Below are 57,417 nucleotides of genomic sequence, written 5' to 3'. Positions count from 1 at the left end.
CCTGACAGAGCAGGGTCGTTCTGAAGGTCCAGCACCCCAGGCTCCTATCAGTCTAGTTTGATCCAGCCACTGAAAAAAGCTGGTTGACTGTTTGTGTATTCCTCCACAATGCCTTTTTTCCTTGATTGTTTGAGGAGTCCTGTGATGAAAGAGACTACAAACTCATCTGACGTAAAAAAATAGATTTATTTTCCCAGATGAATTTCACCTGTACAGATTCCTGATCTGGTTTATGGCACTGATTGCATGAAATTTCATGCTGGCATGCAAGCTGGCTGGGGGACAATGAATTCATCAGTGGCACTTGTGTTTATGCTGTCACATATGTGGAAATACAGCTTTAGACAGACTAAATCTTTCTCCCATTTTAATATCACTTACCTTACAAAGGCTTTAGAAGAAGATTGTATTTAACATTCTCATACCTGTATTTTGCATTAGCCATTCTCTGGAAGTTAAATCAGCTTTTCATTTCTTCAAATGTTCATCCTTGGTTTTATTTTTAATTCAATTTTTTATACAATCAATGAAAAAAAGAATAATTTATTGATGTTTTTCTCTAACTGAATGTGATTGCTGTGTCTCCCCCCAGCCTTTCAATCTTTCTCAGTCACAGAATAGTTCTGGGAGGTGGTATTACCACTTGTACAAATTGTGGGTTTAGACTTCAATAATCCTGAGGAAGTAGAAAATCTCTACCTCAGGGAAAGTTAAGTTTATCCTCCTCTAAATCCTTCCAAAATCAAACACACATGTTAGTAAACGGATAGTGAAGTTTCATCCAGTGGTGAGACTGAATCCAACCACTCATGAAGCAAAGCCTGAGTAAATGGGCTCCTGGATGCTGGAAATGTAGGCTAGAACCAAGGGCAAGCTCCCTAAAGTTGCTGGAGTAGCACTTTAATGGCATCTCACCTGGCAGTGATACCTGCTACAGATGAAACCTGGCTGAACTCTGGCATGCCAGCTACCAGGTCAGCACGCTCTGTGGTGACAGCCCACGGCACAGAATGTGACCTTCCCAGCTCCGAGTGTGTCTCCTGCATGGACCTTGCAGGTCACTTGCTGCTACCCATCTTGTTCTCACAGCAGTGATTTAGGCAGTCACAAAGGAGTCAGTGAAACTCAGGGTCTGCCTCCAAAGGTAGAAGTAACTTCCAGAAAGATTCCCTGCAATGGACTTGTGTTGTAACCGCTAGATTTTGCTTAGCAGGCTGTAGCTCCCTGAGGGCTCAGCGAGGGTTTCCTCGCGCAATGCGACCCAGTCACATCCCGCAGTCCATTTTGGACAGCCCTGCAATCTTGCTCTGGTCAGCTATCAGCGTTACAACCAGTGATGATGAAGGAAGGAAGAAGGGTCTCTCATGAGGGTTGAGATGGCTTGAATCATATCTCGTCCCTGCCTTAAGGGAACAAGGGGGGAACAATCTGGGATAGGAAAAAGCATAGGTAAACAGGTCACCACAGACTTCTGACCTCTGATTGTGCAGAAACAATAGCTACAAAGAACTCAGTAAGCTGAGCCACTAAGAGGTTTGGCTCCTTTGCTTTTTACCTTGAAATAGTCTCTCTGCTCACATACTCTCTGCTATCAGCTCAGATGGCAACAGAGAAGGGCAGCCCACAGTCACACACTCATCTTACATAAGGAAGTACCAAGAGCTATCAGGAGACCAGAAACTGATGAAATGTGTCTGTACTGTTTGCCCTCAATTCTATTTCCACATTGTGTGCTTCCTTCATCCTTGGTTCTTAACAAGTGTAATCTGACCCACCAAAAGAGATCAGTGGGATCTGTAAAATTGTCAGAGACTATCTTCTGACATTTTGGCCACTTTATCAGAGGAAATTGCCCCGACTTATAAAATGTACAGTAAAATTTTCGTGTATATTTTCTGTAATTTCCTGTCACAAATTTGCAGAAGAAAGTTCCATAAGGAACTGTAGGCATTTACAGAGTGGTAGCAACATCAAAAGGTTCATCACTGTTGTTATTTATTTGTGGAATTTAAATAGGGGAGCACAGAACAGGTAACTTTCCATCATAGTTGCCTGCTCTGCACAGAGATTTAAATCCCTTGAGTCACGGAGTGGAGTATTACTTTTAACACAAAGGCATTGGATGAAGCATAGTGGTAATAAGGGGATGAAAAAAGGTCAGGGGAAGAAGGGGGAAGCACAGTGTGAGGCAATAGGGAAGAGAAGTTCTGTGCCTCACCTCACTGACAGCAAAGGTGACAGCAACCACGTGCTAAGGGAGTCTACATGATTTGAAACGATTCAAAAAACACACCTGTAACACACAGATAAACCAAGGAGTTAAGCTGATAAACAATAGTGATATGAAGTGACATCACCAACCACAGACCACTCCAGTTTTGTGGTTTTAAACACACTGGATGTCCTCTTTTGTTTCAAAAACTCTTGAGAGCAGGAGTGGGCATTGCATAGGTCACATGTTCATTAAGCACAGCTCTTCATGAAAGCTTTCCAACTGAAATGCTTAGCACAGCAGAGCAACATCCTCTTGTTACTTCTTCAGTGACTTGTCTTAATGTGCTTTAACATCAGTCTTGGAAAGAGAACAAAAAAAGGAGCCTCAGACTGTGCAATTCTTCTTGTGGCAGCAAAAAACAATTAACAAACTCTAGTCCTACATCCAAAGCAAAAGGGCAGCTTGAAGCAGTGCTCATTGAGGATCAGGGGATCTTTTCAAAATAAACATTTATTTCTTTCTTGAAACGCTTTCAAGATTTACTGTTATTACTACTGTTTATAACTACTATTATACACATAGCCTGGAGTAAGCTACTTGTAGGATGTAAGTTTCTCTCCCTTCATCTTGGGGTGAAAGTTTCAGTTTAAGTAGCCACTTCTGAGTGACTGACTTGACCGATACATTTTTTCTGGAAGTTGGACCAGGACTGCACACCCTTGAATGAAGGCACACAACATAATTCACAACTTTGGAAAAGCCATTCCTTTGCCTCTTTCATAGTAAAGTTTGTTCCTTATGTTCCCAGTGATTAATTCCAACAATCCCTCATTTTGTCCAGAGTGCCTCCTCTGCACATCGACTCGTACATTAGTCAGACCAGGTTATACTCCTTTCAAAGGACTGCATCATGACACAGTATGTTACATTTGTCCAAAGTGCTCTTAAGATGCAATCAAAGTCCTTGGGAAACTTGGTCAAACCACCAGCCACTATGACCTAAAAAAAATGTCATGCAGATTCCCAGCAGCTTGAAGAAATTCTTCAGCAAAGCCCATGTCTGGATTTGCTGCTTAGGGTAGTAGCAATGCAGTCCTCCCTAAGAACAAATCCAGCTCCCACTAAATCAGTGGTTCAAGACCACACAGAAGACCATGTGCTCCGATCATTGGTGTAAGCCAAGCATTTTGACAAGATTTACTAAAACCAGGTCACTTTTGGAAGATACAAACATCTTCTCAGTTTCAGCTACACAGTTTTTCTCAAGTCTATTCTGTTCAGTTTTATTCCATTTCCCAGCATGGAAGTAAACAGAAAAAAATTAAATAGAACACTGGAAAAAGAAAAAACCAACCAAAAAGAGACATTCCAAATAAAGTCTGGCTTTATTGAAACCATGTTTCCCTTCGACAGCCCGGCTGCCCCTCGACATTGCAAGTATTTATGCTTTTCAATTTATTTCAATTGGAACTTTATTGCTTCACTACTTCTTGTGTGTAAGGACAACCTTACAAAACAAGACATCAGTGCTGACAGGTTTCTTTCTAAATTCAAATATGAATTCAGCTGCACATCGAGGGTTCAAAGGAAGGCAATAAGACAATACATGTCACAAGCTCCTAATTCAACAGCTTTTTTACAGTATCTTTTTATTTCAGGCAAAACCTAATGGATGAAACAAACCTGCAGTTCTTCAAGTAAATAGCCAAGACCTCATTAATTTAAAAATTAGTTACAGATTCTGTAAGCACCACTTGCTAAGTAACATTTCATTGGTTTTAAGCATTGAAGGTAGTAAACTCTAAAATTAAAGGTCTGAATAAATAAGTTGTGGAATAGTGCTTTTGATCATCTTGTTACCATTTATTCCTTCTCAAAATAATTATTCCTTTTATTTTTCAAGGTCAGGCTGGATGAGGCTTTGAGCACCCTGGACTAGTGGGAGGTATCCCTGCTCATGGCAGGGTTGGAACTAGATGATCTCTAAGGACCCTTCCAACCCAAACCATTCTATGATTAAATTATGTATTAACACAAAAATAGCCAAAGCATATGAAATCAAAGATTCTGTATGCAGCAGCCAGTAGCATGATAACTGCAGCTAAACCCAGCAAGGATCTAGAACAAAGAAAATTAAGGTCAAGGAAAACATCTACACCTAGTGCTTTTACACAACTCATGTTTTGAGTCGAACGGCCTTTGAAATACTCCAGGAATGGAGTATTCCAATTTCTACTCAATGCATTTACTAATCTTGATTCTAACTTTAGGTTTTTCAAAATTTTTTTAATAAGCAGTGGAAGATAAACTCCAACTATAGATGCATTACATTTTACCATTCCAAATAAAAGAAAAGCAAGACAGCAATTCAAACACCATCATAAAGCTAATTTAGGAAAAAAATAGGAGACATCCTACTCTGGGCTATTTTCAGGCTTTGCTACCTTGCTTTAGCCAAGAAAAAAACTGAAGTAGGACTTTCAGAAATAGTTAACAACTATAAAAGCCAATACTTCAGAAGAGGCTAGGATTTTTTTGCAGAGCTCAGGCAGAGATACCTACAGCAAGACACTAACTGCCAGCAAATAATGTTTGCTAACAGCATCCCGAGACACTCTAGGGACTGGTAGTCAGAGAAGCTGAGCAACTGGTTGCTCAGTAACACGAAGATGATACTGTTCAGGTGCTCAAACACAGGAATTATTAATAATGGAAGTAAGAATTTGGTGCACTGGCTTTGAAAATAAGCTTGGTCAAGCCTAAAGAATGAACCAGTGATTTGCTTCCTTTCAGGAGAACACTTAGAGGAGAGAGGCTTTCCTGTTGCAGGCTCAGTATCACCTTTAAATGCAATCCAGTCAGTGTTTGCATATTCTTCAGGCTAAAAACTGGATGTCATCCTTCCTACCAACCAGGCAAAAAAAAATGCTGCTTGCACTCAAGACTCAATTTAAACATTAATAACCTTGACAGGGTGGAAGACTGGCTACAGGGATCCTCCCCGAATCCTCAGCCAGATATGAAATCAATATTATTCATTCACTCTGTGTTTTCTATCCATATCTCATGATCTATTGGCAATAAGTGTTCTATACATGCTGTAACAGGAAGTAATAAAGTTGTTGAACTACTACATGATGAACCCACTCAAACAACTGATGATTTCAGACATTGTATGAATTACATCCATAATGGAGAATTATAGCATGAGATCAGAAACAAGCCAGTTTGCTGAGAAGGAGATTCTGCCTAACCCTGTAAATCCTGCTATTACTCTGTTCCAACCTAAAAGGTCAGCTTAAAGCTCTGCTACAAACAGTTTATCACAATGCTTGACTTTGATTTTGTACTGCTACAGCTGAGAATTTATTGTAGCACTGAGAGGTTTCACTACCCAAGCAAATTCTGCACAGCTGACCAGCTCTCATATTTAGAACTTCTGCATGCTATGCAAGAAAACAATGCTGACTTCTGAGAGCCCTGTGTTTATACTCTTTACATATCTGCTTTTGCTAAAGGAGTTTTCTTCACTTGGAGCAAGCCCTGTGTTGTGGAACTCCGTGTCTTAATCATAAAAATCCAAGAGATTGATTCAATTTCACTGCTTCAACTGAACTGCAAAAAAGGCAACAAAACATTTTTTTGTAATGGTATATGAATAGAATGAAGTGCAGGCCAGTACTGAGTAGGACTTAGCACCTTCATTTCACAAAGGTGCTTCATTTGGACTCCATACTAAATATTAAGCTTGCACAATTATCCAAATTGTAATTGTGCCCATTGTACTGAAAAAACTTAACGCAAAGCAAGCAATATTTCAGATTCCAACAGACCGATCTGTATGATTGTCATAGTTTAACCCAAGCCAGAAGCCAAACCCTACACAGGCACTTGCTCACTCCTCTACCAGCAGGATCAGGGAGAGAATCAGGATAGCAAAAGCCAGAAAATTCGTGGGCTGAGATACAGACAGTTTAAGAGAGAAAGCAAAAGCTGCACATACAAGCAAAAACCAAGGAATTAATTTAGTTCTTCCCATGGGCAGGCAGGTGTTCAGCCATCTCCAGGACAGCAGGGTCCCATAACACACAGCAGTGACTTCAGAATACAAACACCAGCACTCCAAATATCCCTCCCTTCCTCCTTCTTCTCCCCACTTTGGTATACACTGAGCATGATGCCAGGTGGTCTGGAATGTCCCTTTGGTCAGTTTGGACCACCTGCCCTGGGTGTGTCTCCTCCCCACCTCCCACACACCCCCAACATCCCGGCCAGCGTGGCAGCATGCCATGGCTCTGCCAAAACACAGACCCCAGCCCAAACCAGCACAATGATCCAATACTCCAAAAATGTAATGGAAACTATCTTCAAGTATGGCAGCATTCTAGTCTTGTGCCTAAATTACTTCAAGGCCTCCATGTATTTAAAGCCGAGCTTACTTGTGTTACATTTATTGATTAGGATCTTGCAAAGGGAAAAGAGAGCTAAGAAGCCTCCAACTTGGGTTTTCTGGTTGAGGTTGCAGTGATAAGCATAATGTTAACATGGTGCTCCTATGTGTTAAGTGTTGCGTTATTTAAACAAAAATTCTTTCCTTTGAAACTGAGAGCATATTACTAAGATGACAAGACATTCATAAGACACCTGATTCAAGAATTCACTTACTTCTTCCTCACAATCATATATTGCATTTTTTACTTTGTATTTTTTCATTACTAAATTTTATCACATTAATATCAAACAGATGACAAAAATTATTTGTGTTTCAGAGCAGTTCAAAGAGAAGGACAGCATAACATCCCTGGAGCTGAAAATTTACAGTGTCTGGCCATGTACAGAGTAATAGTCACCTCCTCATCAAATGATGAACATTTTTACTAACGCACATCTTTGAGCCTTAACTTTTGAATGCTTCTTCATTCCACCAGTCTTTTCACATATTCCTGCACTGATATTTTGAATAAAAAGGAAGCCAGAAAGAGGTGTGTGATCTCGGTTTAATCATCTGCAGCCCTTCTGTGCATTTTTTAGTTGAAAGTTCAGCTTCAGTCGTATCTGCTGTGGTAACTGTATTGAATTTCAGTTTAACAGACATAAGAGAACCGTAACATCTACCAGAAACATGAGAACAATTTCTATCTTTCTCTTTTTTATTTAACCACATAAGTACACGTCAACAGTTGGCATAAACTTCATAAAAATACAGTACCTTTTTGTGCCGAAACACTAGTCACAATGTTTATATAAAGATTTTTTCCTGCTTCCTTGAATTCAATTAACATTTTAAAAAGTGACTTCCCAAAAGCCCTTTTTTTGTGAGTTTCCTTATAGAAATGTTTCCAAAATCTATTCTGTAAAAGTTAAAAAGCTAATGCATTTTCAGCCATTCTCCCTCACCCTCTCAATAAAACAGATTTTAAAAAAATAAGACGTTTTAGAATACTGATCAGTTGTTATACTACTACTTTATCACAGGTTCCCATTTAATTGACACTGTTACAGGCGTGATGGATGGTGTTCCTATAACATCCAGGATCACCAGATGTTATTAGGGCTAAAAAGACCCATCATACCAATAGACTGACGTGAACAAAAAAACTGAGCTGAAACAAATCCAAACCATGAATGATACACGGCGAAACATCAGACCTTAGAAGTGTTATGCTGTGGAATCACAATTACTGTGACAGCTCCCAACAGCAATAAACATACAAAAATCCTACCAAGTCAGTTAAACAACTAAAAGGTGTCCTTGCACTGGGTATCTCGCAAAGTGAGTTCTCTAATATCTAATTATAATACTGGTGTGACATCAAGATGACAGAAAAAGAGCAGAACCAGTCCAATAACGCTGGAGCAATTATACCCACACAACTGATTACACCCATATCACAACTGGGATAAATTCCACTTTTCTTTAATGCTGATGATGAACTCCAGGCAGGATCTAATATATGGGGAAAGGAAAAAGGGCATTAAATTTTGAAAGTAATTTCTTATCAAGTTAGGCGCTGAAGGTCTAGTTAAGGCAGTGAAGGATTTATTTTAGTATCTTTCTAAGGCTATGACAGATTTTTCCTGAATAAAGCATTTTCCCTTAAGAATTTCATGTATATTATGCCAGCTTATTCTGAATGCATAAGAATGCTAAAAACCCTTGGACACTGAGAAGCTAAACTATTGCTTACTGCAAATATTACCCTTATTAGTCTTCTTTTTTAATATCAATAGGATTCCAATAACATGCACCAAAAAAATGAAGCTTCAAGTCCGCCTACGAACTTTTCCATAGCTACTTTTAGCTCTTTTTGGATCAGTGTTAAATAAAATGTGCAAACATATAATCATTTGCATAGCAAATCTCAAGGGACTGACCCTGAAATAGAAATCCAAACTGTTAGGTTTAAGATATTTCTATAATCAGAATTCACTTAAAATGGTAAAAAATGAAATATACATTTTTCCATTTTAAGTCTAGTAAAAAAGGTATTTCTGATTTAGAATTCTTACAGTTACTAGTTTAAAGATTTGAAAGACTGATGCTTCATTGCATTGAAATGTTATTCCTTCGGAATTTTCAAGACTCTGTAATTGCTGTTTTCAAATACTGTGATGAAATATGGCCTGGAATCCTTGCTCATAAGGGTACATAAAGGAATTTTTCCTCTATTAGCAGGATCTTCGACATCCCAAATTTCAGGCATACTGCAGCCAGGCCTAAAAAAGAGGAATATGAAAAGAGAAATGAAAAAATGCCATAAAACCCCCATGAAGCTTGCCTCATAGTGCTCCATGAATACTTGATTGTGCCATCTGTATTTTTTTAAGTTTGTCTTTATACTAGAAAAATTATCAGATTACAAAATCAATAAATATAGTAGTAATTTAAAAATAGTATTGAGAATGTGTAAAATGCATCTGGCTTTTGTAGTTATGTAATTAATAATTAATTTGGAGGAGGAAGCACATAAAACAACTCAAATTATACAATACATTATACATTACCAGGGACCCTTAAATCTTCTTATAAAATGGAGGGTGGTATACACATTCCTAACATTTCTAAAGAAAACTCAGGAAATAAAACACCTTAAAGTAGTAACTCCTTGCTTTTTATAAAAGATCATAGCCAACATAAATTCCCTGTACAGCTATCTTTCAAAGGTAGATTTACTGAGAATTTTCCAATTTTAACAAAGATAATAGCAAAGAAATTGAACAGATGCATTTAATTTTATTCTAAATGAAAAGAAAATAGAATCAAAAATCCAAACTAATTGTGTTCTGGAGGCCAGAAAGAGAAATCAAGGGGAAAGGAGGGGGAAGAAAAAGCATAGGTCTTTCTGAGGAACAGCTTAAATGTGACAAAATTTTTAGTGACTATTAGTGGTTGTAATATTTTGGTGCTCCAATTAGCTTTTACTCTGCACCTTTTATTCATACTAGGCTTTCATTACACACACACATCTGTTCTTGTCATCAGAGAATAATGACTTCTTTCCTTTGTAAATCTCCTCAGTGTTTTACAGTGAAGTTTAAAAATACATACAACACAGCTTTCCAGGTGCACACAAAGAACAAAAAGTTGTTTATGAGGGTAAAGTCAATTACACCAATTACTATCGAGAGATGCTGGACAGAAATGTATGTTGACACTTTTAATAAATAAAGCACAAATCAACACTTTCAACCTACCACTTGATATGAATCTTAGACTACATATTTGAGGGGTGTATTATTCTTATGAGAAAGAAGGAGATTACTCACTTTTTTCTGCTTACACACAATGACTCTTCAAGAATGTAGTAATTCACTCCTAGTTTTATCAAATCCCTTTTTACTTGGTTTGCAGGTTTTCGACTGTACATGGAATACACTACTTTAGTTCTGGCCCTTCAAAAAGAAGAAGCTAAGTTAGCTGCCATATAGCATGAAAATGTAAGCTTTAACCTTAGACTGGAGAGGAAGACTTTTTTATTTCACAAGGTAACTATGCTAAAGCAAAGTTTACATTAATAGTGCCATTTGCTAAAGTGTGATTATGTCTTCACAAATATGATTCCAAGAAGAACATATACAGCCCTTTGGTTTTTCTGTAGCAGGAGACAACTAACAAGATCCATGATTACTGTGAACTGAAAGTGTAAAGATATCAAAGCAATGCATTCACCATGTAATACTCAAGGCTAGAAATGACCTTGGCCTGGACTGGAGATGATCAGAAGGAATCAATCCTCTGCCAAGTCTCCACAAAAGATCACCCTCATTGTGTCACTATGGTCGCACTGCCCTTGCTGGGACATTTTGAAATGCGGAGCACAAGACCTGGAGTCTGCCTACCGTGATCAAGCAAAATCAGCCCTTGGACACCATGATCCTGTTTTGGAACCAGATGACCTTTAGGGTCCCTCCAACCCAGGCCAGTCCCTATCACATCCAGTAATGTCCTCCTCTGAATGTGTAAAGCATGACACTGTTAAGTCCCATTCAGTTTCTGATACTTGATACAGGTATTGCCTGCACCTTATTTACCCCACACATGCCCTGTCCTGTGTCTTTTTAACTAGGATAGAATATTTCAGTTCAAAGGAACCTATAGCGATCATCCAAGTCCCTCTGTCTGACCAATTCAGGGCTGACCAAAAGTTAAAGCCAGTTAATGCCAGGCAGAGAAATAAGTACATAAAGCATATAAAATGAATCCCTGCCCTTTCTCTTTTATCCCTACCTTGCTGTTTTCTTGTTGTGTTGGAGTTTTTTTAAGCAGTTTCACCAAATTAACAAAAAAATGATTAATTATTAAATTTAGTAAAAGAAATTCATGACCTTTTCAGATAAATCAATTTCCATTTAGGCAAATGTCCTGATTTTGAAAATAACAAGAGTACAAATCTCAGTAACTCCATTACAAAATTTCAGCTTCAATAATTAACCAATTATCACAAAAAAACGACAGCCAATCACAGAAAGCTAACAAAAATAAATAAACTGGATATCTTGGGAAAAAAAAAATCATATCTCTCTACAATGTCAGAAGTAACTAGAATGAAGAAAGGATATAATTGTACAGATTAAATCCAATTCCTTAATTTAATCCTGATTTTTTTGTACTTAAGTTTGAAACCATATCTGTCCCTGGAGTATATACTTTCTGATGAACACAAGTCCTCAAGAAATAATGCATCAGTTTTCAATCTGACTGAAACAACAAATCCACTTCTATGAGGTTTTAACAAATTTTACAACATAACCTCATGCCATTCCTACTGTGTATTACAAACATTATGAGAATGAATAGCAGATACCAATAAAACATCAACTGCAAAACTTACCTTAATCCTGCATCTTCATAGTGAGGATGATTTACAATAGGACGAAGTGTAGACAATTTAACACTTGCCATTGTAGGCATTGCTCCTGCAAAAACTGCATCTGAAACACACAATCAAAGGCATTTTTGAAATGAGGAATTGAACAGTTAGAGAAGCAATTCAAATACTTGAACAGTAATCCTGTAGAAAAACCATGAAGAGGGTAGGGTACTCCTTTTTAAAAGGCCGTACATGGGCATCAACAGGAAATGCAGAAAAATCAGTTTTTTAGTTTGGGTTTTTTTAACCTTGAACTCAATATAAGCCACTAGATAACGAAGCATCTAAGAATGGAGATTTAATGCATCTTATTTTTCCTGAGTGGGTAGAACAACATATTCATTATAACAACACACTTTATTTTTGTCACTTCTTTCACCAGTGTTAAATGGGCAATAAAATCTCAGTCCACCACGTCTTTTACATATTTTCCTTCTAACATGGCAACTACTTTGTTTCCGACCAGTTTTCTGACATGTTTTAGGAAAAGGAAGGGTGCAACCACAACACACATACATTTTTAATTCTCTTCTAGCAAAATGGTGATCATGGACCCACATACAGGACCAGTGTCATTTAAGTAAAAATTTGTTTTAATGGGACTTGGCAAAGATGCTTTTGTTGCAAATACTACCCCAGTGGTTAGAACCTCCAGATTAGTAGCCTGGAGCAAGCTTTTGGTGCTTCTTTTTCATTGGAGATAGCTGTTATGTGGACAAGTAGACATAACAAAGCCACAGACAGTGGCAACACCTCTGCGGTCATTCATGACAGGTTCCATGGCTCTATCTCACAGTAAATGGGGACATCCTATATTATTAAATAGTTTACCTTGTCTGGTATTGACTTTTATCCACTCTAAAAGTTCTTCCTGTGGCAAATTGCTAAATTCTCCCATGATGTTCCACTGAGTTCGAAGGTTTGCAGATCCCTCTATTGTCATCAATGCTAAAATAGCAAAGACCAATGTTTTGGGCTGGATTTTATAGAAGAGCCATCCAAACAACTGAAATGCAAGAATCAATTAATTCCTAGACAACAGTTCTGTAATGTTGTATGCAGAACAACTCATTTTTATTTCTCTACAAGGAACCTAACATATATTACACTATGAAACACCTCTGCTATTGCTTCTCCACAAAGTTTCAGATTATAATTCATAGTATTATAATTCAGAATATAGTAATATAATATTATATACAATACATATTATATTTCAGAATATAATTCCTAAGAATTATTCACGTTCAACAAATATTGCACATTACATTTGCAATTCTAAATGAATTTAAAAAAAAAATTTTAAAATCACATTAATGTGAACTTTTAAAGTTGTAGCTCAAATGTCAAAATCTTCAAGTAAAGATGATTCAGCAAAGCTAACTGGACTTTTACAGTATTGTATCTCCAATTTACATTTAGAGTTTTTATCAGTAGTATACAGATTAGAGATTGTACTGCAAACTTCTGAAACATATCAGAAAAACAGACTTGGGGATAACAAGTTTAATGCTGCTTTAAATCCTACCCTTTCCTTTCTTGAACTGGGGCTTGCATTGTTTCCTAAAGACAATTTGCTGGAGGCTTTAAGCAAATATTCATAAAAATATGAAATAGGTATTTAAAAGAAGTAGTACTAAATTTGCTGTGTTGAAGCTTAGTTTGAGCAGGAACACTTTATCTCACCCATATTTGACCTAACCTTAAATAAGAAAGTATAAATTACATGTTTTCCCAAGCTATTTTTAATGAGAAGGCTTCACACATCAGAAATATCAAACCTGCACTAATTGGATACACTTCATTCATAGTACCATTACCTGTTGTTTTTTTTTAATTAAAGCATGAGACAATAAAATAAAGTCTCTCAACAGAAGCTCCCACTAGGCTGACTACACCCATTAGGTAGTGTGTGTTATCTTTCTTATAAACTAACCACAAACTACCTCAGATTATTAAAATTCTCCAGCCACCTCTCCAAAAATACAGCATACTCTACTCTCATCCTTAAAGACTCACTAAACACTCTAAGAAGAACAGCAGTACTATCCAGGGCAAGTTAATGTACCAAATAGGCCGGACCACTGTGTGGATCTGGAAGGATGAAGTGAAATGAATTAATTTGTAGGCTGTGCTACATAAGCAAACCTCCTTTTTACCAACAGTTGCAAAAATGTCACTTCATGGACATGTTAGAACTTTGACAGTTCCACAGCTTTTCAAATCAATTACAGTACTGTCACACTTTTATAAAACCTCATTGATGTTCAAAGCCTCTGAATTTAGCACTATTTTGTTTACATAAGGAGCCTAGAACGGTTGAATATATATAATTCAAAAGAAGAATCTTTCATGGGGTGCTGTTCCTTATGCGTTTTTTTTTTAATCAATTCAAGGTTTTTGGTTGTTCTGTTTTTTTTTTCAAAATGAATACTTCAAGTCTTTCTCCAGCTATTTCATTTTGTTTTCAAAATGTTCATTTCGGATAATATAATTTCTCCTATAAAAAAGAGGAAATGTGTGGATGTAAATGGTTAAAAGTCTGAACAGAAACAACAGCAAAATTTGGGCCTAACTTGAAGCACAAGTAGTAAATTAGATGAGAAAACTGAACTGAGCCCTAATTTAATAACTCCTATTTGTTCAACTTAAGAGAAGTAAAGGTTCTAATCACATGTTTCTAAAATGCAGTTGTACAGAAGAAGGGAGTTACTCCCTTTGCAAAGATGCGCTACTTTATATTTTTATTTTATTAAAAATCCTTTCTTGAAAATGTGTTATAAAGTGAATTACTTTCCAATGAAAAATCAACATTAGGTCACTTCTTTTCACCAGAAAGCATTCCAGACAATGAAAATATTCTTTATTAAAAAAAGAACATTATCATTTTTATTGCCCATCAGCTGCCAGAAGCTGCTGGTAATGGGAAAATAGGAAGTGCAGGGATTCACGCAGTGGGCTGAAAGAACACAACATACAAAATTTCTTGTCCATATGCAAATAATAGTTTTTAGCCTCAAAATAAATTAGATATGCTAACATAATACTGCAGACAAACTTTCATGGTCTGCTAGATGAAAGCATAGTGTTGGCCTCAATCACAGTAAGATAACTGCCTATGTTAAATTTGCTTAAATTCTTCTTGCGTCTATAAAACCAAATTGTCACTTATTAACTTATACTTCATTCAAACATCTAAAACTTTCAATGATAAATGTACTGAGTGTTAATCTATCATTTGGTCACAAGTCCCATCTTCCCCTTCTTAACTTCCTCCATCCAAGAAATTCTGGATCAGTACTGCACATACAGTCAGATTTTTCAGCCTCAAAAAATTACTTCTGCTCAGCAGCCAGTAGGATAGAAAAAGCTCATTTAAAACCACTTGATAATTTCCTGGCCCTACAAAAACAAACCAACCAAAACAAGAAGAAAAAAAAGGTTTCTTATTGCTTGCTTAAGTCTTAGAAGTGATCTGCTCAGTGGTGGCTCAATAGCCTTAAGGGCCAGTGTTTCTCTATCATGCTGAAGCCAGTCCTGTACTACTTGGAGGATTACCAGCCTCTCCCTACTAAAGAAAGCACACATCAATCAGACCAAAAAAGAATCCAGCTTGTCTTCTGTGGGTATCAATCAGCACCAACCCGGGGAATACATTGAACAGGCAAAAGAACCTCCACTAACAACAGGACAAGGAAATAGATTTTATTTTCACTTAGACTGTTCACCTAAAGTTGGGTTCACCTGAACACTTCTCCTAAGGCCCAAGCCAGGGCCAGGATATTCCCAGGCTGTATTATATAGGGCTGCTGGTCATTTATCCCCTTCTGCACAAAACAAATGTCTGAACTACAGCAATCTAAAAGCCCTTCCCTAGCACTCATGACCTATTTCCTTCAAGCCAACTATGCCTCCATGATGCTGCAATGAAGGAAGCAAAAGTCACTGGACCAAAGTCACAGGGTCCAGCAGGGGTAGCTCCCAGAACAGCTTATCATGTTCAACTGCAGCTCCCTGAGCAGCTTACTCTCACTCTACAATAGGAAACAGCAGAACAACCAAAGGGCCAAAACGTAGTTGGAAGCAGCAGAAAATAAAATATCGACAAAATACGCTGAACCTGTCCTCCCTTCCAAAATTTACAAACTAATGATGGGGCATCCTCTAAGATCCAACACACAACAATTATGAAAAGCATCAGCATTCATTAACTGGCCTGATGACCTCAGCTGCAGTTCTAAACACCCACAACAATCCAGGAAGAATTACTGAAATGCTATTACTCAGGTGCTTAAAAAAAAAAAAAAATCAGTACAGATTTTACAGTGGCACAAAATATATAAATACTTCTATTTCTGAACTTCACTACAGAACTTTACTACTACTACTACTACCACCATCACCACAACCAACAGGGCAGAAAAGCCCATAAAGAAGCACACAGTTAAAAAAAAAACTAAGAGTAAATCAACTTTGGACATAATTAATTTAAATCGTAATTGTTATCTAGAAATTGCACATTAAAAGAATATTTTATCATTTTGTTTTTCTGACTTTTCAAAAGCAGCTTCATTTCAAGTTACTCAGAAACACCTTATGAAAGGTCACTAAGAAAAATAACCAGTGCAACTGTTATTGCTTAAACAACCAGACCACCTAAGAGGATGTCAGTATTTCAAGAACAGCTAAGAGCTGGAAAACTGAACACCTGTGAATCTTCCAGAATAGCAAGCATGTAGAGGAAATTCCTAAGTCCAAGTACTCAATTACAAGGTGTCTAAAGAAAGAGGTTTCGCTAATTTCTTAGCATTTTATATTGTAACTGTACAGATTCATTTGATGTTGGCAAACACTCAGCACTTTCACCTAGGCCAAATAAATCAGGCATCAAGAAATGGATGAGCACAAACATTTAACCAGCCTGATACTGTGTAACCTGTCCAGCATTATGAAGAACTGCCCTTCCCTAAAGATCATTCAGGAAGCAACTTAGTTTTCTGGAAAACAATCCTTTGTTCAGCTGGCTTAACATGAGACAGCTTTCTCCTCTTTGCATAATTCTGTCTCATTCACTGATCTTCCAGTTGTTTGACACATCAAACAGCTGCTTCACAGACAGGAACTGCCTTCACCACACCACCCTAGCTCACCTTTAGACACTTTCTACAAAATCACAGTGCAGTGCAGGGTGACAGGGACCTCTGAAGATTCAGCCCTGATGCTTGAGCAGGGTCACCCAGAGCCAAGTGCCCAGGTCCACATCAAGACAGCTTCTGAATACCTCCAAGGACAGAGACTCCACCACCTCCCTGGGCAACCTGTACCAGTGCTTATCACCCTCACAGTGAAGAAGTTTCCAGATGTTCAGAGGGAACTGCCTGTGTTTCAGCCTGTGCCCATCACCTCTGGTCCTGTCACTGGGCACCACGTGAAAGACTCTGCCATTCCTCCCAGTTCTGTACCATCAGCAAACCTGCTGAGGCTACGCTCTGCCCCCATCATTCAGTCCATTAACAAAGCCACTGAACAGTCTCGGACACAGCACTGACCCCTCAGGTTACTGGCCTTCAACCAGATTTTGTACCACTGATCATCCCTCTCTAGCCCAGCTGTTCAGTTTCCAATCTACCTCCCTGCCTGATTCCCAGACAAAGGACTACTTACCCTACTTTTGCCGCATGTTCAAAGCTTTTAAAACAGCTATTTAAATACAGATTTAATCACATTCACTTCTCAAAAACACAGATAATGAAACATGGAAAGCCTATTCTAAGACCTTTTATATCTGGAGGACATCTAGTAACATTTAATGTTATAGATGATTTCAAAGTAGAAAGATGAAATCTGAGCTAGGCATATGACTTTTGATTTTTAAGACTGAAATGCTTTCAACATGCAAGACTTCAAATGAGACTTCTGGAAAGAATTAATAGACAAAAAATATGCAAGGCAATAAGCTCTGAAGAGCTGTGAAAACACAGTGTAAACAAAATCCAACGCTGGATAAAATTAATAGTCAATAAAAACTTGCAGTGGCATAGAGGTGTGCAAACACAGTAAAACCTAGTATATGTCTCCCTGTGCTCAAGCTCAATACACAGCATGTTGACTTCTATCATAATGCAGTTGGACAAGCTGCCTAAAACAACACTTTTGCTTTATTTGGGAAAAGGGGAGAATGGAACCATTTTTTGTCAGGCCATATAATCTGGTTTATTTTTACCAGGTACTCTCAGATTCAGCAATTACACATAGAGAAATCTGCTTTAGGACAAGTATCTATGTAATACTGTAAGTATTGAGATATGTACAGGATGAAAGAGACCTTACCTGTTTTGAACACACCAAGGAAGCCATAATACACAGATGTGGTGTTAAAAACAGTTTTAGTCTCATGATTAAAATCGCTAGGACACTGTATGCCAACAGCTGCAATGCATGGAATACCAGCTGAAAAGAAAAAAGAAACCACAAGACACAGAAGCGTATTTGCATACTTTTCATTTCTGCCTTAAACATACAACCTCATTTTCAGTATGGCTTAAATGATGAGCTTGTCTGAAAGAGTCCAAGTCAAAGTAAAGATATTCATATTTTCAATGGTGATACTGACTTTCTGTTATCTTTTATCTGAAGTGCATGTAATATGCTAAGGAATGGAGTAACAGCAAGGATAAACATTAACAATAAAAAAAAAGGAGCTAGAGAAATGGCTATCTATTTAAAAAATCCTTAGACATTAGCAGGCAATTATATATGTAAAATTTCTTGTATAACTTCTCTATAGATGTTGAGAGACCCTGCTTTTTAGTGCCCAAAATACCCAAGTATGGAATAAAAGAAGCAAATAAGATCACCCTTGATAATCGCACAATCAGAGGCAGCTTGCTTTAGTATTCTAAAAAGCAGAGATGTCACTCACTACTCCTAACATTAATCTACGTTACTTGTCAAAGTGCTGTGCTAAATCAGAGGCAGTTTTGCAATCAGTGCTTTTATCTGATTGATTATCATAGAATCATTTAGGTCTGAAAAAACCTCTATGATCAAGTCCACTCATTAATCTAACACTGCTACATCTACATGTACTTAAATGCCTCCAGGGATGGTGATTTAATGCCTTCCCTGGGCAGCTGGTCCCACTGCCTGACAACACTTTTGGGTGTTTTTCCTAATATCCAATCTAAACCTCCCCTAAGGCAACTTGAGGTTAAACCATGACAGACATCTACCAACTCTCTGGGCCACCTGATCCCAGTTTCACCACTCTCACTGTAGAAAGATTTCTTCCTTACAGCTAGTCTAAATCTACCCAACAGGCCCTGCTAAAAAGTTGTCCTTGTCTTTCTTATAGATCCACTTTAAGCAATGAAAGGCCCCAATAAGGTCTCCCTGCAGCCTCCAGGCTGAACAGCCCCAACTCTCTGCCTGTCTTCATAGGAGAGGTGCTCTATCCCTCTGTTTTTGTGGGCCTCCTCTGTACCTGCTCTAACAGGTCCGTGTTCTTCCTGTGTCAAGGGCTTCAGAGCAGGACACACTACGTTGCTTTGCACAATTTTACTAAAAAGAACCATGTGTACTGTTATATTCATTATGGCATATCTCCAAACAGAATTTGAACATTATATGTCATGTGAAACCCTAGTAAAGGAACCAATCTCCTTCTCAGTCTCCATGTGGAAAATGGAAGGTCCAGCCTAATTTCAGTGTCTTTTTGAACAGCTACAGTAAAAGCCCAAGATTCCTCTCTTGCGCAGTCACCCCCATTAGCTAGTATATTCCTTTGTTCAACATTCCAGAGTTATTCTGGTGACACACCAGACCCAACTGAGATGAGGGAATTAATGATGCAAATACTTAGCTTCAAATAAACCACGTGTATCAGCATTAGCCCACTGCAACCTGCATTTCAATATGGAGTATTTGCATTAACAAGAATAAAATTGTGCAGAAGAAGAATCTTACCTCACCATGGTTAAAACGTTCTTCTCTGAAAAAAATAACCCAAAACCCACCATTATTTATGTACTACAGAAGCACTGGTTTTATTTTAAAAGCATCTCTAATGGCATTATACAATGCAACTAATCAAGTAAGCATGAGTCAAGTGTCAGGAATTTTTTCACTCTCTATGCAAGCTTTGAAATAAATTGCAAATCAGTAACTATCTTCCTCAATCCCTGTATCTATTTGGAAAACTTGAGTACTGATTTTAGCAGGCTTTTTTAATTACTTCCATGAGATGAAACTCAGGTATCTTTATAACCTGGAAGAAAATAATGAGGAAAAAAGAACTTGCTTTCACTATTTATAGCAAAAAAGCAAAAAGGCACATAAATAAATACTGGTTTAGGAATAGAGCAGCAAATAAATCATTAAATACAAAGTCAAGGCATAAATGGATTAAGATGTCTAAAACAGGTTTAGCAGCTAACCTTAGTTTTATTTCTAACATAAAAATACCATTTATAGCACATCCATTCAGTTACTGAACTGCACATAACCAACCTTTCAAAAAGGACCAACTTATTGTAGAATTCTGAATTATGTAGCATATAGCAAATCAAATGAACTTCCAGCAGAAAATTCTGTTTTACATTAAAAAAGAAGACTATACTTACTTTTCATATCGGCCTGTGTGAGACAAGGACCACAGAATGTATTTAATTGCCTGAAGAAAACAAGAGACAACAAAAAGTATGAACAAACTTTCAAAAACATTTTGAAACATTTTCAACATTTGTTAAATTAGACTACACCTGGGTAATCTCTTTTTGAGATAATGCAAAGACAAAAGACATGCAATGTTTTAGCTAAAACTTCTTTTAGAGGATGTTTAATTAGCTAGGCAGTTAGCAGTTATCCCATCTGTTCTTGTGCAAACTGTAAGTTGTTTTTATACAAATTATACATAATCAAATTTACAAAAATAGTTATAAACTCCAGATTTAGTATTCATCAGCTAAATAAGAGAAATTTTTTTTGGCGCTTAACATCAAAGCAAGTTTTATCACTGACTCAGGGCTGGACCTTTGCAAAAATCTTTGTAAAAAGAATACAGAATTTTAAATACATGTTTTTGAAAACCTGTATTTTGTCTAATCTGTATTGGGTTTATGTACCAAGGTTTCAGTAGCAGGGGCAATGCAGGGGTGGCTTCTGTGGGAACAGACTCGGGCCTGGCCCCATGTCAGAGAGAGCCAGTTCCAGACATCTTCAAACAAGATGTAACACTGGCCAAAGCTGAACTCATCAGCAACACAGGCGAGACCTCCATTGATAACATGTTTACAAAAAGGTAACTCTGCAGCAGTTTAAGAGAGAGCAACGAGAAAAATGGGAATGAAACAAACCTGAAGTCACCCAGGTCAGTGAAGAAGCGGGAAGAGGTGCTCCATGATAACCATGAGACTGCAGCTTTTGGAGAATACCACTGTGATGTAAGGGGTTTTTTTCCCCTGGAGCCCCGTGAAGGATTACGGTGGACCAGATAAGATATTCACCTGCAGCCTGTGAAGGACCCTATGCCAGAGCAGGTGCACATGCCTTGAAGGATGCTGCAACCCACAGAGAGCCCGCAAAGAAAAAAGCTCCTGGCAGGAACTGCAGCTTATGGACAAGAGCCCACAAAGGAGCACATTTTCTGGCAGGAGCTGTGGAGGACCATTGCTGGAGCAGTCTGTTTCTGAGACTGTACTCCATGGAAAGGACCTATCCTGACCCAGTTCTTGAACTGCAGCCTATGGAAGGGACCCATTGAGCCTAGGGATGAGGGGAAGATGGTTTTAGTTTTGAGTTTGCTTCTTGAAGTCCTTCTCTATTTTTAATTTACAAAAAATTAAATTGAACTTCCTCAATTCAAGTCTGTTTTGCTCATGACAGTGAACCAGAGAGTGAGCCCCCTGTACTTATCTTAACCTATCAGATTTTTCTACTCTTCTTTCCCCATCATACTGAGGGTAGGGAATGGGAGCATGGCTTGGCAGGCACCCGGCAGTCAGCAAAGGTTGACCCACCACACCAATTTCTTCCCATCTCAAATAAATACATAAATAAATAAATAAATAGCAATCCCTTCAAAAAAACTGCAATGTGAATTCAAGGTAAAGGTGACTCACTAAATCAATCACTTACCCTTTTGATGATTACCCCAAAAACCACCAGAACAACTGGTAATAGCAGAGTCTTTGTGTATCTTACTGGAGTCTAAAATGGAAATCAACTTCATTAATTGCTTTCCTTCATCTGTAATTATTCCAACCACCATTTTAAAGAAAATAATATAAGGAGCTCTTCCTGAAGTAAAATGTAAATGTAAACTCCACCCAGCGATCATACTAAAGACATAATACTAGGGTCATCAGTAAATTATTTCCAGTTTTTTGGCAAGCCATCCAAAGATGAGAAATAGATTGTATCTCACCTGAATGTGAGTACTATGGGATGACTAACCTATAAACATTCTAAATGCATATCTAGATACTGATAAACTAAAACAAGTCTATTAATGCCACATTATGAAGCTTCAATGCTGTTCAGTAGTCTAAACCTACTACATAAGGCCTTTGCAGCTCTCAGTACATTTTCCATATGCTCATAACCAGGTACTGAGAGGCCCATAAAATCTTGTTTGCAGAACTGTAACCTTCCATTTATTCCTGAGGAAGCACTTCTTTCATTCAATCAAGCACATTTCTTAGATCCAAAATCAAAACACTGCTTTGGTTTAAGTTCATTTAAATGCAATAAGCCCAGTTAAATTTAGCTTTAGTTCATTAATTTCTCTTTTAAAAAGTATGCACTTGAACTTACAATGGCAGAAGGAGGTGTGGTTCTCAAATGTTTTAAGTTACAAATGAAGATAAAGCAAGAAATTCCCTCTTCCACGATCACATATTTTGACCAAATTACCTCTTTTTCCATGAAGTCAAACTCAGCAGCACAGGTATACATTAATGTATCAAAGTCCTTGTAGCCAATAAACTTAGATTTCAATATATTTCCTATATGAGCCTGGTAGGATATACAGGAAAGAAATACCAAACTGTAGTAAGCAAAAACTGTCCTGTTTTCCACAACAAAATAGTATAAATATGAGAAATTAAATTGTATGAGAAATATTTTTAATTAGAGCAGAAGTTCATATCACTTACAATATTGTTACAGGAACACCAAAAATCTACTTCCCGTATATTAAATAATATCTTTGAGTCTAACACAGATTAGACAATGTTAAATAAAAAGCAGAAAACAGCAGAAAAAAGGGTGTTACCACTGTGATTTGATTCAACATGAGAATAATTTTGCATGGTCATATTTTAAGATGTGAGCTTCCTATCTTTTACCCCTTGATACACACCTGCAGACAGGTTTTTAACAATATAATAAAGGGGCTGAATGAAGTACAGCAAATGCTGTACTTGTTACAACAAGCATTTCAAAACTGTCCTACAAATTAGCTTCAGAGAAGAGTGAACTGACAAACTGAGTAAATAAAGAAAATGTGTAGGTAGAAGATCCCCAAGACAAACAAAGCCCTATAAATCTACATTTTAAAACACACATAGAGCATTCACTAAGACAAAAGTAAAGATATTTGTGTTATCACGAATTTTGGTAATAACATCTCAAAGTGGTAATACATAATGAAAGAAAAAGCAAATATACAAGCTCTCTCCCACTTCTGCAAAACAAATACTGGAAATTCAGGAAAGTATATCAGTAAGATATCAAAATCAAATATGAAGAGTTATATAATTTTTGAAAGACACCAACCAGATACTCTGATAAGAGAACTTACATCATCAGCTATTCCAAACACAAGAGAAGTCAGGTATTTCAAGGTGACTGTCCCAAATAACCAGGCACATCCTTCAATGACCTTGAAAAATACATTTAGAATGAAATGAATATGTCTTCAACTTCAACAAATTTTTTTAAAAGGCTTCTTAAATTTAGCTACTACTTACAAACTCTCCTATGTTACAGCTGAAATAATTTGGTGCAACTGATTTACACTACAGCTGTACCACTGCATACAATATTGTAGCAGAGGGGGTACCAAAGTTAACTTTAAACAGGGGCAGCCTCACTGTCAGTTCCATCTGTTCCGCACAGATATAGGGATTGTTTTTGGACAAGAGCTGCTCTACATTATCAGGTTGTGCTACCCTGGTAATTCAAATCTTCAGAGGAATTTGCTGATTTATAGCACCGTCTCAAGATAATCTGAGATTAAAACTTGATGGAAATATAAAGAAAGTATATACAGTTACTACTTTTAGTTACGTATCAAGTTTATTCCTGTACCAGGAAGGTTAAATTCTTGGCAGTGTAGCTTAATCTAGCGAATTCTTTATAAAACTGGATCAGCTGAATAGGACAACCTGTCTCAGTATCTTTTATTTGGGACTCACAGCAGATGCTTTCAGAGAGAATGCAACAAAATACAAACTGATCTTTGCCCTAATGTAACCAGGGTTTTTATGTGACGATGGGCTACATTCAGTCATGTCATTTAATGGCTGCTAAGAAACCTAAATACCTAGGAGGTATCCTAATCCTTTACTGAATGCCTCTGGTTTTTTTGCTTCCACAGTAACTTTTTTATCCTTTACAAGCTTACTGCTGCTAGCGTAAGGGGCACTAAAAAAACTGTAATTATATCCTACTTTTATCCACTGGCTTTGTAATATTTCCCTTTATTTTACAAGATGTAGAATTCTACCCTATTTTAAAATCTCAGCTATTTGGTAAATCTACATTAATAATTATCTTCATACTCTACTTAATGGTAGTAGATTTTGGGGGGGAGGCATTCTAGCTTTTGAATTGATTTTTTTAAAAATAACACACATTGAGACTACATGCAGTATTTACAATGTTACATATGAATATACAAAATTAAAAAAAAAAAATTCTGCTTTCTCTACAGGTCCTTCTCCATGATTGCCATCATGTATTTTCCTTTTAGGTACCTCCTCAGTAGTGAATTGATGTGTTCAGAGAACTTTCCTTAAGAATAATGAGATTTCTCTGCTGAATGGTAAGACCTTATTTAGGATCAATTATTTTATATATGCTTTTAGGGTTGTGGTGGTCTTTTGAAAATTTACCATTTAATCCCACCCTTTGTTTCTGACCTTCTAACATTCACACCTTATCTCATGGAGTTTAATTTTTTTTATAGTTCCAGTTAGATAGCTTCTCCAAAGAGTTCCTGAAATTTATGTACATTACATTCACCCACACATCCTTATCTACATCCTTCAGAGAAGTCAAACACTTTTTTGAGGCATGACTTCCTTCCACAGAGGCTGCATTGGATGTCTCCCATTATGTAGCACATACATACAGCTTAACAAATTCCTCATTGTACATGTTTTTATTCTTTTGCAAAAACCAGATTTATTAGTCTGCTGTTCCACAAATGCCTTGGATCTCTATTTCAGAAAACTGATGTGAGATTTGCCCACACTCTGATTTTCCCTGGTACCACAGCCAGGCATGTATACATGCACTGCAGTTTGCTATAAATATTTTAATTCTTTCCTATTCTAATGCCTTTATAATAACTGTATGAATTTCATCCAGTTCTGCTAACAGCTTACCCTTCATTTAATAAGAATGCCTGTTTTAAGTCAGGCATAGTCTTATGCATGCTCCCATGTAATACGTTTTTACATATTAACATTATGTCTTAAGCAGCAAGTCGCTTCTCATATTTTCTACAGTGTTGTTTTTTATTTGTAATAGTTTTGGGAGTGTTCTCGCTGTATGGACATGACTTCTACTACCCTCAAAACTCACCCACACACCCTACAGTGTTTTACTCCGACTTGCTTCCCTATGGAATTTTAAGCTGTTTGCTGTTGTCATAAAAATATCCTTAAAAAATTATATAGGACACATTTTAGTGAATATACTAATGCAGTATCAATCTCCATTTCTGCAAGCACTGTTAGCCTTTTACCTACCTTTTCTAAATTGACCTTTACTTTAAAAGGATTTCCATACAGATCTTAGGTTTTGTAAACATGTGAAGTTGACAATTTAGAATTAAACGTGTTGCCATTTAAAGGCTATTTCAGCTTTCTGATATATATGTATGTTTATGCCCTCTTTATTTCTTTAGGAATTTAAGGTTAATTGCTGAGAACATTGACAATTTATTAAAGACAGTAGTTCAGCTATATTCCTTGATTTTCAGTGATTAGAAACTAAACCAGAAGTTATTTCTGTACCTGACTGAAAAAAAAAAAGGTCATAGTTTTTCTCTGAAATTCAAAATATATGGAATTCCTTACCCATACATAGACTTCTCTTTTGCGCCTTTTCAAGACTTTTGGACTCCATTCAAGAATTCCCTAATAAAAAAATGAATGTACATTTTCAGGTAATAACAACAAGCTATTCTAGCATCCTGAATGAGAGGTTTTTCCTTTTGGTAAGCCTATTGCATCACACAGTTATTTATTAAAAAATCTTCCATAGCTAATACAACCTGAGATACAAACAAATATATACTAATATGATTTCACCCTGCACTGGCAAAACTTGCCAACATAAAATCTCTTCCTGCAGTTCGAGTACAATTAATGGAAGACTATTTTTCTCCTGAACAAGTAAGGGGATTCTGTATTATTCAGTTCTAAGCTTCTTTAAATCAAAGCCAATGAGAAACTGAATCCTGTCTGCTTCTGTGAATGACAAGAGACTAAAGCAATAAATAAATTACTGGCAGCATAATACAAACAATTTTCAAGTAAGGCAACAGAGCATGGAGGGTGGTAGGAGTCACTTCTTTCTGTTTCACAGTATGTTAATTTTATGACACAAGGAAGACCCATTTTAGGCTAATTTGACGAACAATGTAATTAAAAGCTTCCAGAAATCCAGTCCATATGAGAGACTGAGGCCAATATAAGCATCCAAATAACACACAAACAACAAATACTTTTTTCAAAGCAGAAAATAAGCAAGGAACTCAACAGGTTGAGAACTCAACTCAATTTGTACTTAATATATAATTTAAAAAGCTGCTACAAGAAAGTAGAAAGGATTTATAACAAGCAAACTATACTACAGCAAATATGCAGCCAAGGCAGTTTATTGTTAGCATAAATGAGAAATTACCACACTCCTGCAATGGACAAAAGATAAACAAACAAACAAAGAGACAAAAAGAATCAGAAATTAAGATGATTTACAGTAAGCTAAATAGGATCTGCTCACAACACCTTATCTCCTATTTCTTATGTACATAAATCCCTTATGAGGAACTATATGAAACTGAAAGAGGTTGTGCGTTTTTTTCCTATTTAAGGAAAAATTAAGATAATGAATGATGAGATGATGAATGTTCAGTGAATAATTTCACTTAAATCGCAGTATGATGCAGCAGTTTCAAACGCTCTTAAACGGCTATTACATATGGCTTAGTCATTTGTTCTGTACTAGAGGATTCACTACAATAAGAAGCGTTTAAATGAAGCTCCTCCTTGCTCATGTTCTTGTTTTACAGTTACTCTGGTCAAAATTACATACATGGTAAATTTTATATTTTTATAAAAAGAAGGGAGCTATAAAAGCAGAAGAGCTGAGTCTTAACTGAATTTCTCTTACCAAGAGGTTTTGGTGTAAATTCATGATTTCTTGAATTAGTATTTACCCTTTCTCCGGATATCATGATGGTCTAATTCTGTTTCTCACATTAAAGGTTTCTCATCTGCCTGGTAATGCAGCAGTATTTTACATCAATACATATATAACAGCATTGCAGTCTTAACATGTCCTTTGATTCTTCTTAAGCAACTTACCGAGATAACTACTAAAGATGCAGCATAATATGATGTCAGTAACATTGAATTACCAAACATCAGAATAAAACACACCAGAAGAGATACCTGAAAGAAGAAAATAAAAATAATTCCTTTTAAAATAGTAAAGGTAAGAATTACCTAATGTGTTAACAGCTTTAAATTTAAAAATACCTGCTTTACAGGCAAGTGCAAGACTGATACTCACACTTGCAAATTTGATCTAAAAACACTGATTGTAAGGACTTAATGGCAGCAGGTAGCCAAGTGTAGATCATTGTTTTAATTTATTTTTTTAAAGTACTTAAGAACAAATGCTGGCCATATGATAAATTTATGTGATACAATAGCTACATTTCTGAAGTTATTTCTAACATATTAATTTTTTTCCAAATTACTGTATGAATTCTCCATCCTGTTTGTTACCTCTTAGATTTCAGGACAAACATAAAAATGTTGAATAGAATGTTTGATGTCTTCTTTCCTCCTAACTGACAAACATACACTTAAATACCATCATCATCAAAGTCAAGGAAGCAGAACTCTGACTATTTGATCATATGCACCTAATTATGTGAGTTGTAAAGTCAAAGACTGAAACTTTTATCCACCATCCTGATCTACTGGGCTCTCTTTTTTAACAAAACGCAATCTGAATTGCATTTTCCAACTTGGAGGGCAAAAAACAATAAGCAAGCTCTGTCTTCTTTTATACACAGGAATAAGGAAAAATAACATAGTAATTTACAGACTTTTCTACTCCCCTCTTCATATACTTAAGACTTTCATTTTCCACAGAAGGAGGAGGGTAGGGGGGAGACAAAAATTGAAAACACCACAAAACAGACTGGCAGTTTACCCAGACTCACTAAGCTGTCTCTGTAATATAACATGACTGTTTATCTATCTGAAAATAGGCTATTTATGGCACTTCAGTACCAAAACTATGATATAGCTATTGACATAAGCCAGAAAGCCTAAGTATGTCATCCTGCTTCTGTCAAAATCTACCGAACAAATCTGCTTATTTTGTCCCTGGTTTATATGAGAAATGAGTTCCACAGAACTTACTACTGCCTTTAGTTTATCATTTACAGTATTTAAAAAAATGTTTTAAAACATATGAAATATAATTTAGTTTCTTTTCCGGGAAAATATTCTCTTTTCACCCACTGAGTTAGCATAGCACAATTTTAGCAAAAAAAAAAATTTTTAAACACAATCACATTTCTTAAAAAAACTTGTCTACATCTTCCTTTATATTTAAAACTGTAATCTCACTTCAAAGAGCAAAACTTGATCATTATCTCAACTTTAAAAATTAAAATCAGCTATTGTGCAGAAACTCACACATCTTATCATCAACTCCTTTCTTTCTTGGCTTTCTCACCCAGTTTTGAAAAAAAAAAAAGAAAAATTGGTCTTTGGCTTAATAGTTTATTTTCTTGTCCTCCTTTCTAGATATCTCTCCAAATAGTTAAACCATACTTTCCATGGTCAAGACCTCAGTAGTTTTCAAAACCCAATTTTAGTTCCAATCCAGACCCCTCCCTCCCTTACTACTGCATGTTTTCAACCTTTGTGCAACTAAGGAAAACACTTCAGGCAAATGGTCTCTTTTCATGCTTTGACTAGTCCGAAAGGGTTTAAGGTTTTTTAAAAAAGCATTACCATATGAGCAGATAGTATCTTCTGTAATTTGCTGGAGTCAATATAACCCATAATACACACCGCAAATAACGAAGCTATCTAAAATCAAAAGTGAAAGAGAAGTTAAAACACTTTGCACTGGTACACTCTTTCATGCAAAAAAAGAGATTATTCAAACAATCATTAACTTTTATTGCTATTTTTTGCTAAGTACTTAGGCATCTCATAATGACTTCTTTCAAAAATCCTATTGTGGTGCTCTGAATAAGAATTATCAAACATAGTTGAATATTTAAGAAATAAGTATTCAATTTTATAAAAATGCAAGTCACCAAAACGCAGCACTAACACATTACCTTCCACCTTTAAATTTAAAACAAAATTTAAAAAAAATATAAACACAAAAGATCCCAAACCAAACAAAAAACTAAACCAAATAAACCAAACCAAAACAAAAAAAAAACCCCCAACAAACAAAAAAACCCAAACCAACCAAAACCAAAAAACCCAAAATGTATCAGTCAAGACCACAAAAGAATTACTCATTAATTTTAAGTTTTCAGCAAAGTATGGAAACATCCACAATTTGCTGCTGAGGAAAATAAGACTTGTTGACTTATTGATTAGACAGCCTGTTACAAGCCACATGGGAAATTAATGAAGTTATGAAGTGAACCCGTAATTTCAAATTTCAGGTTCAGCATCTTAAACAGGTTATAGTGACAATTTTCTTTCAATATTTTACAGAATTTATTGGTTTCCTCTTATGCAGTTAGAAAACTTGCATAGCACAGCTTATATTGATTGTTTAAAGCTATCAATTCAAACCAAGCAACATCTGCTTCAAGTAAGGCAAACAAGTGAAAAGGTCTGGAGACACAGATGAATTTCAGTCAACAGGCTACATACCAACCAATTGAAATTCAGTTCATTTCAATCAAACACTAAGAAAGTTGCTGTATGACAGCATCCTACTGTTCCCATTAGCATTCACTAATTTCAATGGTTACTAAAGTTACCTCAACTACCCAAAATCTCAGATTACACCACTACTCACAGACTCATCAAAATTAAACATGAAATCATGCAAAATCATGCCAGATACTACATGCCATGCAAACACTGGTACATTTAATACTTTAGAACAGCCTTAAGAGATTCAAGATCAATGCCTTTTTTAATTTTTGTACTCCAAAACACAAAGTTTTTTCTTGTCCTAATATACTGATCTCAGGCTGAAGGCTGCTTTCATGGGAAAAGTAAATTGTTTTAATCCTGGAGACAGAATGCTAAGTGGTGTAAACGGTCAACTTTTAAACTCAAGACTAGAAAAATAGTGATGTGATAAATGGTGAGAATCTTTCCTGAGAGCAAGAGTGAAATCTGGCTAAAAGGAAAGTGCTGGTATAGTTGTGAATTCAATGGCTGTCTATACAAAGCAGTCCATTTGTCCAGATTAGACAAAGAGGCTATTTACAGGTAAATATAGGCTTACCTGAGTTAGAAGAACAAACTGAGCAAACTGCCAGGGAAGCATGAAAAAGACATTAGAAACACACAGTGCAATCAAGCTTCCTGTATTAATACTCGGAATCCTTGGGAAAAAGAGACAGAATAGGCATCAGTAAGTACAATTACACAGGTATTTACATATAACTGAAAAGCACAATAGAAAATGCAATAAAAACAGTTACCTTGGAAAATAACTAGCAATATTGATCAACTACAAATAATACTGCTCAAGTAAATTTAATATCCTTTTTTTTCTTGAGTTTCCATGACAACAGCTCTGATGCTTAATGTTTCTTAACTATTTGATGAGTCACTGATTACCAAACAAGTCTTCTCCTGGCAGTACGTAGTAGAGCAGGCCAAAGTGTGTCATTTGCAAGTGCTTCACCTTCTTGTGACAACTCTACAGTCAGGTCACAACCATTTCCATTTCAGCTGAAATCCCAACTATTTGAGAATGGTCTGCATTTGAAAGTGATTTAACTCCTCTCCCTCACATTTCTTCCATATTTACTTTCTGCAACTTTCTGCTAGCAATCCTGATTGATGTTTCAGGGAAGGAGACAATGACAAACTCATCTGTAACTGAAACCCCAGTCTATTCTCCATGTCCTGAAATAAGTGCTATTTAAAATATTTAATCCTGTGTTGCTTCAAGTTCAATTCAGAAACACATCATGTTTCAAATTTCACTAAATTCTAGAGAGCACATATGTTTTCCTCATACAGAAACCACGAATTAGTGACAAGCATGAAATATTTTTGCTTAAAACATCAATAACTACAAATTGGTATGACCTAATAAAGGAAAATTTGTGGTTATAAATACTAAGTTCAGCTAAATCATAAATACATTGTAAATCTGATGCAATGGAGTTGGTGCAGAAACCCTAAAGTATGAATGGTCATGCTTATTTTCCAAGGCAGAGGCAAGACAGTAACGTAATCATGTTGCAAGCCAGAAACAATCATGGAAAAGCAGGGCTAATGAACTCAAGAGCATCCCTGCATTAATGTAATTAGACTGCTCTAAATCACTGAACTAGTTAAATAGACTAGTTAATGAGTCATAGAAAACTGCAAGAACACACTAGTTTATGGGTGCCTATAGCATCCTCTGTTGCAAAGCATAGCCTTACTCTACGTGCAGCCAACATACCACTCTCCAAGAGGGACAAAACCAATTGATGAAGTATCAGCTTGTTTCTCACGGGAAGGAAGGGACATCAACCAAAAATTCTGATTTTTACTTTAGATACATATTTGCCAACAATAATTCTGATTTTTATGTTAATCGTGTCTTCAAGTTGCAAAGTTTGTCCTTTTATTAAGTGAGTAATATGACTGCAGTTCTACTGGTGCAGCGTCTGCAATGTAACAGCCACAGGAAAGTTTCTCTGTCAATGATACCATTGTTACAGCACACGGAGACATTAAAATAAATATTTAAATAAAGACAAATAAGTGTCCTGTGACATTCAACTTTTTTTAAGCATTGTAAAGACCCAAGTATAAACTGAGAGGTACCTGAGAATATAGGTCAAAAGCAACATCTGCATCACAAGGAATGGGTACGAGAAACTTTCACGAAGAGGTGGAGTCCACATAACACGAGTGCACTAAAAATAAGAACTGGGTTAGATGGTAACATTCACTGATAAATTTCCATAAAGCCATGCATTTGTATTTTAAAATGAATGACTACAGATACTCCAATAAAGCAAAAACCAAGCTACACAAGGTTTTAGTCAGAAAGGTAAAAATCCAAGCCAGGAAACGGAAAAGAGGAAGGAAAAGCAAATGGCTTCCATACTTGAGGCCTAATATGCACTGTTTAATTAAAATAGATCACTGCTTTTCCAAAATGAAATGTAGCAGCTAGACAACACCCAGGAAAAAAGCCGGACAACAGCTGCTTGACCCTGGTTCTGCTGAAATTATCAACTCTTCCAGGTAAATCACTCTTAAATTCAGGCAGTGCCTTGCCACACTTGGAGACAGTGAGCAGGGAAATAATCTGAAGGATAAACCAATATACTCCTCATTATGCTAGAGCTCTCTATGTTATAAACACTTCACATTTCTATTAGCAACAGCATGTTAAGTATAAAATCTGAAGCTGCCCTCCAAAACAGGCCAGTACACTAAACTCATGAAATTAAGTTCACACAGACCCTATACTACTTATACATAACTTATGTGTTCCACTCTTTAACCCTGATAAAGCAAAGTGTAATACAGTGAAGTCAACTGAACAGGTTTTTTCATTAATTCCTTAATGAATGGGGTTCCTGACAAATAAATAAAGGGCCTCATAGCAGATGGCTCAGGTACAACTGTTGTCCCCAATGTTTATATCCAGCTCTTTATAAAAAGTGCTTGCACTGACCATAAAGAAGAACAAATACAACTTTATAGGACTACTTTGACATAAAAAAAATGGGTTCAAAGTGGCTATCCATAGATTTGCTTTAAAAATTAGAAGCAGGTTCTTTATGACTACAGGAGAAAAATGTAATTCATCTTAGCATGGACCGTAATGAATCGACGAAAAGCTTGTAGGATACTGTTGCCAGGATGCTCCTTCTTCTTTGCTTCCTAGAATCTTTAAACCATTTTTCAAAACATTGTTTTACCAAAGAAGTCACTATAATCAACATTATATAATTCCTTGCTTATTGTCTTGTTCTTTCCCAAACATGTTAAATTAATAGTGTAAAATAAAAGCAAAGTACAGAAACCCATCACATTAATCACAGTCCCTGATGTCTAGAGGCACTCTCTCTAGAAGCTCCACCAATTATCATTAAAATAAACCTTTCATAAATATATGTACTAATGTGCTGTCCTCAGCTGACTGCACAGATGTGATGAGTTAATTTTTTTTTAATAAGCAATAAATATAATCATGATTATTCTAAAGCAGTGTAGTTATTTTGAATATTTTTCAAGACTACAGCAACATTTGATTTACCAAATCTTATGACACTGGAGGAGATAAGACAGGAAAAAAATGACAAGCATTTACAACCATAAAAAGGAAGCATTACCTTAAAAGCGGATTGACTAACGTGGGCTATGCTACTTTTCTATATTTGGAATGTAATGCTAAACTCAATCATCTGTGGATGATTTATCAAGGCTGTAAACTCACTTTGCTGCAGGTAGAAATAGATCAGATTTTTCTAAGTTTGAAGTCATTAAAACACAGTAGCACAAGCACAGCACAAATAAAAACATACAGCTTTAGGGTCACTAGCTCAAAGCCAGAGAGCATTTTACAAACCACTTTTACACAGCATTAGAGCTGAGATACCAAGATTTGCAGATCAGGATTACTCGTGTAGCTCAGTCCTAGCCTTCCCAAATAGGAAAGGAAATTTTTAGCAGCTGGTCTAGCTCGACTGCACGCACTGCCGACCCACACGAGATGATCTGCACATAATCAGAGGCGTATCGAAGAGCTGGGTATTTCTTACACACGGGCACACCCACAGCATGGGATTCAACAGAGCACCTGCTGAGGAGAGACCACCCCTGTGCCTGGAACTACATGTACTACCATAACTATATACACAACCATATCAAGTGAGTCTGAGTTATTTCATGCAGCTACAGTCCAAACACAAAGTGCCAGCTGGGACCCAACGCTGCACCTCTGCAAGTAATTCCTACTGTTCTCCAGAAATCCATACAGCTGAGCCTGAGTCAGGGTTGCCTTACTTCAGCTCTACCTAAACCCAGACTTCATCTGTGTAGAGCTATGCAGATCTGATTTCATACCATTCTCCAAAATACATTATCTGTGCTTTTTCCCTAAGTCAAGTCATTCACAGAGAGAGAGAAGCTCTCCTACAGTCTCCTATGGATAGGACTGCTTGTACCACAGTGAAATAAATGCTCATTCTCATTATTGCTCCCACTACCTGGGAGTTTTCAACATGTTTCCTTCTGAAGTTACACTTGCCACCTTCACAGACCCAGCAAAACAGTGCCTATTCTATCAGTATTCCCTAGCAAAGGATAAAACATCATTTCACTTCAGGATGCCGTTAAGAATAGAAATCCACATAAAATGTTGTGTTTACACTTGCAGAACACAAAAGAAGTTTAGCAACTCTAATGGTTACCTAGTCTCAACCAGGCAGTTCAACATCCATGGGTGACAATGCTTTAAAATACTTAAATTCTTGAATGCTTAAATTCTTTAAACATCCTCCATGCATCCATGGGGAATATTTAAAGAAAAACATTTGAAATGAAACTTGAAAATAAAATAGCTATTCCATCACACAGATTTTTGTCTTATAAGAAAACTGTCAAAGCTTACTGTGAATGGAAGCATCTTTAATTCTGTTATGTACAACTTAATGTTCTTACTACTCAGCGTTCTCTATCAAGTTCAGCTCAGTAAAATAGGAAAACAAAACATAAATTCAACCCCAAACTAAATTATACGTAATTAATTTCCATTTAGAAGACCTTTAAAAATTTCCATTCGTAAAATGAACACTAAGAAAAAAATTCAAAAAACCCACCAAAACTGCCCAAGGGAATCAGAATAAAAGCTATGAATTTTCTTCCAAAATACAAAACAATGACATGAACAGCATTAACTGGGAAAACCAGGAGAGATATTCTAAATGACAGTTCCTTTTTTTTTTTTCCTGCAATGCAGCTGACTTAAGTTTAGCACTGGAAACCTTTATATACATACACTATTTCTAAATTCTGTGTATCCTGGGTATAGTATATCAGTAACACAGAGGTTTCTTTGCACTTTTCTTTGTATTGATGAATTTCCAGTAAAATATATAGTAATTTAAAGAACCTTCTGAAGCTTACTCATATGGTACATTCCAGTTATGTGTGGAATGGGCATGAAAATAGAGTATTCTGATGTTTTGAAACTTGAAGGCGTTGTGCTACTAAGTTTCAATCTCAGGACCAATTTACAATATATTACCTGCTGATTTTTTATTTTAAGCACTGAACTGACAAAAGACTCTGCTATGCATTTTCCAGTCATAGTCTATTTAGCTTTCAATTGTGTCTTATTCATTAATTTTATTTGAATTTAAGTTATTTAAATTCAATCTCAAATAAATATGCAACATCACTACATTTAATGAAATAAGAATTAGCTTAAACTTCAACAATAATTTTAAAAAAAGGGGTGGTGGGGGAGGGAGACCTACCTCTCCATGATTGAAAAAGAAACACAACACAGTAACAAGGCCTCCTAGACGACTCCCACTGTGAAAAGAAGAGGAAAAATAGGTACAACAGAATCTTATAATGGTCAATGTTGCTTAAAAAATGTGAAGCAGCACTTGTGTACAGCTAAGTTTATTGGGGGGAAGGGAAGAATGCTTTCAAGTACCAAAGGAAGGCAATCAACTGAGTACATACAATATTAAAATACTATTTAGTCAGACAGTGTTTATTTCAGAGCAAACCAGTTCTTCATACATCAACTCTTTTTTGCAGAACACCAATTTTAATGTTAATAACTTGGAAAACAGTTATTCCACTGCTCATAAATTTTGGTTTAGATCATTACATCTGGTGCTTTTAAAAACCAGGTGATATAAATGCAGTACTTCTTCCCTAAGATGTAGAGCAGTAAATTTCAGAATCTGCATGCTCAGTCACCCTAACAGAAAATTTTGGTCTCAATCTAAAGATTAATTTTGGGTAATCAAATCAAGCACATTCAAAAAAACACACTTTAAAATTAACTCATTATATGGTGAATGCAAGATGCAATTTAATTTTTATGTGAAATACTGTGATGTTAACATGAGGAAGCTTTTTAAGCCCTTGACTTAAGGATTTTTTCCATTTCCAAACCAATCAAATTCACCAATTGAATAAACAGCAAAACTAAACCCAAAGATATTACTTAGATTTATTCCATTTCAAAAGAGTAATACATTTGTTTGAACAGATTTGTAATTACTCAAGTTATATGATACAAAGCAAAGAACATTTTTGTGCCCTCAAGTTCACTACTACTCTGAATGACAGATTATGCCATTTTTGCTACTAAACAAAAGCAGCAGCCAGTTGTTAAGATTCTTAAAAAAAACCAAAAACAAACCAACCAACCAAAAAAAAAAAATCAACCACACACACAAAAAAAAGTCAACCAAAAAAACCCCCTTCAAATCCCCTCAGATCCTTCACTCATCACTAATATACAGGTCAAACAGAACCAGTAGGTTCTGGGTACAAAATCTGAGGATTAAAGATACCAACTGAGTGGTAAAACAATCTCCAGGAATTGTGCACTCTTGCACGTAAAACTCAACCTTACATCCTATGAATTCCAAAAGCTTCAACACTAATATGAAAAATGAGAAAAAGAATGTGCTTAACATTAAAAATGTTATCCCTAGAAACAAAACAAAAATTCGCAAAAAACCATGCCAAACCAGAAACAAAACTCAAGGTCTGTGCTTTCTAAAGAAAGTACTGAGAAATAAAGAGCTCAGTGATTTTTCCAATGACATTCATATATAAAATGTGAATTTCTGTATAACTCCCTTAAGAGAAATACTACAAGTTAATGACACAAATATTCAAAGTTTACCTATTTCCTCAAAACATGCACTAGGCAACTTCCTCTTTCTACTGACAGTATCTGCCCTGGGCTATTCCTCATTTGAACTAGCAGCACATGCTTCAGAGACAGAAAGAAAGAAAAAAACCCATGACAATGAAGACAGAAAATGAATGAGGGGGGAAAACCAATCACATCTCTCAGAGGAAAATATTGCTGCCTTTGACTTTTTGGCAAAACCAACACATGAAAACAGACGTAAACAGAAAACGTATTTCCACTTCTGTTTTTCTGCTGAATGTAGAATCTATTTTTGTATGAAAATGTATTACAGTTCCTGAAATGTAAGGACAGATGCTGAAAACACAAATTTATAGAAAAAGGGAAGTGCATACAATTTGTCCAAAAGAATGCATTATGTCAAAAAATATGTTGCCTTCTCAGTTAAGTTAAAATGGAAATACATGCAAATACGACTTGAGGCAAAGCACTGGGAAAACCCCAATCTTGGTTAAAAGTACACTGTCATTCAACTTGTGCTTAAAAATGAGTTACAGTGATAATTTTAAGAGCAGAAATATGTCAAAAGCTGTTTAAAACACATACAGCATCTAGTTTTATCCACAACCCGGTGGTATCAATGAGATACCACCTCACTGAAATTTTCCACAATTTTTTTCCAGCATCATAATTTATTTGAGGCAAAAAGCTTCTCTATTTCAGTAATTTTTAGTGACAACATATATGTAAAAAAAAAGCACTACTGCGGTACAAACAGATAATCAATGTCCCATAAAAATATTTTTACATTCACTTTTTCAAATTTTGTCTAAAAACTGACAGCTAGTACCAACTAAAAAGCTCAGTCTCAACTGCCTTACCTGAGGTATGTACCGTATATGAAGAACAGTGACATCATGAATCCATTCAATAGAAAAATCACAGCAACATAAAAGGAAGCAGGGTCTCCCAACCCTAACAAAAACCAGTTAATATATGTTGTCAAATATAGAAGAAAGGCCATATTGGTTATAAAGCACCATGCAATCAGTATACTATCTTAATATATCTATATTATATATACACTATCAGTATAATATCTCAATTTATCTACAGAAAGAGACAATTAAAAAAACAAAGTAAATGTCATTAAGACTATTGCGAAGATTCAGTCAGAAGACCACAGCTTTGGAAAAAACCAGGAGGAGCAGGGGTAGACATAGCACTGGGGCAGTCAGTGACAGAATAAGCCAAGAGGGATGCATTAACTGTGGAGAAAAACCTGTGAGGTTTAGAAGGCAGAAGTACTACTAAGAATATTCTCTAGACTATGTTTTGACTTCATAGAGCTTTTTAGAACAGGTTTGTTAATCCTAGACTTTCACTTCCCATCTCTTGCAGGAGTAAATCCACCTTTAAACGTATCACACACAATGCTCTTTGCTTCCTTTGTTTCATTATAAGTCAAGATATTTTTCAGTAATGCACGTCTTACAATTTATTCATTAACATTTATTCTGCTGTTATTCTCTTTACCATTTCTTTAAATCCTCCTGGCTCTAACCATTTCAGCAATACAGCATAAAATGCCTTATTCATTAAAGTGAATGGCAGCAAAACTTCATAGTTTCATATGCAGAACTGATTATTCCCCATTGCTGAAAATAAAGCAAGACAGTTTTCTAAAGTAAGATGATGATATGCTCACCAAACACAGCAGCCTCAATAGCTGGTGGTTCTGTTGGTTTTGTTTTTATGAAAAACAGGAATGAAAGGTTGTATACTGTCTATTGTTTCTTACAAAATTAGAGAAAGTGAACCATTCAAGCTCTGAAGTTCTTACAGCCTTTGTGCAAAGGAACAACACTAACCTGTCATCACACAAAGGCATTTTAAATGATAAAATGAAACAACTTCACAAACTATTATTCAGCTTGAACTGACTGTAGAACACCTTGAAAGCACTTCTTGGTAAGACACTTTTATTGTTTAATACTTACTTGACAAGCCAATATTTCAAATGTGGAAAAAAAACCCCAAAACCCGAAAAACAAAAAAGTAGCAGTGTCCTTGCTTTGGTGTCAAAATCAAAGTATAAGGTTGAAATTCTTATGCTTAATAGTAGGTCATGAGAAGATGATTCTTCTCAGCAGAATCACTAAGTAAGATTTCTCTAAAAAATCTCAAAAACGGAGGGGGGAAATCTTGAAATGTAGGAACTCGGAATGTATTTGGGATCCTTCGGAAGTTATGCAAATTAATACATGTACATTCTTCTCAGCAGAATCACTAAGTAAGATTTCTCTAAAAAATTTCAAAAACGGAGGGGGGAAATCTTGAAATGTAGGAACTCGGAATGTATTTGGGATCCTTCGGAAGTTACACAAATTAATACATGTACATTCTTCTCAGCAGAATCACTAAGTAAGATTTCTCTAAAAAATCTCAAAAACGGAGGGGGGAAATCTTGAAATGTAGGAACTCGGAATGTATTTGGGATCCTTTGGAAGTTACACAAATTAATACATGTACAGTAGGCTTCCAATTACACTTATGACATCTTATTCTTTGTAACAATCCAACATTATGAAGGCTCAGATCATAACTGTGAAGTTTCAAAGTCCAGGATAGGAATTCAATCTAGGCAGGAGGAGTTATCTAATAAGCAAAACCCACATTTTCACCCTTGGTAACACAGGAGTATTTATTATTTCTGAAATACATAAAGCCACAATTGTATGCTTCCAAGGACAAACCATGATAAAACAGAATTTACCTTCACAGCTTTCAACAGGACTAAGCCCTTTTCCTCTATTTACAGTCCAACATGTCTTTGTTGGTACACCCAGGAAATCCATAATGGTGGTGTACATGCGGTACCAGCTGGCGAGGACCACCTAGGAAGAAAACAGGATTTGAAGTTTCTGCCCAGAGTAACCTCTCATGACAACTCGCCCTCATCCAGGATTATTTTCAAACTCAGAATTTATCTCAGCAATTTAGCACTTTTGACCATAATTTCCTAAAGGCATCTAACAGACCAAGTATTCATTAATAGACTAAAATTATTCCTATTGATATTTAGATGCTTTTTAACAGAAATAATTTCATGCATCAAGCTGCAATACTCAGAAAAAAACCCCTACGTATTTCATCATCTGGAAAGTTCCTTATTTGAGTATTTTTGTTTGTCAGATATTAAAATCATAGATGTTGTTGACAGAGGACAGTTGACCAAATTGAAGCCATTAAAGTCAATTAATTTTTTTGCACCTGGCAAGAATATTAGAGGACCTAATCTTTAGGATTTTTACTCTGTTAAATTTTGATAGGTTAATTTTAAGCATGCATTACAAAGGGCTTCCAGATGCAATGTACAAGAGCATTTCCATTTTCCATGCAAAGGCTGTCATGTTCTTGTAACAACAGCTCAATTAAATCTCAACACCTGACACAGAAAACATCAGTACTTTACACACAGAAAAAATGACAACTCATCTCACAGCAAAGTCATTAGTTAATAACATTACCAAGCTATTCTGTCAGGATATAACTGACTTTATAGAGTTCATAAATGAGTAATGTGGCCATTCCAGTTGAACTACTTTGAAAGTTATAACCCAGGGGTTCCCAGAATGACAATATGTTTCACCACTGCAGTATTAGCTGTCTCTGCCCTGTGTCACAGAAAACATATAGAAGAAAGATGATTCTTTCTTTTCGTTCCCCATACAATTAATAAAACTCTTATGTCACTTCTATCTTGAAGAAGGGCAAGAAGGAAAAACAGACAATGCGTTTGAGAATGTGATGGAGTAAATCCTCCTGGAAGCCACTTCCAAACATACAAAGGACAAAAAAGTGATTTGAAGCAATCAGCATGGATTTACAAAGGTGGAATCACAGCTGCCCAGCTTTATAACCTTCTGAGATGACTGTCTTGATAGATAAGGAGATAGCTGCGGATATTTTTTTAATCTGGTGCCAATCTGTTCTACTTCTTAAGACTAGATGATGGCACAAGGGAACATCTTCAGCAAGTCTTCAGGATAAATACGGGAAGGAGTGACTGATCCTTGTGGTGCCACTTGGAGGGACCTCAAAAGGCAGGAGAAATGGGCCAACAAGAATCTTCCCAACAGGGAAATGCAAAGTCCTACACTGGGGACAAACACCACCGTGCACCAGTACAGTTGGAAGCTGACCACCTAGAAAGCAGTTTTGCAGAAAAGGATCTGTGAGTCCTGGTGGACAATTTGGCTTGTTGAGCCAGCAACAAGCCCTTGATGCTAAAAAAGCCAAATATATCATCAGCTGTATGTCACCAGGACAAGAGAGGCAACTCTTCCCCTCTACTCAGCACTGCTAAGACTGTATCTGCAGTGCTGAATCCAGTTCTGGGCTGGCCAAGACAAGCAGAACATAGAATAAAAATGACTCAGATAGACTCTTTTAGGTTGACAAGAGAAGAGACAATTAGCACAAATTCAAATACAAGAAATTCCATTTATACACAGGAAAAAAACTTTCTTAATTTGGGAGCTGTCAAACACTGGAACAAGCTGCCCAGAGGTGGAGTATATTCAAAACGAAACTGGAGATGACCCTGAGTGACCTGCTCTACTTCACCCTGGTTCAAGCAGCGTTCAGACTAGACGACCTTCAGACAGCCCTTCCAACCTCAACTGTTCTGCGATTCTAAAATTCATTAATTGTTAACACCAAGGCTTCAATCATCATGGCTTCATCTGGGGCCTTCACACCCTCCCAATGTAAATCCTATATATTTAAAATATGACTACATCTTTCTAGACTAAGACTCCGTGCCTCAACATTGTGCTTTACAAAGTACAGTATCCTGAATTCCTGGAAGCGTTCTGAACATCTGTGCCCAGGCGCTTCTGGCAGTGCACGTGCGCATACATGAAGCAGACACCTGCCCCATCTCCAGACAGATATCAATAGGCCTGGAGAACCAAATCAGCATCTTTCCTCTTATCACCTGAATGTGCTTTGTTAGGGACATCTGTATAGCAAATTTGCATCACCAGCCCCGAAGCTGACATTACCCAAGCACATAAAGCATTCTTGCCGAACCAATGTTCTACCAAAAAAAAAATCCAATAATTAGTTTATCAACTTAACCTTTTTATGCCACAAGTGCCTGTGTCTGCTGCAAATTTTACAAGTGAATACTCCCTAAAAAGGTATCAGGTTAGGTAATTGAAGCAAAAAACCCCATTTTTTTGTCAAAAGCTACTTTACGTGACACAGTTAACATGGGCATAAAAATGGAAGCAAATCAGTAAGTGGTGCAAAATTGCTAGGTCAGTTGGAGCACAGTGATGTTTCTGGAAATTCTACTGTTCTGTATTAGATAAGGCAGTAAATGCAGAACCAGGAGAACAAAAGCCTAGCTTTCAGACCCAGGAGATCTCTGCGGACAAGGACAGTCCTTTGCTATAAAAGAACATGTAGAAAAGTCAAGCCCTTTTACTAGCTGCATTCGAGTGTGCACTTTAAAGCCAACTACGTGGATCTTTGCAACACTCCTCATTTCACCTCACATTTTCATTATCACCACCACACACAGAAATATAAACTGTTCCATAACAACAAACATCCAGAGAGCAAACTTTACACCTTATCTCTCCACCACAGAAACTAACACATTGTCTCTCTGCCATTCTGCATCAGAAATGAAAACACCACATTTACTAGAACAACCTGACTTATGGAGCAAATACTTGGAAAATCAACTTTATTGGGATCATAACATTGTACAGCTACAAGGACTACCTTGTTGCTTTCGATAGTTTTACTGCTTATGTGTATAATTTACATAAATGATGCATTGATTGCTACAGACTTATTTTACTTTTTTTTTCCTTTTTTTGAAGTTTTCAAGGCTAGTACTGGCTGTACATGCAAGGGAATTGTTTTATTTTTCTTAATTAAACATCCTGTTTAGCAATGGGATTTCCAGACTGGTTTTGATGAAATTAATTTTAAAATCTACTAAACAAACAAACATTTTATTAAAATTCAGCCTTAGTGCTACTAATGGGCTGAAACAGCTGGAAAGATCCCAAAATATCAAACAGGAAATGAAACACTTTCAGGAAGCATGGCTGGATACTGAGCATCAAAAGGAAACATTTTACTGCCAAGAAATAAATCCACAAGCATCTTCTCACCACCCAGCCCTATTATAATCAAAAGAAAATTCTATAAATTCAGACAACATATTTCAAATGTCAAGTTGCACCTACTGACGGTTTTATAAATACAGTTATGTGGAAACAGAAGTATTCAAGAAATACTTAAAAAAACCTCCAAAGAACTATTTATCTAGGAAGGCTAGACATTGAACAGTAAATGACTAAAAGGAGCAGAGAAGACTATTTGTCTGCTTTGCATGCCCACACAGGCACAGAAGAGATGAATGAATTCATACCTTATCACCAAGTTCTGAGAGTCAGTATAATCCTAGAAAACTCTGAATGAACAGACAAGCCTACACATTTTGCACTGTAATCAACCTAGTGCTCTTACAGAATGTCAGCCAGTATACCTGATTGCTCTTGTTTTGATTTCATTATCTAATTTACTTAAGTCATCTTTCAGGATGATACTGATGAGTCTTTAAGTTCATTTGACCAGTTATCTCTGATATTTGAAAGTCAGACTCTAGCTGAAGTCAATAAATCTTTGTCAGCTAAAGGAAACAACTCTTTAGTATTCAAATTATGTTCATAATGTGGCATTTCTAGAACTGAATTGCAATCCCTTCGGAGTTAAAAAAAAATTCCAAGCAAACCCCAAACATGTGAGAGGGCAACAAAAAGTGCTCATCTATACAGCATTTAGTTCTAGAGCAAGGACTTAAGAAGCAAATGAAACCACTATGTGCAACTTGTACAAATACATGCACACCAAGAACTCGTACACATACAGTTCCTGGAAACAGCTCTGCTCGAACAGAGCAGGAGAATGAGTATAAAAGCTAGTACCCAACAATCACAGCCATTATTAGCTGGTTCTCATAAAAATAAGCTGCTGCTGACACATGAAATAACAGAAATGTACCTTAACCAAAGAAATCTTCCCTTTGCAAAATGTTTGAGACACACTGGCAAAACCTTAAGAGACAGAAACCTCAACATTTCTATACTTAAAACACATGTTCTTTTTACTGACAAAAAAGCAGAGTAGAAATGTGATCTAACCAGGTAACAAGTTTAACACTAAGTATGTTCAAAACAACAGCAGTCAGTCTTCCACAGAGGAATTTCCTCTGCAACATCGAAGTAAACTTAGCACTCGTGGATTTCACAGCCACCATGAACTCTGAAGTGTTTAATTCTGTCAGTTTTGTATGTCCTACACACAACTGAAAACAAAATAACCTCTTGCAACCTGTATCACTACAGTCATTATTGTCACATACTACTGATAATTCACATGTCTTATTTCCTGAAGTACATCATGTCAGCAACCTACCTGCTTTCAGGGAAAAGAACAAAAGAAGGCAAGAAGTATAGAACTGGTCTGCAACTTTAGGGCACAAAATACTAAGATCTAGACAGCTTTCACATTTGATTGAAAATACTTGAAGTTTGGAAATTGATCACAATGTATGAAGTAACTTTCTCATTTGAAATCTGGAACTGAAGTACAGTATTTAAGCAACACTTCATCAGTCACTGTATCTTTACAATCATAGTTTCCAGAGTAACATTTCTTACAAATTTGTAGTCAAAGCTTAAACAACAAAAGATTTGCAGAAGGTATTATATTTAAAACATAGCTCACCTCTGGGTAAAGATTGAACCTTTTTAAGGTGTTAATCACTAAAGGATATTCAGTTAGTCTGTCATTCATAATTGCGCATACTCCATTCCAAAACGATGGTGCCTCAATAATGATCTTGAAGTAGGAATAATAAAGACCCTACAGGAGAACAGATTTATTACTTACAATTAAAGACATCACTTCTGCTTCAGGAACCCCTGTATGCAAGCTTCATTTTAAAACAAATTTCGTAATGCAACAAACAGGACAGGCTTATTGAAGATGACTATCCAGTTTTTCAAATCTCTTCTATTACTGCCACCGCAACAAGCAATGTGGGTTTCTTTCCACTTTGTTTCATAGCATACCTTGAAATCTCTCATTTGGGCTGGTAACTACACATTAGCATAGTATTTCACAAATCTCAAAATAAAAGCAGACAAAAGCTGTGTGTGTGTGTACACACACACACATATATATATGCCAACATTTATTAATTTAAAAAATATTAAGAAAAGGCCGCTGCATGACAAGACTATAACTGAAGCAAGGTATAAAGTACTTGCAGTTTTTCTATTTTGGGTCCTCCAGAATCATACTTTTAGATTATATTATAAGTGAACTGTGAAGTGATACACCCATAGGGATCAGCTGTAAGTCACACAAATACTCTGCACACAAAAGTGTAATGCACAGTAGTTGAAAGAGATCAATATGTATACTTATGCAGAATGTATTAAGAAATTTTGGGAAGCCCATGATCAGATTACAGACAGAAGTTCTCCAAACACTGAAACATAATCTAACCATTTCTGTGCGAAAAGCCATTTCTCTTTCTAGTGTTGACAGGTGAGAAAAATGACGGTCATTTTCAAAAAGAGTTGTTATGTGACACCTGCCAAAAAATAACAACAATTAAAATGGAATAAAGAGGTTTAGAATATGTCCTAAGTCATAGACACCAAAGAACATTCAATGAATACCCCAAGTTTACTTACAAATTGCTATTGTAATTTACTCATATATTATACCAATATTGTCATCTATCCAGATAATTTTAAATTGAAAAAATATGAACACGAAGTATTTATTAAATTCTCTTATGGCATTAGTAGTAATATAATAATGCTATATATTATATATAATACTGCAATGTATTTTAATTTAAGTGCAGACACTTAATGATTAAGCAGAAATTTTTCATCTGAAAAGCAGGCTTCACTCGTCTCTGAACAGGCTTAAGAAACCTTTCACATCAGCTTCACAAGAACAGAATTGTTCAGCTCAGAGATAATTTAGTCTTGAGAGGAAAGTTCTAAATATAAATTATCCCAATATCTTCTCTAAAAATAACTAAAAATTATATTTTTATTATTTTAAAATACTATATTACTCTGAAGCAATAAATTTAACCTTACCAATGTAGGACTCCTGCAAAAACAGCTGTAAAGAAAACAAAAGGTGTGAAGTTACTCAAATATTTAAATAACTGAACATGAAATTGTGTTCACTGCAGTAGTTGCAGTACTACTTCAGAGATGCAAAGAAGGTACTCAAGACTCCAGCAAACAGAAGACTAGGAACATCTGAATAAACCTTCACGGCCTGGTCTTTGAAAATTTTCTGTGGTATTCAGCACTAGGCAGTGTTTCCACCTATATCCTGCATCATTCAAGCAGACCCACCAGTATCTAATGCACACATTTCAGTTATCAACAACAAGACTGAATTACAAGCATTTTTTAAAATAAGAATAAATATTTTTAGCATTTTTATGATGCCTGCTGTGACTGGTCACTCAGCTCCTGCTTAGATTTTCACTAACTCATGCTAAGTCCTGAAGCACGCTACAAGCCATGCTGCTAGGTCAAAGCAAGGGCAACAAACAGGCAGGACCTGGTGGCCTGAAAGGGCTTAAGGTCACTCTGCAGCCATTATCACCTGCAGCCTACTGTCTCCTGCACCTCCTGGTGTATTGATCATCTGGCAGTTTCTTCAGAATGGAAGCTCATGGAAAGGCTATAGACCAAACTTCCAAGCATTAAGGTGTAAACACATCAGCTTAGCCAAAAAGTTTCTGAAGGAGATCCAGCAGCAGCTGAACTCCTGAGGCTTTCGTGCTTCTCGGTGTGATACAGGGGATGCCAGCATCATGATGAAAAAGGAAGGATGAACACTCCCACCATCATCCAGGTAATTATTTTGCTGAGAGGTACACAAGTTAGAAGTTTCAAGTTGAATTAGAGAACTTTTGAGTTCAAAACCTCATTACTTAAATGATGAATTAGTGAATTCCTATGTTAGACTACTCTGTACAAAGTGGACTGGCCTTTGTTCGTCACGTCTGTTTGTTTTCTTTCCCCATGGACTCATAAAATAAATTTTAATTTACAGAACACACTGTAAATATGAGAAATCCAAATGGACCATGACAACCAACACAAATCTAACTGAGACTAAAATTGCTAAAAAAAAGATAGACTCTGCACACAGTAAAATTCCATTTGCCCATTTGAAGACTATCTACACTGCTGCCATGTAGGTACAGAACATGGGAGGTAATCTGAAGGACAAAGGGAAGAGAAAAATGCTGATAAATCAGTGAGGTAACACTCTAGGTCTCTGACCTCTGGAGCATGACAAGGTCCAGAAAGAGCAGGAACCACTCCATTTTGCTTGGGCAGCACTGACAACATATGCAGCTTACCATGGAAGCAAAGCCTGCATGAGTGAGGGATAATGTGAAGGTATTTAGAGGGACCATGGTGCTCTTCCTAGACTGAAGGTGTCTCTAGTTGCTCTCTAGGCACAGAGTGGCTTTCTGCCATAGATAGATCTGGCAGACTAGTTGTCTTTAATCTATGAAAATCTTCATGGTGAATGAAGATCCCTCATTCACATAGGCTGTATGGAGCAGAGAGAAACTGGAGAGGACAACCACTCTTCCTGCTTACACCCAGCTGTGGCCAGAAAGGTGCTGAGTACTGTGTCCCTCTCCAGGGTGCTGACTGGCACACACCTTCCCCCGTTCCAGCACCCAGACACTGTCGTTGCCTCTCTGAGATGTGGAATGGGTGAAGTTGCTTGGACATTGGTAAAATACACAGCAATGCCTGCATGCTGTCATGGTCTGAGAGTTAGTGAACATACATTTGTTCAGGCTGCATGTTACAAGACTAGGATTGTCTGTTTCTGGAAAGCAACAGCAAGAAGAGAAAGAAAAACACCTTTGCAAATCCACTAAATTTATGTGGAATGGGAGTGGACTTAATGTGCACTTCATGCCCTAGTATATATACCCAATATATATATTCCATATATATAGTCTGTATATTCCTCCAACACAGAGCCTGGAAGTGCTGTTGACAGTACTTGTTATGATCTCCATAAGGTCCATAACTGCAGTTTGTTGCATTATGACCTAATTTTAAAATTAAAGTTTTGTATGTGAAGAAGTCCAAGTTGAAGCTGGCTAAGATAAAAAAAAAATTTAAAAAACCCCAAAAACACCCAAACAAGCAACAACAAAAAAATACCACCACAAAACAAAAAGAAAGACAGAAAAAAAATTACCTAAAAAAAATTTCTAAACTAGCTGCTGGTGCAATTTAACAACATTGACCTCATGCTAAACACTTTGCACAAAAGTTGAGGTGGTACTATACCACACTGAAACTTCCTTCAGAATTTTACAGCTCCACTTCCATCACTGAAGTAGGTTTTGCAAAGACAAGCCTGGGTTCCAGTTGGAAAACGAAGACCTCAATCTTTCACTTAAAACTTCACCTTTTTTTATACTTTGTAGAAAAAAAATCAGTATAAGCAGAACTTAATGTTTTAGGAAAGGTTCGGGAGCTCCAGGGGTTATTTTTATACTAAGGACATTTACTTTAGTTCTCAAGGAAAGCAGCAAATGTCTTTTTCAGAAAAGCAGGTATTGATGTGACATGGAATTCCAGGTAAGCACATTAGCTCTATCAGCAATGCAGCAAACCATATTCCATACAAAAATCACATTTTGCAGTAATTGTATGGAAAGAAACAGAGCAGCCCATACCTTTCTTAGTTATTGCTTATTAAGTAATAGTTACACATTTGTACACGGCATTATTTCATTTCTCAGCAACATTCCTGAGATTCCCAGTAAGATTAGATGCTGAAATACATTCGCATATAAACACATCCCAGCTATAAAAAAATAACAATTTTAAAACAGATCACATGTTAGGTAAGAATATACAGTAAAGTCCAATGCGTTAGTTGCCCGTACTGTTCATTAACTCAAATTCATGTTGATCCAAATAAGGCAAATATGCGGTATTTTACTGATGCAAATAAATTATCTATTATTATGGAAATTACATTTCACATCCAGACATACCACTTATTTCATAGAGGAAACAATATCTTTAAATCTGATTCTTCCCTTCAGTAAATGCTTTATTGAAAGTCAATGCAGTAAGTGTAAGTACATTCACAGTTATTCCGGAGAATTTCATATACATTTTCACAGTATCATTCTATTATCAGTACAAAGTCAAGACCTTTCATAATCACACAGCAATTTATGTTAATTACTCATATTCCAAGAGACAATGGGCTTAATTCATAGACTTCCACTATAAGTCCAAATCAGCATTTTTCAACAGACTGCATTAAGCCAGCTTCTGATGGAAAACATGCCGTTCAGCTCTGTTAAATTACCATCCTTTGATCCCATTAATGTCCCTACTGGAGAGGGAATGAAGGAGGGGACAGGAAGGGAATACTATAGTTCTAATGCTGTAAACACTTACACAGCTACTATGTACTTGAACTTGCAGATGCCATTTTCTCACCCAGCCTAAGAATCCCTAAAAGCAAAGCATATGATAAGATTTTTGCAGACTAGGGATATTATATAAAATCTGATAGATTTCCTATTTTTGCCTGTGTGCCATTCTAAGAAAAGCAATATGAATGGCATATAAAAAGGATTCTGATTCTGGCAATTAAATACTGAAGAATAAAGCCATCCTTGGCTTTATTTACCAAGAGAACAACAAATGCTGAGATACTGTAATCCAACAGGATGTGAAGAGTACAATAAACTGCTTCATATTTTTCAAATATCCACAAAGTGATCAGGTAGGAATATAGCAGAACTGAAAACAATGAGGAACCTGCAAGTATTGACTACTTCTGCAGCTTAGTCAAGTTGTTACATTTTTAGATTCTGTGCAATATAATAAGGGTGTCTTCAGGAATAAGGCCTCAAGTCAATGGTCATTATGAAAAAAAAAAACCTAACAACATAATAGGGTGAAGTGTTGTATAAGAACATCCTTGAAAGTCTGACAACTTTACTGCTGCACATAAATTGGAGATAATTCATAAGAGAAAAAAATTCACACTTTATAATTAAACCAGCTCCAGCTGTGGGAGCCTCTGTTTTTAAAATACGGGCCTTAAAGCTTAAGCAAAGCAACAACAAAAATTCAAATTCCACTCAATCAAAACTCACTATTTCATATGTAGTGTATGTACATTCTTTGCTACTGCAAATACTGTACGTTATTACATACTTTGCTACTAAGGTTTTACTACCATTAAAAAGGAAAATACCTCCCTGAAATATTTAATTGGTTATCTGGGTTTCACAGACAAATTCAAATTCCAGAAATTATAAAACTCTCTCTGATCTCAAATTTCAATCAGAGGAAAGCATTTTTCAATTCTGACCATCAGTTTAACATTTCTATGTCATTTAAGTAACTACGAGTCTAGGAAATGCTGAATAAATAGATGTAAGTAAAGCAATTCAGGAACACTTTATCCATTAATTAGCTTGCAAGCTAAGGGCTGTTTCCCTGCTACTATTTTGCAATGTAATTCATCAAATTGAAGAAACCCCCTTCGGCAGCCAGGACTGCTGGTGGTCTGATTAATGGTACCAGCATCTTTGGAATACCCTGACACTCCTTACTAGAATACCTTTCAGGGTCTATCTAATTGTGCATCTGATAAATATGCTATTACTTAGCACTTGTTAACTCTAGGAATGCATCTCTTTACAAACACTTTAGGTGGTTTTTTCAAGATTTTGGCCATAAGCCATTTCATTATTTCCTCAAAAATATTCCCAAAGATAATAACATCTGAATTTACATCCCTCTACAACTGTATGTACGTCCACCCATACTTCTTCCCAAACAAGCTGTTGCGATTACATTACTTAGTAAGAGCTGCTGCCTTTTTCTTTTTTTTTTCCTAGAAATTAATGACTGGATAGGAGAAATCCATAAATATGTGGAAATTTTTTTCCTATAAATGTTGTGATACCACATCAACTGCTACAGTAACAGCTTTACAAAAGTTACCAGGTAGGAAGTTATTTCCTTTCCCTTTTCAACATCGGCTATGTTTTTTCCTTTTTCCAAGTTATATTTCCAAATATATTTAGATACCATTTACAGTTCCAGAGAAGGAAAGGTAAAAAGATCAGTATTTCCCCCTGTGATGTGTTCCTTCCACTTACCCAGAAGGACCGTGAGCCATATCTTGCTATCAGCTTTTGTGATGAAGGCCCTTCTGTCGACAACAAATACTGCCAAAAGAACACAAGCACCTTAAGCATCAATTAAGCACAGCCTCTATAAAAGGAAATTTGAACTCTGCAACATTAGTTTTATGTAAAAAAAGTAGACTAGACCTCAAAAATGCTGAAAGAAACTTCATACAGCAAGTTCGTAACTACACATAAAAGCTTTAAACATCACAGAGAGACTACTAAGGTGACTATATAAATCATCAGGTTTTTAATTTCTGAAATAACTTTTACGGAATAACTTGACACAAGGGGATTTCTACATAGCTATGTTACTGGCAAATTTGCTAAGGCAGAAAGTCAGACTTTGAAAGAATACACAACCCTACATACTTTCCAGCAGAAATAAGCTGGTCATGCCAGCACTGCAAGCTGCGATAGTCAACATCACCAGAGAGGCTGTTTTAACAAGAGTTAGTTACGCAAACAGCACGTTTCCCCACTTCTCCCCCAAAGGATGCTGAAGTGATAAAAAGCCCTTTCCCTCTTCCTCGCCCCCGTCTCGCCGATCACCGTGTGGGTTTTGTCAGCTTTTCTCTCTCTTCACCCTCCCCGCGCTGTGACAGGCTGGAGCACGGGCCCGGGCAGAGCGGGAGCGCGACCCCGCCGCCGCTGCCCCGGGCAGTGCCAGACACCGCCCGCCCGCCTCCCTTCCTGCTTCCCTCCCGCGGGAGAGACCTTCCCGCCCGCCGGACCCCGATCGCTGCTTCCCGGGGAAAGATGTCCCGGCGCTCCCTCCCCCGGCAACAGCCACCCCGTGCCACGGGGCAAGGGTACCGCCACTTGCCGGAAAGAGGGACGGGAAGCGACGCTCAGCTCCACCGCACTTCCCCCGGGCGGAAGGGCTGGCTCCCATCCCAGCGGGGGCAGAGGGAGCGAGGAGGGGGCAGGGTTCGGGGTAGGAACCTCACCTCGGAGCCGGTCCCCGCAGACGCGCAGGAGACTCAGGGGGCCGCGGCCCAGCACGTCCCGCTCCCCGTCCGTAGCGGGCCCCTCCCGGTAGGGTCCCCGGGGGTCGCCCCTGGCTCCCCGCCGGCCGCCGCCTCCCTTCCGCATGGCGCGGGCCCCGCCGGAGCCCTGCCTGCCGGGCGAGTGCGGCCGGCGGCCGCGGCTGGGGCTGGCGCCCGGTGACTGCTGCTGGTGCTGCTGCTGCCCGGGCTTGAGCGGCGGCGACTCTTTGTTCCTGCCTCGGCTCGGGACGACCATCTCCGCATAGTCCCCGCCGGGGCCGGGGCGCCGCGCCGGAGGGGAGGGCAGCCGAGCCGACGGGGGCGGTGCTCAGGGAGGAGCTTCCTCCACCCCCTGGCAGGGCCCGGAGGCCACGGGGCGGAGCCGCAGCCGGCGGGCTCGTCGTAACGGGGCGAGGGGGCGGCCGGTCCCCGCTCCGCCGCCGCCGCCCGCTCCGCCCGGCTGGACACGTGGGGGCGGGGGCGGTGCTGCCGGCGGGGCGGGGAGCGGCTCCCGCGCCCCCCGCTCCGCCCCTCCGCTCACGGACGCGCCGCCCCGGAGCCTGGCGGGGAGGGGAGGGCGGGGGAAAGGAGGAGGAGGAGGAGGCGAAGGAGGAGGCAGGAGCGGGGTTCTTCCCGCTCACTCGTTCCCTGTCCTTTTCGAGGGACGGGCGCGGTTTTCGCGCTGCTGCCCGTGTGGGCGGGCCTGCAGTGGCCCTCGCGGTGCTGCAGCCTTGTCCTCCGTCACCTCTTGGTGTTTTTCTCTGTTGGCTTTCCCGTTCCCGGGCCGTTCAGCTTTGTAACAGCGTCAGCTTAAAGGGAGTCTACCCCAGAAGTACCCGCCCAAATTCCCAAAATTTTCACTCCCAGAAGGTAACTTGTCTGTGTTGTTGCTTTGTCCTAAGGGGTTCCACACCACAGAAAACACCCCTCTTCCTCCTCCTACTCCTTGTTCTGGAGTTTTATTGTGGGTTTGCCTTTGCAATGCGGCGTCTGCTCATGAGCACCATGCAGATCCAGCCAAACCCTTGCTTTGGGTTCAGAGGTTAAAAGGCCCTATCGCACAGAAACTCTGTGTAACGCGGACACTTGAGACATGAGATGTTTCATTACTTTCCCAGAGCAGTCACCTTCAGGAGCTGCCAGTAGCAATCCCTGTAGCTCCTACTCTAATTACTCTTCTTTGAAGAGCGGTGAATATACAGCACAACTGTGGAACAAGACCCAGCTCCAGCAAAGCCGCCGTTTCTCCTATTTGTGCTCTCTTGCTCAGCACAGAACAGTGCTCAGGCAGCAGCTCATCCAATAGGGACACATTAATTTAATTACCACTTTTTGATTATGTTGATTAAATACAGTAACTGCAACCTCTCCAAACAGATCCATTTCACTCTTTCCTCCCTGACCTCTTCTTATTTTTATCTTTATTGACTGTACCTACTCCTTGCCTTCCAAGTGCTCCTCATTGCTGTCTTCAGGCTTTTCTTTATCCCTCTGCACTCTTCATTTTATGTTCCTGCTCCCAAGTTTTCTGTTTGAGTTTTCCAGTCAACTCTGTTTATTTTGCCTAGCCTTTCCACTTTTTTCCTCTGACATAACATACGTGGGTTTCTTCTAAAATGTTTACAACCTCTTTATGTCCATCTCCTTTTCCTAATTATGAATCCTATCCTGTGAAACACAAGATTTGAGTCTAATGTGGCAAATACCATACTAGTATTTTTTAAAAACTGTTTGATAGATACATAGCTGGCACATTGTTAGCACAGGAAGGTAATTTTGGTTCAGATTCAGCTACTGAGATAATGAAAGTGTAAGAAGGATTGCTTTTGCTGTCTTTGTGGTAGTAGTAAGGCTATTTACACCAAAATAAGGATGTGAAGATACAAACTGGTACTAAACAAACAAGCCTGTGGGACTGACAGAAGGCCTGTGTGTCCACAAGTTCTCTTGGCCCCACGTTTCTTTGCTTGCTGAGGGAAAATCACCCTTCTACCACTACCTGTTTTGGGGAGATAACTGCAAAGGACATGTATTACACTGATCTCAAAAAAGCAAGCAAGGAAGAAATACTATTTTTCATATAAGACAGCCAGTCTCCTGAGTACCCAGGCTCTTCTTCTGACATGAATTATGTGTGGCAGTTTCATATTGCAAGAAACATTTATCTGTGCTTACTATACACAAAATATAAATGAAGGCATAAAAGGAACACCTTTAAAGTGTTTGAAGACTACCTACTACTTTCCCCACCTGCTTTTCAGGAGAAAAAGTCCCACAATCTGCTCTTTTTCATATTTGATTTTAATTGAGTAGCCTTGTTATAAATTCAAAGGTAACCAAAGGAGTCTATTGTTGCTGTCTGAGTGATTGAAGGGTACAGGCTCCAGATAGAGTTTTGCGTGTAACCAGCATGGAAAAAGAGCAATATGATACGTTCTGCTGATTTTTAACTCCTGGAACCTATATTTCAATTTTTGCCAAAATCAATAGAGTCATGGAACACTTAGAAACTTGAAGGGTTGATATTATTAAGGTTCATAAAATTGCTGGGGGATGGCTCAGCCATTGAGATTAACTGGGCCTACTCCAGCCTGCAGCAGATCAATTACCTTCAGGCTGTTTTCTTTTAATAAAACTCTTCAGGCAATTTATTTCAACAGGTACCACCCACAGAACCTTGTTACAAAGGTACGTACTACTAAACAATTCTAAAGGTTTTAAGAGTTATGGTAAGTGTGCAAAAAACAGAGCATCACATTCTTAAATGTAAAGGTGCCCATATTCAGCAACTGTGAATTGCTACAGAAAACCTCTAACACTACTTCAGAAGAGCTGCATTTTTATTGTCTAAAAATAAAATGACATTTGTTTCAATCTATAAGATACAAGTAGTAAGAAATAAAGCTTGGGCTTATATCATCACAGGAATTGCATTTTTTTTTGAGAAGTGCTATGTTTAATATCCAACATCACGTTTCAGACAGTGTAGCTCATTACTAATCCTGCACATCACAGTGAAAGGAGTGACTCCAATAAATCAGCACATATCTTTCTGTTTATAGCAAAAGAGGAGGGGAAGGAAAGAAATATACCTCTGAAAATAAATTTGATTTTTCTCAACTCTCAAGGGTGCTGAAGGATATTTACAAGTCCACAGGAGAGACATCATCTAATCAGATTGTCTTAACTTCTTTTGTCCAAGGAAAGCAAAATCCATAAGATGTTGCTCCACGGTTTTCTGCTGTCCCAGGACAAGGCACATTCTGGAACACAACATTTCTGTTTCTGCTCGGTCTTCTCTATCTCTTTGCTCACACATTTTCTGTGATCACTGGACTGTCTCTTCATGTTTCCAAATCACTCTGACAGATATCAGCAATCTCAGCTGGATAGTGGTTGTGACACACTGTGGATGGAAATAATTCACAGTCCTCAGGAATGAGCCCCCTGCAAGTGAAGCACATTGGCCTTGGCAGTTCCTATATATTCTCTAACAGGACACTGGACGGGCACACCTCATGACTGAACAGTCCAGAGCTTGCTTTCCTCCCCCTCCACTCATTCTCATCTTCTATATTGTTTCTTGACACCAGTTCTCTCTTTTTCTCTTGCCTCAAGTGAGACCCTCACTTTCTAGTTTATTACCAATACCGACCCCTTCTCTCTTCAGTCACCTTCAAGGTGATCTGAATAAGGGTGCCTGCAGAGATTCCTTTTTTCAGTCTGTAATGATGTTTCTTTTACTGCTCTGCTTTGTTCCAGTGGCACTGCCTCCGAGCACATTCTGCAGATTTTGTGACAAGGCTGCCATTTCCACCTACCACAGGGCATTGCTTCTGTGAAGTTTGTGTTGATCCCCCACACTTTCACACGTTCAGCAGCAGACTTAATAATAGCAGGGCTGCATTGTAGCAAGTTAGGGAACTTCAGGCTCCCTTTCCTTGGTTCATTTAATCCAAGGTTAGCATGCAATGAAGGCATGTTCTAGAAAGTATGTCTCTTCAGAAAACAATTGTGTGACTGCTGCATGGTTAGATGTACTCAACCTAGCATTAAATGAGCCATTTTGAGTGCTGACAGCAAGAGAGCTGCAGCAATGTGGAGCTCAGAGCCTCAGGTAACTAACTGGGATGTTAGAGCATTTTGAGCTCCATGCCATATGGCCATATCTGACTTAACTCATTATTTATACCACTTGTGCTTCAGTCACAGAGCAGACAAATTCTTACTTACAGAAAGATCTTTATGAAAACAGAAAGAGTTGGGACCCATTCTTGTGAAGACCAGGCTGAATATTAAGTGCAGAAGGCAAAGGAGTCTTGTAAGGCAGAAGTAAAGATGCAGGATTGCCCTTGGAGTTCGTACACAGAGGAATTTTCCAGGGAAAAACAAAAATAGCAGAATGCAGTGGCAAGCTATTATAGTGTGTACCTTGTCCTATTTAAAAGCTTTGTGGGACCAGTGCGCTTTCTGCAGGATACAAATATTCCCCCTTGAGCTAACCCTTTAAACATACATTACCTGTATTCTGAAGAGGGGAAAGTATGCTACTGGTAGGTTAATAATCTGATCTCTACTTGCACGTCTGCTTATATGTATCTTCTCTCACTTTTAAAGTTGCAGCTTCACTTTAACTTATATATATATGAAAAACTCTGTAGAACTGGATTATCTGTGTCTGTATGGCTAACTGCTCATACAAGCAAAAACTTCTTTCTACTAGAAACAAATAAGAACAATTTACCTAGCTTGCCTACCCTGGCAACAACAACAAAAGAAACAAAAAAATCACATATTTTGAATGAGAGGTCCTGAAAGCCCTTCTATCTTTGACACAGAAATTACTTCCTTTGTTTTTTTAATGTTGATTATAAGTCTCAGGCTTCCTGCTGCCAGAATAACACTGAAGAACATTAGTGACTCAGAAAACCTAATTAGTCTCCACCAGAATTTTTC

General features: G+C 37.5%; 1 protein-coding gene across 1 annotated transcript; it reads right to left on the bottom strand.

The window, feature by feature from the left end:
• Positions 1 to 7,347: 7,347 nt before the first annotated feature.
• On the bottom strand, positions 7,348 to 52,896 carry DPY19L1 (dpy-19 like C-mannosyltransferase 1). Its single transcript, XM_048299151.1, has 23 exons — positions 52,423 to 52,896; positions 51,443 to 51,511; positions 46,344 to 46,368; positions 45,733 to 45,820; positions 44,947 to 45,084; positions 39,908 to 40,028; positions 38,013 to 38,106; positions 35,765 to 35,822; positions 32,094 to 32,185; positions 30,550 to 30,649; positions 29,076 to 29,153; positions 27,405 to 27,491; positions 25,893 to 25,952; positions 23,387 to 23,467; positions 22,498 to 22,599; positions 21,721 to 21,792; positions 20,208 to 20,257; positions 19,552 to 19,576; positions 17,917 to 18,036; positions 12,418 to 12,592; positions 11,548 to 11,647; positions 9,983 to 10,108; positions 7,348 to 8,932 (listed from the first exon to the last, which is right to left on the bottom strand). The coding sequence occupies exons 1-23, from the start codon at positions 52,715 to 52,717 to the stop codon at positions 8,776 to 8,778; spliced, it is 2,313 nt and encodes a 770-aa protein (XP_048155108.1). The 5' UTR covers positions 52,718 to 52,896; the 3' UTR covers positions 7,348 to 8,775.
• Between the last annotated feature and the right edge of the window lie 4,521 nt (positions 52,897 to 57,417).

The sequence above is a fragment of the Corvus hawaiiensis genome, chromosome 1, assembly GCF_020740725.1.
Source record: "Corvus hawaiiensis isolate bCorHaw1 chromosome 1, bCorHaw1.pri.cur, whole genome shotgun sequence".
NCBI lineage: Eukaryota > Metazoa > Chordata > Aves > Passeriformes > Corvidae > Corvus > Corvus hawaiiensis.
Note: the sequence above shows the minus strand (reverse complement) of the source record. Positions and strands in the feature narration are given on the sequence as shown.

Bases quoted from the DNA above. Each gene is read 5' to 3' on its own strand.
- DPY19L1 (XM_048299151.1), bottom strand. From the start codon at position 52,717: ATGGTCGTCCCGAGCCGAGGCAGGAACAAAGAGTCGCCGCCGCTCAAG. The intron at 45,821-46,343 runs GTAAGGTTAAAT...ATTTTTTGGCAG, and splicing joins TTTGCAGGAGTCCTACATTG to GTGTCACATAACAACTCTTT. The intron at 27,492-29,075 runs GTAATGCTTTTT...TTCTTCTTTCAG, and splicing joins AGATACTATCTGCTCATATG to GTATCTCTTCTGGTGTGTTT.